The 70,882-nt window shown below is 41.4% G+C and overlaps 3 protein-coding genes, 1 non-coding gene and 1 pseudogene across 6 annotated transcripts in view; 3 read left to right on the top strand and 2 right to left on the bottom strand.

The window, feature by feature from the left end:
* Nucleotides 1-31: 31 nt before the first annotated feature.
* Nucleotides 32-648, bottom strand: LOC124510138 (60S ribosomal protein L15-like; annotated as a pseudogene).
* Nucleotides 649-5,470: 4,822 nt separating this feature from the next.
* DCTN4 (dynactin subunit 4) lies at nucleotides 5,471-37,654 on the top strand. Of its 3 annotated transcripts, none has more exons than XM_047092339.1 (13): nucleotides 5,471-5,643; nucleotides 8,066-8,136; nucleotides 10,844-11,022; nucleotides 16,058-16,101; nucleotides 18,378-18,485; nucleotides 20,148-20,221; nucleotides 20,450-20,562; nucleotides 21,282-21,391; nucleotides 27,134-27,207; nucleotides 29,339-29,393; nucleotides 30,376-30,483; nucleotides 32,692-32,789; nucleotides 35,046-37,654. In XM_047092339.1, exons 1-13 carry the CDS (start codon nucleotides 5,509-5,511, stop codon nucleotides 35,257-35,259), a joined length of 1,383 nt encoding a protein of 460 aa, XP_046948295.1. In that variant the 5' UTR covers nucleotides 5,471-5,508; the 3' UTR covers nucleotides 35,260-37,654. The 3 variants fall into 3 exon arrangements, with proteins under 3 accessions (XP_046948295.1, XP_046948302.1, XP_046948310.1); XM_047092354.1 differs by lacking the exon at nucleotides 5,471-5,643 and adding an exon at nucleotides 6,473-6,724; XM_047092346.1 differs by lacking the exons at nucleotides 27,134-27,207; nucleotides 29,339-29,393.
* On the top strand, nucleotides 19,338-19,441 carry LOC124523231 (U6 spliceosomal RNA). The gene has a single exon (XR_006964962.1). It is a non-coding gene; the product is annotated as a U6 spliceosomal RNA (small nuclear RNA).
* Nucleotides 37,655-44,432: 6,778 nt separating the features above from the next.
* Nucleotides 44,433-54,917, top strand: RBM22 (RNA binding motif protein 22). The gene is made up of 11 exons (XM_047092363.1): nucleotides 44,433-44,574; nucleotides 45,018-45,071; nucleotides 46,033-46,062; nucleotides 46,898-47,030; nucleotides 48,278-48,378; nucleotides 48,479-48,651; nucleotides 49,940-50,140; nucleotides 51,574-51,738; nucleotides 52,513-52,601; nucleotides 52,812-52,943; nucleotides 53,794-54,917. Exons 1-11 carry the CDS (start codon nucleotides 44,521-44,523, stop codon nucleotides 53,922-53,924), a joined length of 1,263 nt encoding a protein of 420 aa, XP_046948319.1. The 5' UTR covers nucleotides 44,433-44,520; the 3' UTR covers nucleotides 53,925-54,917.
* An 11,613-nt stretch (nucleotides 54,918-66,530) lies between these two features.
* The window catches only part of MYOZ3 (myozenin 3), an 11,734-nt gene continuing 7,382 nt past the window's right edge, over nucleotides 66,531-70,882 (bottom strand). Inside the window, exons 3-6 of the mRNA XM_047073637.1 lie at nucleotides 70,536-70,622; nucleotides 70,305-70,440; nucleotides 69,724-69,886; nucleotides 66,531-66,699 (exon numbers count right to left, since the gene is read on the bottom strand). Coding sequence (XP_046929593.1) covers nucleotides 66,531-66,699; nucleotides 69,724-69,886; nucleotides 70,305-70,440; nucleotides 70,536-70,622 — 555 coding nt within the window. The remainder of the gene's footprint in view (nucleotides 66,700-69,723; nucleotides 69,887-70,304; nucleotides 70,441-70,535; nucleotides 70,623-70,882) is intronic.

A 70,882-nucleotide genomic window follows, 5' to 3' on the forward strand; every position in this document is an offset into this window, starting at 1 on the left:
TTTGGTAAGAATTTTACAAACATTACGTGTATTAGTGGTAACAGTGGAGCTGGAGAGTGTTGGGTCTTCTCTGAGTCACACGGCCAGAACCACCAATAGTATGGGGGAACTTGTGACCCTTTCCAAGGCCACGGCTCTTGTGGCCTGCAGATGTCAGCCCTCACATCTCCCTGTGCTTGTGGTCTGGTTTGGTGAATCCACTGGGTGTCAGGATTTCTTCCGACGGCTTTATGGAACAGATCAATAAGGATAATCTCAAAGAATTTGTATGTGGAATCTTCGCCAATCCAGAAAGAATTCAAGACTCTCAGAGCCCCACAGTGGCATCTAGCTCGCTCCTCTGCAACAGACTGAAGGCTTCGGGCAAACTTTAGCTGGTGGACATTATGATGGACGGGATTGCCATAGGTAGCAGCACCCTTAGGAACTGGGCGTTTGCAGCCACCGTGTCGCACACGAATCCAATATATAACATAACCTTGCTTGGCCTTGTACCCCAGTCTGTACGCTTTGTCGGGCCAGGTTGGGTGGGGGGCCCTGTGGAGCACAGGGAGCTGGAGATACAGCCAGCAGTGCACCCTGAGAAGAAAGCACATTACACCAGACTGCTTCTTCCTCCAGCCCCTGGATGTACTTGTAAGTGCCCATCTTGGCTTACCTTTGAGCTCATGGCTGCTGCCAGACAGAAAGGCAGAGCTTTCTTTCTTTCTTTTTTTTTTTTAAAGATAAATACCACTAATAAACCCTTAGTAGATTAAGACGATAATCTTGAAAAGATTCAAGTAAAGTCATAAATGAAAGCAAACACATTACAATGGGTGCCTGAGAAATAAAAGGTCATATAGGGTTATTATGAACAATTTTATGCCAAAAAACTAGATAACCTAGGTAAATGGATAAATTCCTAGAAATATACAACCTACTAAAATTGAATCAAGAAGAAATAGAAAGCCTGAACAGACCCATAACAAATAAGGAGACTGAATCAGTAATCAAAACTTTCCAATAAGAAAAGCCTAGGACCAGACGGTTTCACTGGTGAATTCTACCAAATGTTCAAAGAAAAATTAATACCAATCCTTTTTAAATTCTTTTTTTTTTTTAGGGGCGCCTGGGTGGCTCAGTCGGTTAAGCGGCCGACTTCAGCTCAGGTCATGATCTCACGGTCCGTGAGTTCGAGCCCCGCGTCGGGCTCTGTGCTGACAGCTCAGAGCCTGGAGCCTGTTTCAGATTCTGTGTCTCCCTCTCTCTGATCCTCCCCTGTTCATGCTCTGTCTCTCTCTGTCTCAAAAATAAATAAATGTTAAAAAAATTTTTTTTAAATAAAAATAAATTCTTTTTTTGTAATTTTTTTTATTTTTGAAGGAGAGAGAGAGACAGAGCATGAGCAGGGGAGGAGCAGAGAGAGAAGGAGACACAGAATTCGAAGCAGGCTCCAGGCTCTATGCTGTCAGCACAGAGCCTGATGCATGGCCCAAACCCACGAACCGCGAGATCATTACCTGAGTCAAAGTCGGACACTCAACGACTGAACCACCCAGGCACCCCTCCTCTTTAAAATCTTTTAAGAACAGGAGAGGAACCACTCCCAAATTCTTTTCACGAGGCCAGCATCACCCTGATTACAAAAACAGACAAAGACACCACAGGAAAAGAAAACTACAGGCCAATATCCCTGATGAATATAGATATAAAAATCTTCAAACAAACTAAATTCAATAACACATTAAAAGGATCATAGGGGTGCCTGGGTGGCGCAGTCGGTTAAGCGTCCGACTTTAGCCAGGTCACGATCTCGCGGTCCGTGAGTTCAAGCCCCGTGTCAGGCTCTGGGCTGATGGCTCAGAGCCTGGAGCCTGTTTCCGATTCTGTGTCTCCCTCTCTCTCTGCCCCTCCCCCGTTCATGCTCTGTCTCTCTCTGTCCCAAAAATAAATTAAAAACGTTGAAAAAAAATTTTTTAAATAAATAAATAAATAAATAAATAAAAGGATCATACACCATGACCAATTGGGATCTATCCCTGGGATGCAAGGATGGTTCAATGTATACAAATCAATCAATGCGATACAACACAATGAAAAAAATGAAAGAAACCACACGATCATAAATAGACACAGAAAAGGTATTTGACAAAGTTCAGATCCATTCATTATTAAAACTCTCAGCAAAATGAGTATAGAAGGAACTTACCTCAACATAATAAAGGCCATATATAAAAAGTTCACAAATAAGGGAAAAACTTAAAAGCTTTCCTTCTTAGATCTGGTACAAGGCAAGGATGCTCACTTTCATAACTTCTATCCCACATAGTACTTGAAGTCCTAGCTGGAGTAATTAGACAAGAAAAATAAACAAAAGGCATCTAAATTAGAAGGGAAGAAGTAAAATTATCTATGTTTGTAAATAACATCATCATATATGTAGAAAACTCTGAAGACTCAACAAAAAAGCTGTTGGAACTAATAAATTCAGCAAAGTTGATGGATACAAAATCAACATATAAAAATCAATAGTGTTTCTTCTATACACTAATAATGAGCTATCTGACAAGGAAATTAAAAAGACAATCTCACTTACAATTGCAAAAAAATAAATAAAATACTTAAACTTAACCAAAGAGATGAAAGATTTGTACACTGAAAATTATACAACATTGATGAAAGAAATTAAAGAAAATACTAATAAATGGAAAGACATCCTGTGTTCATGTATTAGAAGAATTAATATTGTTGTAATGTCCATACCATTCAAAGTGATCTACTGATTCAATGCCATTCCTATCAAAATCCCAAATTCATTCTTTACAGAAATAGAAAAAACAACCCTAAAATTATATGGAACCACAAAAGACTCCTTTTTGAGCAAAGAGAACAAAGGAAGAGGCATCACAGATCTTGATTTAAAATATGTTACAAGCTACAGTAATCAAAACAGGCATAAACACAAACATATAGACCAATGGAACAGAATAGAGAGCCCAAAAATGAATTCACACATCAACAGTTAACCAATCTTCGATGAGGGTGCCAAGGACACAATAAATGGTGTTGGGAAAATTGGATATCCACATGCAAAATAATGAAATCATATAAAAAATCAACTCAAAATAGATAGGAGACCTAAACAGAAAACCTGAAGCCATAAAACTATCAGAAGTAAACATAGGGGAAAACCTTCTTGATATTGGTCTGGACAATGATTTCTTGGATATGACCCCAAAAGCACAGGCAACAAGAGCAAAAATAGACAAAAGGGATTCCATCAAACTAAAAACCTTCTACATAGCAAAGGAAACAATCAACAGAATGAAAAGGCAACCTACAGAATGGAAGAAAATACTTGCAAATCATATAGTTGATAAGGGGTTAATATGCAAACTACATAGCAAAATAAATAAATACTCCAATTTAAAAATCTGCAAAGGACCTGAATAGATATGTCTATGTGTCTATAGATAAGTCAGATATATCTAGAAAACATACAAATGACAACCAGATATATGAAAAGGTGCTTAACATCACTCATCATCAGGGAAATGCAAATCAAAACCACAATGACATATCACCTCACACTTGTTAGAATGGCTGTTATCAGATACAAGATAACCAGGGTTGTCAGGATGTGGAGAAAAGAGAACTGTCATACGTTGTGTGGGAATGTAAACTGGTACAGCCACTATGCAAAGCAGTATGGAGGTTCTTCAAAAATTAACAATAGATCTATCTTATGATCCAGCAATCCCACTTCCGGGCATATAGTCAAAAGAAATGAAATCAGAATCTTAAAGAGATAGCTGCATTCCCATGATCATTTCAGCATTATTCACAATAGCCAAGATATGGAAACAACATAAATGCCAACAGATGAATAAAGAAAATGTGATATATAAATATATGCACAATATAATAACTGTAATATAAATATAATATAAATATAGGTATCCTGCCATTTGTAGCAACACAGATGAACCTGGAGGACATTATGCTATGTGAAATAAGCCAGACCCAGGAAGACAAATATTGCATGATCTCACTTATATATGGATTCTCAAAGTCAAACTCATAGAAGCAGAGAGAATAGTTGTTGCCAATGGCTGGGGAAGGGAGGAAATGAAGAAATGTTGGCCAAGGGGGTACAAAGTTGCAGTTATGCAAGGCGAATTAACTTCTGGACACCTAATGTATAACAATGTGACCATAGCTAATACTGTATATTATATCCTTGAAATTTGCCAAAAGGGTCGATCTTAAGTGTTCTCATCAGAAAAAAAGAAAAGAAAGAAAATGGTAATTATATGAGGTGATGGATATGTTAATTAGATTGTTTGAGTTCATTATTTCACAATGTATATCAAATCATCAAGGTGTACACCTTAACTATATACCATTTTAAATTGTCAATTATACATCAGTAAAGCTGGAAAAAAAGAAAGAAAATATGCTGGAGGCAGTATGCACAGGAGTGATGCATGCAAGCTCTGAAGTCAGACAGAACAGAGTTCCGCTGCTATTTTTGAAATCTTAGACAAGTGGTTTCAATTTTCTGAGCCTCAGTTTCCCATCATTCCCAATAGAAATGATGGTATCTGGCTTTTGGAATTTGGGGGAAAATTAAACGAGACAATGTACGTAATCTTTTCATAGCGTCTTGTACTCAATAAGTGTTCAATAGATGTTAGCTAATATTAATATTCAGTTCCATTTCTTCTCAGTCACCAACTCTAATGTCAGACAAATAATACAACAGCGCAACGAGAAAAGCACGCAACTGGTGGCAGGTAACCTGGGTTCCAGTCTCTGCTAGGCCAGTTCTAAGTGGTCATTTTACATAAAATAAACCTTAGTTTACGTGTTAGAAAAAAAATGTAGCCGACACCTAGCAATAATGTTCATTCATTGATTTAATTCCTTCACTAGTAATACTTGTAGAACGCCCCCAATGTAGAGTTAGTCCTAATTCTAAGTATTCGAAACCTGGAAATGAATGAGAAATGGTTTCTGTGTGGAGGAGCTCACAGTCTAGGAAATTTCCAACGAGATAATGTCTATGAAGATTTCCTACAGGTCAGTGGCAGGTGTGGTGTGACTCTTAACCTTCCGGTTCCGAAGGCACTGTCCCTGAGATCTTCCATCTACCTTCTGGAAGTAGGTCTGGAAGGTGAGGGCAGGAGAGGCGGTTGTAAATTAAACAAAAGAGCATCCTTTCCTTCTGGAGAAACAAGGAAAAGGAGAGCACCGGGCCAGTGTGGATTTGACCTGTGATTGCGTACCTAATGACCGAAAGGTCAGACTTCCGTCCGGGCAGCAAACGCCCACTGAAACGCTGGGGGAGAAACGGGGATTCCCAGCTGCGCACGCGCACTTTAACTTTCGCCGAGCGCCAGGCCCCCTCTAGATCGGAAACCTTACGCAGTCTCCTACGAAAGACGTAGGAAAAGCGGCGTGGAAAACGCAGGCTCTTGGGTCACGTGACGCGGCGAGAGCGTCGTTGGCTCCTCCCCCTCCAAGATGGCGTCCCTGCTGCAATCGGAGCGGGTTCTGTACCTAGTCCAGGGAGAAAAGAAGGTTCGGGCCCCGCTGTCGCAGCTTTATTTCTGCCGCTATTGTAGCGAGCTGCGGTCGCTGGAATGTGTGTCTCACGAGGTAACGCAGTCGTCCCATGAAGAGTGTGTGTGTGTTGGGGGAGGGGAGAAGGGTTCGTCCTAGTCACCGCGACTGGCGGGTAGTTATTTCCTAGCTTGGTGATTGGCTGTGTCTTCTGTCGCTCAAATTTGCTTGCGATTTAATTTGCTTATAATTTGTCATTTGGAAAGAAGGAGCGGCCTTGGGTGGGGCTGAGCTGATCTTTTGGTTCTAGAGCACCCTTTGATTGGATAGACTTGACTTTGGGGACCCTGGCCGTCTCCTGGGAGTGGGTTGGTAATTGGGTGGGTTGGGGAGGAAGGTGTAAAGGGTGCTTATTCAGGCTACTTGAGGGGCAAGATACAGTCTTTCCTGATTGATACCGGGTGGAGCCCGCAGGCATTCTCATTCATGCTCCTCCCATCCTGGAAGTTCTGCCCCTACTTTGGCCAGAAACTGGGCCTTCCTCTGTCTGCCCGGGCTGTGTTCTGGCTCATGCCTAGGCCTGCAGCAAGGAAGAGGTTGGGTTGGGGCAAATTGAGTGGAAAGCGCTTAGAATAAGGTCTGTCGTGTAAGAAGCTCAAAGGGTTCTATTCATGGCGCTTCTCCAGAGGGAATGGTGCTGGCCTTCGCAGGCACAAGTGAGGTTGGAAGTGGGATTGCTCAGAACGTAAAAGACCTACCCCATTTTTTAAAATTATCAAATAAAATTCCCAAACTTCTGCACCATTTGGCACATCTTGTTATTCGTTTAGTAAGCTTCGGAAATTAAAAGACGAGTAAGACATAAATCCTGCAGTGATTCATGGTCTGGTTAAGGAAAAGCTACTGGTAACAGTTACTGTTTATTCATTGCTTTCTGTATGCTGTGTGGTTTACCTAAGGCCAATAGAATGAATACCTTTTTAAAAAACTATTTTGTAGTTAGAGCAACAGGCACAATGTTTGCCCTACATCACACAGCCAAAAATTTGGGGGTGGCAGGGAAGATCAGGATTTGAAACTCTGCAGGCTTTCAAATCAGGATTTGAAACCCGATTCAGAGAACTTCATTGAAGATCCCTGGACTGTTAAAAGTGCATATGAAAACGTGTCCTATACTGTAAGCCATTTTACACATTATTATTAATAATAATTATCTTGTTGGGTGTATTTTTCATAGTATTAAGAATTGTCAGAGAAAGCAGTTAAATAATACGAGAGAAAAATCCATGCCATATTATATACGCAATAGTTCTTGTATTTTTTTTCTCTGTTAGTATTTTATCTGTGTATATCTCTTCAGCGGGTCCTTTGTCTTTTAGATGTTTCCTATTCCAGCTTCACCTCCAGAATTTATTGGATTAGAGTCTCGTTTGGTGGTCATTAGAGAGATCAGTCTCCATGATTTCTAAGGATCTGTTAGAGAGTCTGTGACCACAACTTTTACAGACAGACTGGTGTGTACCTGGGCGTTTGGGGTTTGGAGAAGGATGAGGCTAGTGAGGGGTGGAGGAACCCGGAAAGTTCTTGGTGAGAACCTGAGATTGGATCTGCATGTGAAGGGACGGGGGTAATTTGAAAAGAGCCACAGGAAGGAACAAATTATAGTTTGCCTTTTATGATGAATAAGTGTAAATATTAGTTAGCAATACTGTATGTTCCTGGAGATTATTTAAGCAGCACCTTTATTTTTTCAAAGGTAGTCCTGTGTATAGCAGATGATGAAAGAAGCCAATTTCTATCATCATATTGATATTCAAATAAATCTGTGTTTACATCTGAAGGTGATTAGGGTTACTAGAATTGTCAAACAGGATCTACCTACATTAAAGAAAATTATTATTCAGACCTTAAAAAATACAATGAATTTAATTTTCTACTGTGTTTTTGAGTTAAACACAATAAGACTATCTTGCTAGCTTAGTAGTTTAATTTGCCATTTAAATATTTCCATAGTTGGCTCTAGCTGATTTTGTAAATGTTAATCTATACTTCTGCAAATGTGTAATACTTCAGTAAGGAGAAAACTTTTAAGTCTTCCTTAACAATTTAAGTGTGGTCAAGTTATTACAGTCCATTAAAGCTAAGCAGGATGGAAGGATATTTGATCACAGCTTCACAAATTGGGTTATTTTATTTCATTAATCTGTTCCTTAGATCATCACAGAGTTCTTCTTTTACAAAGACAACTTTTAACACATCTCATACATGATACCCTGATGAAAGGGAGCAGGAAAGAGCAGAAAGGAAAAGTGGAAGGGTTTTAGGAAATCCAGAGGATAAGAAAAAACTTGGTTGAAGAATAAACCCTAAGCTGAAAACAGTCTAGATTCTTTGGCAGATCAGTGGTTTCTCACTTGCCACTGCAGTATATTTTAGAATTCACTATTTGGCGTAGACATATATACAAGCTAGACCGAGTGCCTTTTTCTCTGATTTTTTATTTCTTGTTTCTTTCTAGGTGGACTCCCATTATTGTCCCAGTTGCTTAGAAAATATGCCATCGGCTGAAGCCAAACTAAAAAAGAATAGGTAAGACTGGGATCCATTTTTTTTCTGTTTTCCTTAACTATTTTTTGAATAAAACACATGGAATTAACTCTCAATTTTAACTAGCTGATTTTCATTTTTTAGCATCACCTTTGCTAAAGATGAAATGTCCTTTGATTTTTTAAATTAATTTTCTATTTTAGGACAGTTTTAGACTTAAGAAGTATTGTGAAGATGGTACAGAGAATTCTATTACTTCATACACAGACTCCCCTATTGTTAATGTCATGCATTATATGGTATATTTCCTTCAAATTAATGAACAGCATTGGTACTTTATTATTAAATAAATGCTATATTTTATTCAGGTTGCCTCAGTTTTTCCCTAATCTCCTTTTTATGTTCCAGGATTCTATTTAGGATATCCACATTATATTTAATAGTGATGTCTCCTTAGCTCCTCTTGCTGTGACACTTTCTTAAACTTTTCTTGGTTTTGGGGCGCCTGGGTGGCGCAGTCGGTTAAGCGTCCGACCTCAGCCAGGTCACGATCTCGCGGTCCGTGAGTTCGAGCCCCGCGTCGGGCTCTGTGCTGACAGCTCAGAGCCTGGAGCCCGTTTCAGATTCTGTGTCTCCCTCTCTCTCTGCCCCTCCCCTGTTCATGCTCTGTCTCTCTCTGTCTCAAAAATAAATAAACGTTAAAAAAAAAAAAATTAAAAAATAAAAATAAAAAAAACTTTTCTTGGTTTTGATGACCTTAAAGGTTTTGAGGAATACAGGTAAGCTATTTTGTAGAATGTGCTTCAGACGGAATTTGATGTTTTTCTCGTCAGCGTCAGCGGGGGAAATGTGTTATAAGGAGGAAGACAACAGAGGTAAAGTGCATCTTTTGTTACATCACATCAGGGGTACATACCATCAATAGGACTTATTACTGTTGATGTTAACCTTGATCACCTGGCTTGAGCTAGTATTTTTCAGGTTTCTCTGATGTAGAGTTACTCTTTTTCTCCTTTTTTATACTGCACTCTTTGGAAGAAAAGCCACTATTACAGTCAACACTCAAATCGTGGGGAGTTATGCTTCCCCTCTGTGAGGGTTATCTACACCAATTATTTGGAATTCTTTTGCATGGAAGATTTTTCTCTCCTCCCCTATTTATTTATCTAATCATTTACTTAAAGCATGAATATTGATTTCATATACCTTAGGATATAATCCAATACTCACTCCTTCCTTCCTTCCTTCCTCCCTCCCTCCCCTCCCTCCCTCCCTCCCCTCCCTCCCTCCAGCTTTGGCCATTGGCGCTCCTTCTGTAGACTCCTGTAACCCTTTTACCACCCCCACCATTGCATGGGCGGGGAGTTTGGGAGGTTGTTCATTTGTTTGAGCATTTTCTGACTTTCTGGTATTGCAAGATAATCCAGGCTCATCCCAGGACTCTGCCTCAGTCCTGAATTAGCCATTTCTCTAATTAGTCTAAAGAGTTTAAAGTCTCTTTCTCTAAAGAGTCCTGGTTCCTTTTATTGGAAAACTGGTGTTAAAAACCAAGATCTGGGTAGTAGGTATGTTTGTCGCTACTGGGTGCCATTTGGTTTTTAGCTTAGCATGTATACCTCCATAGATGCGAACCGCTATTACTTATCCTTCCTGAACCCAAGAAATAGCTCTGATGATCCAGACACTATTTTTTTTATGCTGTCCACGCACTAATTTTTATTTAATCCTCAAAATATCAGTGAGCAGTAAACAGTGGGCAGGTACTATTATTATCCTTATATGAGGATGTTATCCACATGGCAAAATACCGCATAATTAGAGTTATGGAGCAGAGCTTCAGAACAAGTCCAGGAGTGGAAGTGAAATCTTAATAATCTCAGATGGTGAAAATTAAAAGCAGCAAGGCCCAGGGGCCCCTGGAGGGGAAACACTGGCTGAGCACTAGGAAGAGTAGTGCCTAAGGAGAGAAGAGAAAGCCCTGAAAATGCACTGCTTCTGAACTACTGCAGTTTGATGGCACTGTTTGGTTGCTGGGTCGGTTCTGGCACAGCACACAAGCAGTTATTTTCCAAACCCAGTTTCACAGCTTATTGTATTGTTGCCTCCCAGGTTTCCATTGTGCAACTGCTCTTCCTCTCTCAAGGCATGAGCTGTGACGTTTGTCTTCGTCAGAAATCTCTGTGATCTGTACAAGCCTAAAAAGAGTCTGAAACAGTTAACCCCAGACTGTTTAACAGTGATTCCCTCTGTGGAGTAGGATTGGGTTAGGCTCTAATTCTTCAGGAACTTTGGTGCTGATTGCATTTTTTACAAAAAATAATGAACATTATTATAAAAATATATTAAATTTTTTTTTTTAATTTTTAATGTTTTTTATTTGTTTATGAGAAAGAGAGAGAGAGCATGAGCCAGGGGAGGGGCAGAGAGTGAGGGAGACACAGAATCTGAAGCAGGCTCCAGGCTCCGAGCTGTCAGCACAGAGCCTGACGTGGGGTTTGAACTCGTGAACCACGAGATCATGACCTGAGCTAAAGTTGGACCCTTACCCGACTGAGCCACCCAGGTGCCCCTATTTTTAAAATTTTTAAACAAGGTTTTAATACTTTTTTTTATTTCTTATTGTTTGAGGGTCACTCCTTCCTTATAGTTCTCTCTTGAATTCCTAACACCTAGAACAATGTGTGGCACATAGCAGGTGCTTGATAAATATTTGTCAAATGAATGGACAGTTGTGTTTGTTGTGTTATAGGTGTGCCAACTGCTTTGACTGTCCCGGATGTATGCACACTCTCTCCACTCGGGCAACGAGCATTTCCACACAGCTTCCAGATGACCCAGCCAAGACCACCATGAAGAAAGCCTATTACCTGGCCTGTGGATTTTGTCGCTGGACATCTAGAGATGTAGGCATGGCAGACAAATCTGTGGGTGAGTCAGGTGAACTTCAGCATGAGATTTTGTGAAATTGGCAGTGCTATAATTGCCCACAGATTATTATTTCTGTTACCTGTGGAAGGTAGGAGCTAAATTCCGAGCTAAATCTTTCATGTTCCCAAATTCTCACATTTGTGGGCTACGATGTTTCATCTAAAACTGGGTAAACTATTTAGTTTTCTTAGAGTTGGTAAAACAGTATTGATAAATCTGACACTTTCTTAGAATCAAAATATTAATGTTCTTCATAAAAAAGAAACACTCCTGATGATGAAAGACATCATGAACAGATCTAAAAGATAAAAGTAACAAGACTAAGAAAAATATTTGGATCATATATAATAGACTGAAGGTAAATAAACAAAAATAAAGAACCCTTGTAAATCAAGGAAGAGACCCCAAAGAAACACTGGGCTAAGGATAAGAATAGCAGCTCTCAGAAGTGGAAATAAAAATGATGAATAACCAAAGTGTATGCATGGAAGGACCCACAGTAGGGTTACAATGGTTCTCTATTTTCACAAGTCCCATCCCTCGTGTTTCCTTACCCTTGAAGTATTTTAGGCCTTTCTTTTTATTTCTACTCTTTTTTTGAATATCATGAAATGCCTTGTACTATTAATATTCTGTATATGTGAGTTTTTCAGGTGTTTTTAACACTACTAGGAGTTTCTTGGGAACAAAGACTTTGTTTTGAATGTCTGAATTTTTCATTTAGTTTTCGTTGTTCAGGTGATTGGATTTTTGTTTCCACACGCAACTTGGTGAGGTAAATTTTTTAAGTCAATAAATATGCACAAAGGTATGTTTAACTTTACCAGTAATCAGGGAAATGCAAATGAAAACTTCATTGATTTGACAAACTTTTTAAATCTGTTAATATCAAGGGTTGGCAAGAATATGGGAGAATAGTCATTTCATGTACTGCTGCCTTGGGAGAGCAGTTTGATAACATTTATTAAATTTATTTCTTTTTATTAAAAAAATGTATTTATTTAAGTGATCTCTATACCCAACATGAGGCTTGAACTCACAACCCCGAGATAAAGAGTCACATGTTCCTCCAACTGAGCCAGCCAGGCACCTCTATTTATATTTATTTTTATTTTAACAAAATAAATGACATTTTATTTGTGTATTTAACTCCAGTACAGTTAACATACAGTATTACAATAGTTTCAGCTATATAATATAGTGATTCAACAATTCTATATATTATTCAGTGCTCATCATGATAGTGTATTCTTAAATCTCCTTCACCATTTATTTTAACTTAAAGATTTTTTGTTAATGTTTGTTTATCTTTGAGAGAGAGAGACTGAGTGTGAATGGAGAAGAGGAAGGGGCAGAGAGAGAGGGAGACACAGAATCTGAAGCAGGCTCCAGGCTCTGAGCTGTCAACACAGAGCCTGACTCAGGGCTGGAACCCACAAACCATGAGATCATGACCTGAGCCTAAGTCAGACACTTAACTGACTGAGCCATGCAGGGGCTCCACCTTCACCATTTATTAAAATTAAATTGCTTTTATTCTTCTCCCCAACAATTCCATATCCAAATATCCCGGAGAATTCAAACACATCCTCAAATGTGCATATGTAAAATGTTTGTCAGTGAAACAGAAAAACTGTGTTGGTTTGGACCTAAAGACCTAAGGCCCTAATTACCTCTCCATCATTTGAGTATTTCAGAGCAGAGATTGCACTTATCTTCAGTAAAGGAAACTTCCTTTATTTTTACGTTTCATCTGTACTCCATGGTTAACACCAGAAAGTAGAAACTGTGTATAGTCAGTTCAAAATCTTGAGTTGCTATTTAGTTTTTATAAAAACAGTAGTATTGCTAACTCCTCATTGTCTTTTTATTTTTGAAATTGAATGAAATTTTAATTCTGAAACTTGATTTAGACTTGTTAAAAATTTGTATTTTGGGATTTTCATTAAAATTTCAGCTTACTAGTCTATGAGGAAGCCCATAACAAACTCACTATGTCAGTTGACATAACAAACGTGAAGATGGACTTTAAAAACTTTTTGTGTGTGAGAGAGCACGTGTGTGTGCATGTGGGGGGGAAGTGGGGCACAGAGGGTGAAGGAGAGAGAATCTTAAGCAGGCTCTAAGCAGGGCTTTGTCTCACGACTGTGAGATCATGGGACCTGAGCCAAAGTCAAGAGTTGGATGCTTAACCGACTGAGGCACCCGGGCACTAAAAACTTACAGGTTTTCACACACTTTAGAAGTAAATATGGATGAAGTTTCTTTAGATTCAACTCTGTTCTTAAAAATTTAAGATTTGATTCTGTGGTGTTTGCTCTTTTCGTTTAGAATGCTTGAGCTCTTGGTTGTTTTCTGACTTTGTACTTGAGGTTGATAAAATACTTCTCAAAAACAAAAGTTAACAAGTGTATCTTTAGTTCCTTAAGAATGTTCATTGGTGGATAGATATTTCCTGAAATGTGATTTGTGTTAGAAAGATCCTTCCTATAGCATCTTTTTTAGATCATTAGTAAATATTTGCATGGGGTTTTTTTTTTTTTTAGTATTTTTTTTAAGTTCATTTATTTATTTTGAGAGAGAAAGAGTATGAGTCTGGGAGGGGCAGAGAGAGAGACAGAGAGAGAATCAATCCCAAGCAGGTTCTGCACTGTCAGCACAGAGCCCAACGTGGGGCTTCATCTCACGAACCATGAGATCATGACCTGAGCCGAAGTCAGATGCTTAACCAACTGAGCCACCTAGGCGCCCCTGTTTGTGTGTGTTTTAATGTCAGTGTGGCAAGTAAGTTGTTTGAATTTGCTTACAAATTTAAGTTAATTATGAAAAACAACCCACAGTGGCATAGTACATATGCCCCAGTGAGTTGAAGTGTATTTTTCTACATTTGTATTTTGTGTCTTGTTATCAAGTTATAGAAACAACGCCCAGAAGTCCAAATAGATTTCTCAGTGTTACTCTGTAGAGAATGTTTTATGCTTTTGAGATTACGAGCCATTAGGGTTGGAAAATTTATATTTCAGAACTTAAAACCTGTGTTTACTTCAGAAATCTATCTTCTCTAGGGTATCTTGACAATGATAATTGAATACTAGGAGCTCTTAAAGAGTACAATTTTTTCTTTCATGATGTCATTGGCGTGTGAGAAGCTCTGAAACCACTTTAGAACTATTTGTGTATTTGTAAGTAAGCCATTGTGTCTGTAAAGTGCAGAGAAATGAGATTGTTATGTTTCCCAAATTGCTCTTCAGAATAAATTACCGGTTCTAAAGAAGCAATTAGGTAAAAACATCCAGAGTTTTCAAAATATTACAACTAAAACATTGCTTTCACATAATTGTTTTTCATGTTTGTCTCAAGTAAGGCAGCGTTTAAAATACAAATATTGTACTAAAGGATGTTAATTGTTGCAGTTTCTTGCAAGAAGGTATGGTGTCACCTTCAACAAGCGTACTTTTTGTTTTGGAAAAAGGTTATTTTTAGTTACACAAATAATACACATTCGTGTATTTATCTTCCAGCTGCAGAAATTAAACAGAACCAAAACAGTTTAAGCCCTTGTGTAGGCCTTTCCATACCGCATCCCCCTTCCTCTGCCTCCTAAAGAGAGGCAATCATCCCAGTCCTGAATTCAGAGTTTATCAGTGCCCATGCCTGTCTTTATACTTCTCCATATATGTATGTAGCCACTGCCAAATGTTTTTCAATTGGAAACAAATGGAAAAACACTGCATGCATTCTGCTACAACTTTTCTCTGTCAGCATTATGTTCGTAGTATGTAGTTGATTTATGCATGACTTACCACAGTTTACCCACTCAGTCTCTTCTGATGGACACTTAGGCTGTTTTCATTTTTTGGATTTTGACAACAGTACTGTTAGAAACATTGTACATATTTCCTGAGTCACAAGAGTAAAGTTTTCTCTACATAACTGAAAGTAAAATTGCTTAAGTTGTGTACATCTTTAGTGCTCCAAAATGGCTTCCCAGCTTTGGTCCCACCAGTAACAAGGGTAGACTACCCATTGCTCCAGATTGTTGGCAGGTCTAGTATTGTTGGACTTCTTCCAGATTTTTCCAAACTGATGGTTGTAAAGTGGTATCTCATTATAGTTTGCTTTTCAGCTTTTTTTGGTTAGCTTTATTGAGATACACAGTAACAGTTGACTCTTGAACAGTGCAGAGGTTAGAGATGTTGACCCGCCCCCCCCCCCCCCCATGCAGTCGAAAATCTGCTATAACTTTTGACTCCAGCAAAACAACTACTAATAGCTTACTGTTGACTGGAAGTCTTACTGATAACATAAATAGTTGATTAACACATATTTTGCATGTTATATGTATTGTATACATATATATTCTTATAATAAAATAAGCTAGAGAAAAAATGAGAAAAAATACATTTACATTACTGTACTGTACTTATTGAAAAAAATCCACTTATAAGTAGACCCATGCAGTTCAAACCCATGTTGTTCAGGGGTCAGCTATATTCATTATGGTTTTACTTTTAACTTTCTGGAATAATCTTTTCCATTACGATTTGTGCGGTGTATTTCTTATGTAAGAAATTCTTCTCTAAATCAAGGTCATAGAACATACAAATTGCACAGTGTTATAGGTAAGCGCAGGGTCTTAAGAATCAGACTACTTGAGTTTGAATCCTAGCTTCACCACTTACTATCTATGTGACTTTGAGCCTCAGTTTCCTCATTTGTAAAATGAGACTGATAATAAGAATGCCCATCTCAGAGGGCTATTATGAGTATAAAAGGGTATGTAATACATTTCAAATACCTGGCACAGAAACTAAGCATGTGTTAGTTGTGGTGGGAGCGGTTATCTTTATCACCGTCATTATTTTTAGTGAAAATTTTGTTCTGAGTGTCCTGGTTTATATAATTTATAGGACTGTTAGAAGTTCTGTGATTTTTTGTGTTTAAGTTGCATTATTTGGCCTGCAGATGATCCGGTTTTTATGAAAATGTAAATATTAAATTATGAAAATTTGTTTAACGTTCCTTTGTCTTGCAGCTAGTGGTGGTTGGCAGGAACCCGAAAATCCTCACACGCAACGGGTGAGTGAAGTGTCGTCAGAGAGAGGATGAACTAAAAAGATGGAGGGAAAGCTGAAGATCTTCCATGTTACGGACTATGGATGTGGCATATGCTTAGAAATCTGTGATGTGTTTTTTGGTGTCTGTTACACATAGAAAGTGTTTTTCATAAGACATTAAGTCACAATGGCTGTGTTTTCCAGTGTGACTTAAGTTCATAGAAAAACCTAGCTGTAGTTTTAGTTCTGTGGTCAGGTTGTGAATCAGAATAAGGACATAGTATGCGTTTGTTTCTGTTTGTCATGTATCCGCCAACTAAGTTAAGGTTCTGTTTGTTCTCAAATGCTCTTGGAAATACCATGGACATATAGATGTCTGAACTCCTAGAAACACCACACATATAAGATGCCCTTGGATGAAGCAGTGGTTGCTGATAGAAGCACGACTCGAGCATTCTTTAACAGTTTAAAGTGAATTGATCTGTTTGGGAGGTACCTGAGCTGATTTCGTTGCTGTGGAAACTCAAACATGAGAAAGAAGATGACGTGCTAGTGAAATGAAGGACTTATGGTCAGGCTGTACATTAAACAGTGACTTCTAATCACTCACCTGTGATATCAGCAAAAGTTAGAAATACCATGGATGAGAGTGTGAGGAATTGGACCTTTCACATACCCTATTGTTAGTGTAAATTAGTACAGATTTCTTGAGCTCTCAACAGCATCTGTATGAACTGTGACCTACGGAAATACTTGCATTTATGCACAAAGATATGTATATTCGTTGACCAGACATTTATTGAGCACTTATCATGTCCCAGGGGCCATGGTGAACAGTAGGGATACATGGTCCCTTTCTTTATAGAGCTGAAGTCCAATGGGGAAATAAAACTTGATCAAATTATCCCCAGATAAAAGAGAAAGGGTGATATGTGATGTGAAAGAGAAAGAAATTGTGCCATGTGAACATTTAAAGAAGTTGTTTTCATCTTTATTTATCTTCGAGAGTGGGGGACAGGGGCAGAGGGAAAGAGAGAGAGAGAATCTAAAACAGGCTCCATGCTTAGTGCAGAGCCTGATGCAGGGCTTGATCCCACGACCCTGGGATCATGACCTGAGCTGAAACCAAGAGTCAGATGCTCAACTGACTGAGCCATCTGGGCCCCTTGTGAACCTTTATTAGGGAGATTTCAGCTAGTTGAGTCTATGTCTGAGGACTGTGCTGAGCTCTGAGGACAAACATGCACAGAAGGGAAAGAATTCAAGGCAGAGAAACAGCTTATAAGTGGAAGAAGCAAAACAAGTTGTAGACAAGAAGGGGAGTGTGACCAGAGCACAGCACAGTATCAGACAAATGGACAGAAGAATGTGGGGTTGGACCATGTGGGACCACATGGACCAAGTCAGGGAGATTGAGAAGCTTTGAACTGTTTTTAAACTAAGTGCTGACAAGATCACGTTAGTGCTTCTAAGAAGTAATTGCTGCTGAACTGAAAGTGAATATCAGGAAGCCATTAAAGTCGCATCATAGGAAGTGCTTAAATACCTTAACAGATATCTGTGTTACACGATAAGATGCAGCCTTGAAAACAATGAGATCTGTTGACTGGATGAAAAGTTCCTAATACTTCTAGTCAAATAAAAAGTTATAATTTATTTCTCCTATATTAAAAGTGTTTTCAGACCTATGAAAGCTACGTATGTATACATAGGGTTTTTGTTTTAATGTATGCAGATTGTAATATTATCGTACCCATGTCTGTGTGTAAGAATGCTATCTAAGCTGATAATTGTGGGTGCCTCTGGTGAGGGGAAGGGTGGACTTGGGCACAAGAGAAAAGAGAAGTATCACTTTTTATTCTTTATGTTAAATATTGTTTGAACTTTTCACAACATATATTGCTTTTAGGATTAAAATATGTTTTAAAAATGAAAAGGTATGAGTGGTGGAGAAGACAGTACAAGCTGTCAGTCTTAGATGTCCTGTGGCCATGCAGAGAAAATGGGAGCAATTGTGAGGGGAAATAAGTAAAAAAGTAAAAGAATAATAAAAAGAGGGCTTAAAATTTCCAAGCCTTTTCATTGCCCGTTTCTTCCTATTGCCACAGTTTCCATTTTAATTCTGCAAATAATTGAGAGAAATGTGATAAAAAGAAATTCTCTTTGAAGGGCAAACTTGACTACTGTAGTAATTTGTCTCCTTCATTTGTTATGTGTCCAGTCAGTGGTGTTGATTAATTTTGCATATTTGCTGTTAGCTTTTTATGAAACAAATACTGCATCTTTGATTTCTTACAGATGAACAAACTGATTGAGTATTACCAGCAGCTTGCTCAGAAAGAGAAGGTTGAACGAGATCGCAAGAAACTAGCACGGCGTAGAAACTATATGCCTTTGGCTTTTTCGGTGAGGACTTGGTCCAAAAAAGGAGTGCGCATTTCATTGATCGAGGCCTGTGTGGCATGAGAACAGTGACCCTTTCGGAAATTGGCCAATGTCCTTATCTCCTGAGTAGCAGAGAATCCTAGTGTCTAAGTCTAGCAGTTAACGCTTTTGCCATATCACGAGTTCTATTTGAGTTCTTTCAGTTTTAAGGACTTTTGTGTTCCTTTTTGCATCACTGTCCTCTCTCTCCTGATTATTCCCCACAGCTCATGTTTAATTTTGTAGGCATCACAGAACTCTTAAACAGAAAGTCAGAAGAAGGTGGGCAAGTGGTAGGTTTTATTCACGTTACCCAGTAGCCCACCTTTGACATCCTGTAGTAATGGTTTTCCAGCTCTCATGATTATTTCTGGCACCTTCCTATGTTTCTCCAGTGTGAAGAACACTGACTTTTACGCAATGCATTTGGGTGGTTAAATAAATAGTAACATATGTACGTGTAATTGTTAGGAATTATTTATGGAAGTCACTGTCGACTAGTTTGTACTACCAATCCAGAAGCAAAAGGTTAGGATTTGGCGCTTTTGTTATTGTCCCCCAAGTTTCATTTGCTGCCACAGAACAATTTCTTTTCTCCATGCTTGCTGGGGGCCCAGCAGGTTGACACTGAATACATAACATTTATTGAAGGACAGTGATGTCTCAGGCACCGTGCTAAGTGCTTTTCCCATTTTATTTAATTCTCACCAAAATCCTGTAGGGTAGTTTGACAATTGAGGAAATGTAACTTACCATCCTGCTTCTGTATGACAATTAGTTTAAATCACTGAAACTCTAAGGGTTGGTGAGGTCCATATAAAAACCTTTAGTTTTGTGCTCGCTTTGGCAGCACATATACTAAAATTGGAACGACAGAGAAGGTTAGCACGGCCCCTGCACAAGGATAAATGCAAATTTGTGAAGCGTTCTATAAAAAAAAAACTTACTATTTAATAAAACATTAAGACATGCAAGGCATCTACATTTGCCAGAGACTTTAATGAAGGCTAAATAAAACTTACGGAATAGTTCAGTGCTATAATCAGCATACGCACTAGTATGTTTAGGAGAGGAATTTGAATTAAAGGCATTATTCTTCCAGCTTCCCTTATAACCTGCCTGCTGTATGAGTTTGCTTCTATCTTATGCTGCAATTTTTTGTCTCTGTTGCAACCTGCTGCTATTTGGGGGCCTACAGCAACACACTATTCATGTAGTGGTAAGTTCTCTTTTATGATTCTTGCTAACCCTGAAGAAGTTAGCAGGTGATCACTGGTGTTCCATGAAGACATTCATCATGTAGCTTAGACACTCCACATAGTTCTGGTCTAAGCCATAGAGCCATTGCTTAGATACTTTTAGATTAATAGTAAAAAATAAAAATAAATAAAAATCACATTTAGTTCAATTTTGCTGTACTAATATAGTTTCAGTCTCCATGTGTGATGCTTTTATTATTCTTTTAAGAATAAAGTGATGTGGGGCTACAAATTTCTTTCTTTAAAAGGAACTTTAAATTAGCTTTTTTTTTTTTTTTGCTTATTTCCCTGAGCTTCTCATGCTGTCCCACCCCAAAATCTTTCTTTTGGTAAATAGGATGTATAAATACAGGATTTGTAATCGGGATTTCTGAACTCTCTTTAGGACAAATATGGTCTTGGAACGAGGCTTCAGCGACCACGAGCTGGTGCAACCATCAGTACCCTTGCCGGACTGTCGTAAGTTTGGACATTAAATGGCTTGGAGGAGAAAAGCAGGTATCAAAATGAATATTAAAGGAATGTGACGTAAAACAGTGGCTACTGGGGAAGAAGAGTCTCATGCTTAGAAAAGACCTGAGCGGAGAAAGAATGTCCTACAATAGAAGAATGCTTCAGTTATTGTTTTCATAGACTTTGAATATAATCAGGTGGACCTTTGAGAAATTAGTGCTTTTTATCTTTTAGCCTTAAAGAAGGAGAGGACCAAAAAGAGATAAAGATTGAGCCAGCTCAGGCCGTGGACGAAGTAGAACCTCTACCTGAAGATTACTATACAAGGCCAGTCAATTTAACAGAAGGTAATATTTTACATTATTCTACTTTGTTTCTATTTCACATCTAATCTGCTTTGGTTACTAAATGCTCTGGATTTTGAGGTTTTTTTTTTTTTAAATGGGTATTTATTTTTGAGATAGAGACAGAGTATGAGCCAGGGAGGGGTAGAGAGAGAGGGAGACACAGAATCCAAAGCAGGCTCTAGGCTCCAGAGTGTCAGGACAGAGCCTGACACAGGGCTTGAACCCATGAATTGTGAGACCATGACCTGAGCCAAAGTCGGACACTTGACCAACTGAGCCACCCAGGCACCCCTGGGTTTTGAGATTTTTAATGCCATAGCTGTTAGTAGTAAAATAAATCAAGTAGCAAGTGAGATGGATACAATCATTTGAAGAACTTAAAAAAAATTTTTTTTTTGAGAGAGAGACAGAGTGTGAGTGGGGAAAGGTTAGAGAGAGAAAGAGACACAGAATCCAAAGCCAAGCTCCGAGCTGTCAACAGATTCCGACGGGGGGCTCGAACTCACAAACTGTGAGACCATGACTTGAGCTGAAGTTTGATGCTTAACTGACTGAGTCACCTAGGCACCCCTGAGGAACTTTAAAATGTCAAATTTCAATATAGTAGTTTTTTGAAGAACTGTTCACAAAGGAAGTGTTGTTTCATGTGATAATTTCATATAAGCCTGATTTTGAGCAAGTCATTACAAACTAAGCCTGGTTCCTGCCTTTCATACTAGTGACCACCCTTCAGCAGCGCCTCTTGCAGCCTGACTTCCAGCCAGTCTGTGCCTCACAGCTCTATCCTCGTCACAAACATCTTCTGATCAAGCGGTCCCTGCGCTGTCGGGTAATTATTCCATTTTGTAGAGTTGCCATTTGTATAAGAGAAAAGCAAAAATAAAACATTGGGATCTGACTAACATCGAAACTTTTGGGGACGTAGTAAATATAAGGAATGCTTACAGAGAATGTACTAGGTGTCTAGGCATCATTTTAAATGCCTTCAAGATAAAAATCCTTACAACTATGAGATATGGGTACTATTGTTACCCTGTTTTATAGATGTGGAAACTGAGGTACCTAAAGGTTAATAAGTTCATAGCACTAACCCCTAAGAAAATCATGAAAGAATATATAACTTTTAGGCTAATAAAGAGGAAACGAAAAGGAGTAATAATAATATAAAAGAAAGCAAGAAAGGAAAGACAACAGCAAAATCGAGCCTCTAGGAATTTATAACACAAACAACTGAATTTTTTCAGTAAATAAATTATAAAAGAAAACAAAAAAGGGAAAGAAACCTTTTAGATCAGTGCTATTCAGCAGAACTTCTTCTGATGATGGAAATGTTCTGTATTTGCACAGTCCAACATGGTAGCCACTAGTCACATGTTGCTATTTAGCACCTGAAATGTGGCTGAGGTGCTAAATCTTTCAAATGACCGCTTGTGACCAGTGGCTACTGTTAACAATACAGCTCTAGAAGAGATCTACCAAACATAGTATGTAGACTTCATTTAAATCCCAATTCAAACAAAACATAAGAAAGGGGCCAGGGAGCGGGGAGGAAAGGAAGAAACATTTATGAAATCTTTGGGGAGATTTAAACACTAGCTGGATTTTTGATGCTATCAAAAGAACTTTCCATGTTTTTAACAGATAAAAATAGTATTGTTATTTTTAAAAATATCTTTCAGAAATACATACCAAAACATTTATGGATGAAATGACATGATGTCTGATACTTGTTTCAAAACAATCAGGCATGGTGAATGGGTGAGAGTATAGATGAAACCAGATTGGTCATTGTTGCTAATAGGTTGCTTATTTGTTGAAGCTGTGTGACATGTACTAGGAATTTTTACTACTGATTTGTATTTTGCATATATAAGAATATTTCTATAATGAAAAAGCTCTTCAAAAAAGAAGGAAAGGGGTGCCTGGGTGGCTCAGCTGGTTGTGTCCAACCTCGGCTCAGGTCATGATCTATCAGTTTGTGAGTTCGAGCCCCACATCAGGCTCTCTGGTCTCAGTGCAGAGCCTGCTTCAGATCCTTTGTCTCCCTCTTTCTCTGCTCCTCCCCTGCTCGTGCTCTCTCTCTCTCTCTCTCTTTCAAAAAATAAATAACATTTAAAAGATAAAAAAAAAAAGGAAAAGATACTGGCTTCTAATTGTGGAATGAATAAGTCACTGGAATAAAAGGCACAGCATAAGGAATATAGTCAATGATGTTGTAGTAGTGCTGGATGGTGACAGACAGTGGCTACGCTTATGGTGAGCACAACATAGCTTAAAGGGATGTTGAGTCACTACGTTGTACACTTGAAATTAATGTAGCATTGTATGTCAACTGTACTCAACAAATTTTAAAAAATAAGAAGGAAGGAAAAGCCCATTTTAAGTATAAAGACATGTATTGATTAAAAGTAAATAGATGTAGACAGATAAACATGCTAACACTAATCTTTCTAATCAAGAAAGCAAGTGTAGCTATCTTAGTTTCAGACAGAGCAGATTTCAAAGTAAAGAAAGTTAACAGGGATAAAGAAGGGCATCACATAATGATAAAGGGGCTAATTTTCCAGGAAGACATAACAATTCTTAACATGTATATGCCTAACACTAGTGTCAAACTAGTGAGGCAAAACCTGATAGAGCTGCAGGAAGAAATAGATGAATCCACCCTCATAGTTGACATTTCATCACCCCTTTCTCAGAAACGGACAGATGCAGCAAGCAGAAAATTAGTAAGGACATAGCTGAACTCAACAACGTCATCCATCACTGGATAAAATTGACATTTGGAGACTGCTTCACCTAGCCACAGCAGAATATACATTGTTCGCAAACTCATCTGGAACATTCACCAAGGCAGTCTACATTTTAGGCCAGAAAAAGAACAAAACAAAACAAAAAGCCCATCATGATGGATTTGAAAGAATAGAAATCATACAATGTCTACTCTCAGGCCACCGTGGGATTAAACTAGGAAGTAAGAGAAAACTAGAAAGTTAGCAAATATGTGGAGATTAAACAACACATTTCTATTGTAAATAGCATGTGTCAAAGAAGAAGCCTCAAGAGAAATTTAAAAATACTTTAAGCTAAATAAAAATGAAAACTACTTGTCAAAATTTGTGTGATGCTGGGGCGCCTGGGTGGCTCAGTCGGTTAAGCATCCAACTTCGGCTCAGGTCGTGATCTCACGGTCCGTGAGTTCGAGCCCCACGTCGGGCTCTGTGCTGACAGCTCAGAGCCTGGATCCTGTTTCCGATTCTGTGTCTCCCTCTTTCTCTCTCCTTCCCTGCTCATGCTCTGTCTCTCTCTTCTCAAAAATAAATAAACATTAAAAAAAATTTTTTTAAAAGAAAAATTTGTGTGATGCTGTGAAAGCCATGCTTAGAGAGAAATTTGTAGTATTACATTCATAGATTAGAAAAAGAGGAGAGATCTAAAATCAGTCATCTAAGTTTTCACCTTGGGAAACTGGAAAAGGAAGAGCAAATTAAATCCACAGTAAGCAGAAGAAAAGAAATAATAAGAATTCAAGCAGAAGTCAGTGAAATTGAAAATAGGAAATCAGTAGAGAAAATCAACAAAACCAAAAGTTGATTCTTTGAAAAGACCAATAAAATTGATAAGTCTCTCTCCAGGCTAAGTAGGGAAAAAAGAGAGAGGGCACGAATTACTAGTCAAATGAAAAAGGGGACATCACTAGAGATCCATGAAAATCAGAAGGATAATAAATACTATGAACTCTGTGCCCACAAATCTGATAAAAGAAGAAATGTGTGATCTGAATAGGCTTATGTCTATTAAATAATAAATTGAATCACTAATAACCTTCAAAACAGAAAGTCCTAGGCTCACACGTGTTTACTGGTGAATTCTACCACATATTTAGTTACACCAATTCTTTTTTTTTTTTTAATGTTTGTTTATTTTTGAAGGAGAGAGAGACAGAGTATGAGCAGAAAGAGGGAGACAGAATCTGAAGCAGGCTCCAAGCTCTGAGTTGTCAGCACAGAGCTGGATTTGAGACTTGAACTCACGAGCTGTGGGATCATGACTTGAGCCAAAGTCAGATGTTTAACCGACTGAGCCACCCAGGCGCCCCAATTACACCAATTCTTATAATGGCTTTTTAGAAGGTAGAAGCAAAGGGAATACATCCTAATTCATTCTATGAGGCCAGTATCACCCTAATACTAACCAGGCAGACATTACAAGAAAAGTACAGATCAGTGTCTCATGAACATATGTGCAAAAATCTTCAACAGAATATTAGCAAATCAAATCCAAAAAAGTATTAAAAGAATTATACACCATAACCATGTGGGATATATTCTTGGGATGCAGGGCTGGTTCAACATTTAAAAATCAATGAAATCCGTCACATCAGCAGACTTAAAAAAAAAAAAAATCACATGATCATATTGATAGATGTAGAAAAGGCATTTGACAAAATCAAACACCCATTCATGATAAAAAGAAAAAAAACTCTCAGAAATAGGAATAGTGAACTTTCTCTACTTGATACAGACTGTCTACCAAAAGAAAAGAAAGGGAGGAGCGCCTGGGTGGCTCATTCGGTTCAGCATCTGACTCTTGATTTTGGCTCAGTTCGTGATCTCACAGTTCATGGGATCAAGTATCATGTCGGGCTTTCTGCTGGCAGTACAGAGCCTGCTTGGGATGCTCTCTTCCCCTCCCCCCACTTGTACTCTTTCTCTCTTCTCTCAAAATAAACATTAAAAAAACCTTTTTATTTATTTATTTAAAGAGAGTGCTGGAGGGGCAGAGAGAGAGGGGAAAGAGAGATAAAATCCCAAGCAGGCTCCTCGTTGCCAGTGCAGAGCCCAGTGTGGAGCTTGAACCCACAAACTGTGAGATCATGACCTGAGCTGAAACCAAGAGTTGGATACTCAACTGAGTGAGCCACCCAGGCGCTCCAATAAATAAACATTTAAAAAAATAATAAAGGAGGGGCGCCTGGGTGGCGCAGTCGGTTAAGCGTCCGACTTCAGCCAGGTCACGATCTCGCGGTCCGTGAGTTCGAGCCCCGCGTCGGGCTCTGGGCTGATGGCTCAGAGCCTGGAGCCTGTTTCCGATTCTGTGTCTCCCTCTCTCTCTGCCCCTCGCCCGTTCATGCTCTGTCTCTCTCTGTCCCAAAAATAAATAAACGTTGAAAAAAAAAAATTAAAAAAATAATAAAGGATTAGTGTCCAGAATACATGAAGAACTTTAGCAAATTAAATTTTTTTTTTTTTCAACGTTTATTTTTTTATTTTTGGGACAGAGAGAGACAGAGCATGAACGGGGGAGGGGCAGAGAGAGAGGGAGACACAGAATCGGAAACAGGCTCCAGGCTCTGAGCCATCAGCCCAGAGCCCGACGCGGGGCTCGAACTCACGGACCGCGAGATCGTGACCTGGCTGAAGTCGGACGTTTAACCGGCTGCGCCACCCAGGCGCCCCGAACTTTAGCAAATTAGTAAGGAAAAGATAACAACGGGATAAAAATACCCAGTAAATAGTAACATGCAAGTCATGGCAGAGGAAATCCCCGTAGCCAGTAAACATGAAAAATATTCCTACAGTAATCCAGAAAGTGTCTGTTAAAACTATAGTGAGACACCATTTGATAGTTACCAGGTTAGCAAAACATAACGCGTGGGAAATGATCATACAAGAATCCTCATTGCTGCATTATTTATAGTAGCAGAATCGTGGAAACATCCTAGATATCTGTCAATTTGGGCATAGAAATGATGACAGTAGGATACAGAGGTACCTCTGTGTGTGTGGACATGGAATACCAAGACAGGAAGTGAAGACAAAGGGTGGAGGAGTATATAAAGTGCTCCCTTTTGTGTTACTGCAAAAAAGATGATGTCTGTGTATACTTGTACGTGCATAGGCTATTTGTGAAAAAAACACGAGAAACTGGTTGGGCTCTGGGGAGCGGGACAAGGGGACAAGTGATGGGTACCTTTACGCTGTACTTTTTTGTACTATTAAGAAATTTTTTTAACCAGACGTATGTAGTACCCATTCAAGAAAGTAAGTAAATAATTGTTACTGTATTTTAAAGCATGGAATCTGGAAACACACTATGTGGATTTAAATCCCAGCTTCAGTTCTTATTGGATCTGTGAAGTAGTACAGATTACTCATCCTTCCCATGCCCCATTGTCATCACCTGTAAAATGGGGACAATAATAGTTATGGGACATAACTTTCCTCATAAAGTGGATGTGATGTTTAAATCCACTTAAACTAAGGAGCACGTTGCTCAACACACATGGTACGTACCCAGTATGTGTTATTATTTCAGCAGTTGTTAGGCCCCACAAAGGTAGGATAGTATTTGATAGTGTGGTTGCTTATATCCACAAGTCCAAAACATCATCTTTTGTAACTTGTGGTAATCAGTAGCATACACACTGTTTCAAAGTATATGTGGTCTTAGAGCAGAATGAAACGACAAACCTTGAGTAAATGCTGTCCTTCTGAATTTAGCAGCTCTGTGGATCCAGCACGGGTATTCTTGTTTTCCTCTGATACGTATTAGAATTTTTTCTTTTTAGAAATGTGAACATAATTTGAGCAAGCCAGAATTTAATCCAACATCTATCAAATTCAAAATCCAGCTGGTTGCTGTGTGAGTATTTTGGGATTGGTGTTTTTAGTTACTGTTTTTTGGCTTTTTTCAATATGAAATGTATTTACTCTGGGCTTACAAGAAGAAAATGACATCAGAACAGTTTTGCTATTTCTTCTGTTTAGATTTTGAACTACGTATCATGAAGTTAAATACAAATTATAGACCTAGAATCAAGGGTGTTTGTACTAGGGACACAGGGACAGTGTGGTCCGGGGCAGAGATTGTTTTGTTTGTTATTGGACAGAGAGTCACTGGTCACTCATTACAAATTACAAAGTGCCTAATTTTGGTATTGATCCAAAATATCAAAGTAAAAAATAATAAAGTATGGCAAATCGAAGAGTATCCCTTTCATTGTTCATCTTAATTATGTTCTGATAACAGTCTTTGAGTGGGATAAAAGTGATTATTAGTGTTAATTCACTGGGACTTGTCAAGAGAAGGGAATTTTATGTACGAAAATCACCTTTCAAACAAGAAAAGTAGTTTGAGAAATTAGGAAAATAATTGTCTTGATTTTAGGGCAAGAGAGCCCTTCCTAAGTAAGGCAGGAAACCCAGAAACCACTAAAGAAAATAGCTTTGCTCTTAGCAAAAAAAAAAAAAAAAAAAAAAAAAGACAACAAAGTTCTGGGACAGACAGTAGAGTAGGAAAGAGTATTTGGTATTCCATGATAGATAAAAATTTGATGTCCCTGGAAGACAGAATTCCCACAAATTGGAAAAGTAAAAATGGGAGTAGGACAAAGGATTTGAACTGGCAGCTTCTAGAAGAGGAATTTCAAATGGTTATTGAATACATGGAAAGATACTGAGACTTGTTAGGAGAAGTTTAATAAAGATCATTTAGTGCTCATGAGAATGTGGGGAAACGTATTTGCATACACTATTGGTAGGCTTGTAGATTGCTTTATGGAGTCTTTTTGGAGAGTGGTCTGGAATATCCAGACAAAATTACATAGACTAAACCCAGGAGTACTGTCTCAGGAATCTATTCTTTGAAGCAAAAGCACCAGTATCTAAAGATGCATATGTAAGGATGTGTATTGTAACGTTTTAATGACAAAAAGCTAGAAACGCTTTCGGTGTCAAGCCAATTAACCATTAAAAACTAGTTGATTAAATTGAGGTACACTCAGGGTATAGAATATTATGCAGCACTTCTACATAAGTCGTCTCAACAGTCAAAAACATTAAGAATAGGTGTATAAACACCGAGCTGGGATTTGACTCTGGGCAGTTTTGAGTTCAGACTAAGCACATGTGAGTCTAATATTCTGTTTTCTTAAAGAGGCAGCAAAGGGGTACCTGGGTGGCTCAGTCGGTTAAGCATTCAACTTTGGCTCATGTCATGATCTCATGGTTCATGAGTTCAAGCCCCATGTTGGGTTCTCTGCTGTCATCACAGAGCCTGCTTTAGATCCTCTGTCTCCCTCTGTGTCTGCCCCACCCTTGCTCACACACACACTCTCTGAAAAATAAACATTTACGTTAAAAAAAAAAAAAGGCAACAAAACATACAGTAGTTAAGGGCAAGGACCCTGGAGCTACACTGTCTGAGTTTGAATCCTGGCTACTCACCAGTAAGTTACTTCTCCCAAGCCTAGTTTCTTCATCTCTGTAATGGGGATGATGATGATAATACTTGTGTCATGCAGTTACAGTGAAGATTATGTAAGTTAATTTTTTTAAGTGTTTAAAACATTGCCTGGCATGCATAGTGCTTTGTAAAAGTATTTGGTAAGTAATGTGGTAGTGTTTTTACACCCCTGGATGGTGTTACTAAGTCAGTCTTGGGTCCCATAACCAGTTGCCTTTCAGATTTACAGAAATGAATTAATAAAATATCAAAAAATATGTCTAGCAAACATATAAGGAAGATGTCTACAATGGTACACACAGATATATGGGCCCTAAACTAGAAATGTGCTTAAGATTTAAGAAAGAACTCCTTAGCAGTTGGTTTCATTTCTTAAATTCTTATTATGATGATATCATGATTCTTTAAAATTCTATTTCTGTGCCATGTTCTAATCAAAGAAATCTTTGCTGTACTCACTTAAAAAAAAAGTAACAATAATTTTAAGAGACTTCAATGAACATTAATGTATTTTTTTATTCATGCATAGCAATTATATTCCAGAAGTGAGAATCATGTCAATTCCCAACCTTCGCTACATGAAGGTTAGTACTTTGCTTGTTAACAGGGAGACAAAGGATTGATCAGAGATGTGTGCATGTATGTGTGTGGGTGGCTGTGCGAGATTCAAGAGCAAGGGATAGAAAAGAAAGGAATCATAAAGGAATTGCGATTTTTAATTTCTTTAAGCAGGGATTCTTGACAACAGCATCTTTGGCATACGTTTAGAAGGAGTAGTGTGTACATTATACAAAGATGGAATCATGGGTGGGGAAAGAAAGAAGATGTTTTACCCCATAAGCATCTTTAGCCACGTGATTCCACCATCTCGTGCCTGTGAGTGTATCAGATAATCAGGAATCAACTGGATTTCTTTACCATGGCCTTTGTCTTCTTTGAGGTCCTTATCTGTGCCCCCTCCTCCTACCCCCCACCATGAGTTGTAGAATATTCTGCAGCAGCCTCTTTAGTTCTTTCCTTCCATGCTGCTTATGAAGATGTTTATGTAGTCCATGTTCATTTAAAAGATTTTGCTAATCTCAACAAAGTACCAAATAAGGGCAAATTATGGTTCAAGAAATCATAAAAATCTGTTAAGTCTTGATGAATGATTTTTTCTATGTCTGCTTACCCTGTGGCTTTCATATTTATGAGGACTTCTTTTTCAGTCCCTAAGTGGAGGGCTGGGTGGAACAAGAGTTACAAACTTTTATTGCTTAGAAAATGTATAGTCCCCAGATTTTCTGGATCTAGTAACTGGCCCTTTCTGTGGGATCTGTCCTATTTCCTCATGTGATAGCAACTCCAGAGCATACATAGCCTGACGTATAAATAATAGAATAGGAATCAGTGAGCACTTGGAGGACCCAGTGATGTAGAGGTGTAGGTAGGTGTTAACTACTCAGAAATAATGGGGGATTGTGGGGAAGGTGACAATTTTGTGAAATGCTTGGTATAGCAACTAAGAAAGTGGCCCTAGGTGGCAGTAGTAGAACATGTCTAAGAGAGGCTTTTCGTGTTCCCCAGGAGAGCCAGGTCCTCCTGACGCTTACGAATCCAGTGGAGAACCTCACCCATGTGACACTGGTGGAGTGTGAGGAGGGAGACCCAGATAATATCAATAGCACTGCTAAGGTAGGTGCATTTTGCCTCATCCTGATGGACCCTTACTTTTCCTGGAGGGGCCTTTTGACCTGGCTTAAAGGACTCCATGCTGTCTTCAGTTTCCATATCCAAGTCGTCATCAAGTTCTTTTAATTTTACCTCTTGAGTTTTTTTTACTTTATGCACAATCACCCTACCATTGCTCTGTTGGAAGGTCTCTTCCGTTCTTACGTGCACTGTGACAGTAACTTCCTGGCTGCCTTGTTTTGAGTCCACCCCCACTTCCATTCCAGCCCATCTTCTGTCTTACCACTGAAGTGATCTTTCTAAAATCTAACTTTGATCATGACATGCTGATCATTGGCATCCCTCTGACTTGGGAAAGAAACCCAGATTCCTCAGCATAGCAGAAGAGCTTAATGGCCTTCCTCTATCTTTTCTTCCATGATGACCTTCTGTTTTTTTTTTTTTTAAATTTTATGTTTTTTTTGTTGTTGTTGTTTTGTTTTTTAATTTTTGAGAGAGACAGAGCTTGAGTGGGGGAGGGGCAGAAGGAGAGGGATACACAGAATCCGAAGTAGGCTCCAGGCTCTGAGCTGTCAGCACAGAGCCCGACACAGGGCTCGAACTCACGAGCTGTGAGATCATGACCTGAGCTGAAGTCAGACACTTAACTGACTGAGCCACCCAGGCCACCCCTTTAATTTAAAAAGAAACATTTTTTTTAATGCTTTATTTTATTTTTGAGAGAGAGAGATTGAGAGCAGGGGAGGAGCAGACAGAATCTGAAACAGGCTTCAGGCTTCAAGCTGTCAGCACAGAGCCTGATGCAGGGCTTGAACCCACAAACCATGAGATCATGACCTGAGCCGAAGTCAGATGCTTAACCAACTGAGCCACCCAGGCACCCCTCCATTAAATTTTTTCTTTTAATATTTATTTATTTTTTGAGAGAGAGAGAGAGAGCATGTGAGCAAGGAGAGGCAGAGAGAGAGGGAAACACAGAATCCTAAGCAGGCTCCTGGCTCGAACCCATGAGTCACGAGGTCATGACCTGAGCCGAAGTCGGAAGCTTAACCAACTGAGCCATCCAGGTGCACCTTTCATTCTGCTTTTTAATGATTTCACTTACTAGCATTATTTTCAAAGAGAGATGACACTCATCTGTCCTTACTCTTTTTAAAAGTTTGTGGTTTTTAAAACTGTGTTTATTTAATTTTAAGTAAGTTAACATACAGTGTAATATTGGTTTCAGGGGTGAAACCCAATGATTCATCACTTACATATAACACTTAGTGCTCATCCCAACAAATGCCCTCCTATCATCCATTTATTTTTTTAATTTTTTTTTTTTAACATTTATTTATTTTTGAGACAGAGAGAGAGCATGAATGGGGGAGGGTCAGAGAGAGAGGGAGACACAGAATCTGAAACAGGCTCCAGGCTCTGAGCGGTCAGCACAGAGCCCGACGCGGGGCTCGAACTCACGGACCGCGAGATCGTGACCTGAGCCGTAGTCGGACGCTTAACCGACTGAGCCACCCAGGCGCCCCCCTCCTATCATCCATTTAGCCCATCCCCCTTTCTACCTCCCCTCCAGCAACCTTCAGTTTTTTCTCTGTATTTAGGAGTCTCTTATGGTTTGCCTCCTTCTCTGTTTTTACCTTATTTTTCCTTCCCTTCCCCTATGTTAATCTGTTGTGTTTCTTAAATTCCACATATGAGTGAAATCATATGATATTTGTCTTTCTCTGACTGATTTATTTCACTTAGCAGAACACACTCTAGTTCCATCCACATGGTTGCAACTTGCTTTTTTAGTAATACTAATAACCTGTGAGACAGAAAGAAGTGCCTGATATGTACACCCAGCTTGTAGATTTGCTCTCTTTCTCTTCATACCTCCCCAGGCTCATTTGTATCCATAATTACAAATATGGTTGACGTTGTTACCTGCTAACCTCTGACATAGCAAAGTTGAGGCCTGCTTACAACATAAGGCTGAGTCTGAAGAATGCTTAACTGTTCTTTGTTTTTGTACTTTTGCTGGAAATGTCTGTGTTCCTAAACAGTATGTTTTCAAACACTGTATAAATAGTGAAGTAATATTGTGTATTTCTTGAAACTTGAATCTTCTGTGTGTTTAGGTCAGTTTAACACTGTGCTGTATTTTGTCGAATGAATGTCCTGCAACTCACTGGCCCATTCGGAGGCAAACTTCTCTGTTTCACTCTGCAGGTTGTGGTGCCTCCCAAAGAGCTCATCTTGGCCGGCAAGGATGCAGCAGCCGAGTACGATGAGTTGGCAGAACCGCAGGACTTCCAGGACGATCCTGAGTGAGTGAGCGCTCAGTGACCACCCCCCCCCCCCCACCACAGCTGGCTCATATGGGAGCCCCACGTGCAGATCCCAGTTTTCTCATCCTGGTTTTTTGAGATACTTTTTTCCTATGATAAAAATAATTACTATGGCAATTTGCTGAATACATCTACAATGATGAAGAAGAAAATAAAATAAAATCCCACTACCAGAGAAAAGCACCATTAACATTTTGGTCTTTGGCCTTCCATGTATTTCTTCCATCATTGGGATCATTCTGTAAGCCGTTTTTTAACCTTTTTTTCCTTTTAAATATATTTGTCCCTCTTAATAAAAAATTTCAAGTACATGATTTTTAATAGTGTGGACAGGATCCAGTGTTCTCTCCTATAGTTTTATCATTAGATTTGTCCATGTACCACTCATCCCCTGCCCTTTGACTAAAAGATTTTACTCTCTCATACCTAATAACTGAGAAGTAACAACCAAACCTTTCCCTGGGTGAGGGTACATCAGTACACCAGTCTAAAGCTGCAGCTGGAAACTGCTCCTTCCTGAGGGAAGCACTGCTGGAATGATGCCCACAGGAACCACGCACAAATAGGAAGCTCATAGGCAGGAGCAAGCCCCTACCCCTTCAGATTTCTAGTCTCCTTTAGACCCCTCCTAAGCTCCCTGTCGGGAGCCAGCCTACAAAGCAGAAACATGGACAGCAGAATCCCGTGTCACAAAGCAAGATGTAGAAGGTGGGCTTGGAGCTGAAAGAATAGCTTCATGTACAGGCACAAGGAACACATAAGCTTTTTAAACAGAATGATCCAAAGCTTCCTCAGTAAGACGTTAGAAAGAAGAAATAACATGGGATGGGGTTGGCGGGGCGGTGTGGATAAAGGGCAAAGATGAGATTAGTACAATGATTAGCAAACTTGAGTGAACTTCAGAAAGCATCAGGGCAGGTGTTGTGTTTTGTTTTGTTTTGTTTTGTTTTTAGTCTGTAGAGTCCCAGGCCCCGACCCAGATACTCTCTTTAGCAGGTCTAGCGGGGCATCAGAAATCTGAATTTTTTTTTTAAAAGCTTCCCAGATATTAGTGGTTACCTGAGAAGTCAGGCTAGAAAGACACTAATTTTTTCCGAGTTTTTTTTTTAATGAATCTGATACAAATCAAGGGTTCAGTTATTTACTGTAGTACAAAATGCATTGAGTTAGTCAAATACAGAATTCATTCTCTGTAATCCTTGCTTTATGTGGGTCCTTAAATGACATTAATTAGGTAATAGAAATTTGTTAAACCAAGGTTGGTTTCTGAAAAGATCATCTGCGATAACAAATTCTAGTCAGGTTACATGACAGATTTAATAAAAAAATTGAATGAACTATATTTCACATTGTACTTTTAGGACTTTCAGGTATTTGGAAATTAATACTATATAATACTATATAAGTAGGTAACTGTTTAAATCCAGTAAGTTTTCTTAGAGTGAGTATCATTTGATAGTAGATCAAATTCTGTCTCATTGCCCTTTAGCTTTTTGTTTGAAACTAAGTTACTGAGGCACAAAGTTCAAGTGCATGTCACAGAAGATGAAAATTGAAACTTCAACTAAAGAGATTATTTTTCTGTTCTAAAAATTTCTAACTTACAGAGCTTATTTACAAAAACACATTAATCTGTGGTGTTCCAGAAATTCCGTTACAGCTCTGAGTTAATATCAGTCTGTATCCTATAGAAATATTACCACATGCACACAAAGATAAATGTAAAGGCGTAGTCGTAGCACCATTGTCTATAACAGAGGAAAACTGGCAATAACGTCAGTATATACCAACTATAGTAACTCTATGAGAAAATACTATGCAGTCATTAAGTAGAATGGAGAAGATCTCTATATACCAGTATGGAAAGGTGTTTGTGATAAACTGAGAGGAAAAAACCAAGTTAACAGAATAGTGTGCCCCTTTTGTGTTGGTTTGAAAAGCAGAAAAGTATAAGTTTATAGAAAAATATCTGGTAGGTTAAGAACCAAAGTGTTTGTAGTTTTTCCCTGTGTGCTGAGGGGGAAAATGAGGGAGAACTTACATTTTCCCATTTGAATTTTCCACAACTGTAGTTTACTTTTATAATATTAAAAAGATAGATTGACATTTTGCTGAAAGAATGCTTCATCCCTGATAAATGGAATGGTGGTCATAACTTGTCATCAGATAAAATGTAAGTCTTAGTGGCTTGGCTGACTTGCGACCTGCCTAATACTGTGCTTCTTTTTTTCATAGCATTATAGCCTTCAGAAAGGCCAACAAAGTGGGTATCTTCATCAAAGTGACCCCACAACGTGAGGAGGGTGAAGTGACCGTGTGCTTTAAGATGAAGCATGATTTTAAAAACCTGGCAGCCCCCATCCGCCCCATCGAAGAAAGTGACCAGGGCACAGAAGTCATCTGGCTCACCCAGCATGTGGAACTCAGCTTGGGCCCACTTCTCCCTTAAAAGGTGCCACCAGTGGGGCGGATCCCAAAGGACAGTACCACCACGAGCCCACGTTAAAATGTGGAAGCCGCTGCTTCGTTAAGCCTTGTTTGTAACGATGTACCCAGGCACTACTGAATCCTATTCCTAGGAAGGTGGGGGCACAGGCAAGGCGTTGGGAACACAGGGTAACTCCTGTTCTCTTGCTCTCACTTCTGCTAACACCAGTGAATTACTGTCTCCCTTACTGAACCCCGCACGTCGAATAACAGCAGCATAGTTCCCTCCCAAAAAAAGGGGGGTGGTGGCTCTTCTTTGGCGTGGCATTAGATTTACCACCTGAGAAATTCTGACCATACTGTCTCCCAGTCTGATCTCACAAGGGATCACGGTCTCACAGATGAAACCTAAAATGGTAACTGAAAGGTGGACCTGCTGTTAATGATCCAGCACTGGTCTGCTCTCTGCATCCCATTTAGCTATAATCTAGCACTCTAAACATACCCCTTCACTGGTTGCCACGGCTCCCATCTTGCTTAGGTTTCCACTGGACAGAAAAGTAGAAATTGTCACATCGTCTTTAGTTTTGCGGTGTTTGAAAAAACCCGTGAGATTCTCAAGGCGCTCCCATTTGCCTTTTTCTAAGTGAATACAGGATACTTACTTATCAGTTCCTCTTAAAATTTCTTTGTTGTTAGAACATGGAACTCTCTTTTGAGAAGAATTGAAGAAGCAAGCAATCACACGTCATGTCAAGGGGGTGGCGAATCCCATTCATTTTAAATGTTGCCACAATATCCAGGGGTTACCGCTGTCACTGGGAGGCAGACCTTCTGTGTCTCACTCCCTTCCCCTCCTCTCTGCCCTGCCTCTTTAACTCAATAAGTTGTTCTGGACATTTGGCACCTGGAAAGAGCCCAAAGAAAACTTGGTGGACAAGTTCACTTCTGGAATGCAGATTTTTAGCATGATCCAAAACTAATGTTCTTTCCACTGATTTGAAGGGTTACATAACGATTAAAATCTCTTGAATCCCAAACTAGATATTAAGATAAGGAACCTTTCCTCTTCCTGAGTTTAAGACTTTTATCATATGGTGTGTCAAATAAGACCATTTTGATTGTAAACCATAAAACAGTTCAGCATACTTGCCTAACAGCACACGTGCTGTTTTCTCTTGGTATCCTGGAGCTGGGTTGCTAACCTTAATTTCTGTGTTTTCTAAAGTGAGATTTGACCAAGTAGACCAGCTGCACCACTTTGTCTGTAAATGTATTGTTAGCAAGTGGCCAACACATTTTTGGGGAGAAGAGAAATTTCCTGTTTGTCCTCGTTTTGTTTTTAAGTTCAAGCCTTTAGTTAAAAAACAATTAAGATATGTAGTAGTCTAGAACATAGACAGGGCATAGTAACTTATTAGCTCCCTCTGGAAGATAAAAATACTTAGGAAGCCTTTGAAAGACACTAAATTGTACTCTAAAGCTTAAGCCGACTTTATGAAACAATATTCCACAGAGTAATATATATGCTGCAGTATGAGAAAAAAATACACATATCTCTAACATTATGAGAGTAATCAGTAAGGTTTAGCCTCTTAGGAGTTGGGGCAGGGGGTTGTATAATGACAATTTGCAGACTGTAGATACAGTTTAATTTTTTGTGACCCCACAGTGTCAAGTTAGTTTTTATTTCACTACCTGCTAGAGCCTGCTCTGACGCCACTGCTCCATATTTGCTGGTGGAGAAGCTGGACGTCAGAGCGGAGAATGGCTTCCTGTGTTTACACATCTGCAGACTGTACACAGTTGTATATTGTGCGTTTACGGCATGTAGCTAGTGTTTGTTCCCAAAAGTGGTAATGTTGAAGCCATGGGTCTCATCACCCCCAGGTGACACAGAAACACAAAAATACTTTTGATCACAGATTTTTTTTTTTTGCCTTTAGAAGTCAAATTAACGTGAAGAATAACAGAGTCATTGTATGAATGTTTCCTCAAGATAATTTTCAGTGCAAGCCAGTATTCTGTGTATTAGTAGAAACGGCTCAACACCTGCAGCTGGTGAATTCGGAATTTTGTTACTTGTTTATATTAGATCAGGTGCAAGACTGCCAGTGCACAGGCAGTGTGCACCTCTGCAGGCGAATAAGATGGCATTAGCACCAGAAACTACAGTTTTGGAAACTTAAGGTTAGGTTACTTTGGATTTGTGGTTTGATTAGCCCACCAAAGGTTTCTTTTGTTCACAGTGCTTATAGGTGTAATGAGCTAAGTAAATGTCATGCATATTTGTGAAGAAACATCCTTTTTGGTCCCTTTTGGGAATGAGAGGCACTCCTTGATCCTTATGAATCACAGGTTCCTGTTTTGCCTTATAGCTTAACTTAATGTAGTGAAATAAAGCAGACAAAGCTTGAGAGTGTCTTTTGTTTGCTTTCCTGAGGGCTGATTGGAATAGCATGGCTCATAGTCCAAAGACTGGCTTGAAGAGAGTTAGTCTGAGAGGTGGTGGGGCCTGCTCCCTCTTCCATTTCTTTCAATGAACGAAGCTAAAACCTCGTGTCAAGTCTGTTCCCTGTAACATACAGGTAGATGTTGCCTGAGCTCCTTATCGACGTCTTCTCAGAACCATGATATAAATGTTATGTTCAGCTTTTATCCTGCGTTGTTGCTCCCAAAGCTTACTTGCAGCTGCCCAGAATGGCCCACCCCCAAGTGGCTGCCACTCCACCTTCACCTGGACTTCTGTGACCCTGCCTTCCCCCCGCCCCAGGACTGTGGGTGACCCATTCGCGCCCCTGTCTAAAGCTGGCCCCACCACCTGGCACAGTCAGTCTCGTCCTCTCACCCGTCCCCAGACGCCCCTTCAGCAGTGCCCCCTCCGCTCTCCTGCATCGTTGCCATATACGTGCTAGGATCTCTCTTATCTTAGGAGCTGACCTCACGCCCCTCTTCAGCTGCCACCCCATTTCTCTCCTCCCTTTTCAGCAGAACTCCTTCAAAAACTTTTAGTTCCGTCTCCTGTACTCACCTGAGCCCATTCCACCTAGGCTGCCACCCCAGCATGTCACCAAAATTGCTCTTGTCAAGTTCTCTAACAATCCACATGGCTAATTCTCCGTCCTTATCTACTTAATCTTTCACTAGCATCTGGCAGCTGATCTCTCCCTTCTTGAAAACCTGTTTTCTCTTGGTTTCCAGAACACAGCTGATTTTGCTTCCATCTTACTGGCAACTTTTCTTGCATATCCTTTGCTGGCCCTTTCCCGTCGTCCCAAGCTTGGAGTGTGCCAGGTCTCATGCCTTATGCTTTTGTCTCTGCTCACTCTTAGTGATGTCACCATTTTCACACTACCTATTAAATTTACATACCAACTCTAGAATAGTCTCTGAAAGTTCAAAATCACAGTGGATTTCCTCTCACCACGTCTGCCCCTCCTGCATTCATCTCTAAATGGCACCTGTATCCTTTCAGTTGCTCACAACAAAAACCTTAGCATCAACCTGGACTCTACATGCCACATGCAGTAAGTCAGCAAATCCTATCAGCTGTGTCTTCAAACTGTGACGTCACATGCTCTCCAACGTTACTCTCCTGGGCCAAATCACCATAGGCTCTATAAAACCCTAGGATATTGCAGTAGCATCTAAACTGGTCTGGAAACCACCCTGGCCCCTGGCCCCACCTGTTAGTCCATGTTCAACACAGCAGCCAGAGTGAATAAGGCATTCTTCCACTTCAAACTCAAGCTTTTGAGCTTGGTAGAACAAAAAAATACAAACTCCTTACAGTGGCTTGTGAGGTCCTACATGACATGAACCTACATGATGTGAAACCCCACTACTGCCTCCTTGAATTCATCTATTACTTCCCCATGCTCCCTCCACCCCAACCACGCCAGTTTCTGCTGTTGCTGAGTCACCCAGTCAGGGGTCTTCTCAGGGCCTTTGCATGGGCTGTTCCATCTGCTTGGAAAACTCCTCCCAGATATCTGTATAACTTACACCGTCATCACAATCAGACCTTTGCTCAAATATTTCCTTCTTAGTGAGGCTTTCCCTGACCACCCTACTCAATGGTGGAAAACTGCCGTCCCTAAGCACATTTCCTATCCCCTTGGCTACTTGTTTGCTTTTTTTTGCATAGCACTAAACACCAGCATAATGATATACTTTATTTTCTGACACATGACAGTAGAACATAAGCTCTGTAGTGCAGGGATTCTTTCATTTTTTAATTGCTGTATCTGCAGAGCCTACAATACCTGATAGTAGGCACCTTAATTTGTTGTATTAATGTTATCCTTTTCCTTATGTATGTACCTGTTGATCTTCTAGCTTTTTTTTTTAATATACCTATGCCTCTTTTTTGTCATAAGCCAAATATCGTGCTTGCCTTGAGCATTCTTGTTCTGTTGTTTTCTCTACCTAGAATACTCTTCCTTCTCTGTGTGCCTTCTCTAGAATTCCTTCCCTGCTCTCTCCTCCCATCTCTCCCTTCCTCTCATCTAGATGTGACCTTGATCCACAGCACTGTATCTCTTAAGAACATTTACCTCTTCCTTCTTTATGGGGTTTTGTATGTGTGTAGTTCAGTTACTGGATTGTAGACTCCTTCAGAGCCAAATTCAGGACCCCTTCTCATCTGTTTTTCCTTTATTTCATCAAACTAAAAACAATTAGAGCTGAGTCGCTTGTTCAGTTGCTGTACTTAACTTTGTTTATCCTCATTTTCTGGTGGTCAGGGACATCTACAGCAAAATATATTTCACAGTGTGAGACACCGACACAAGATAATGACTTTAAGTATTAAATGAAAGTAACATTAGGGGTGCCTGGGTGGGTCAGTTAAGCATCTGACTCTTGTTCTCGCCTCAGGTCATGATCTCATTCTCATAGTTCATGGGATCAAGCCTGTGTTGAGCTCTGCACTGACAACGTGGAGCCTGCTTATAATTCTCTCTCAATATAAATAAACGCTAAAAAAAAAAAAAAATTAGGGGCACCTGGGTGGTTCAGTCGGTTAAGCATCCAACTCTTGGTTTTGGCTCAGGTCATGCTCTCACAGTTTGTGAGTTTGAGCCCTACATCGGGCTCTGCACTGACAGTGAGGAGCCTGCTTGGGATTCTGTCTCCCCCTCTTTCTCTGCCCATCCCCCACTTGCATGCACGCTCTCTCTCTCTCTCTCTCAAAATAAGCAAACATTTTTTAAAAAGTAACATTAGGGGCGCCTGGGTGGCTCAGTTGGGCGTCTGACTTCGGCTCAGGTCATGATCTCGCAGTTTGTGAGTTCAAGCCCCATGTCAGGCTTTGTGCTGACAGCTTGCTCAGAGCCTGGAGGCTGCTCCAGATTTTGTCTCCCTTTCTCTCTGCCCCTCCCCTGCTCACATTCTGTCTGTGTCTCTCTCATAAATAAACATTAAAAAATAATAAAAAGTAACATTAAATAATAGAGAATCAACCAGTGAAACAATATTTTCCTCATGTTTTTATCCCTATCCTTCTGGTTAAATCAAGGAAAAAGTATCAATACTCATGTTTGTAACATCTAACACTTCCTCTTCTTTTTTAAACCTAGGCTTCTAGTTCAGAGTCTTTGGCAGACAACAGTAGCTACTTACTAAAAAAAAGGCTGTTTCATTTTCATTGTATTTGTTTTTAAGGCTGCATCTAAATATGTGATACTATTTTCCATTTACAGAAGTGATAGAAAGTTTCCTCTTAAACTATATTTTGAAATGAAATCACTCAGGAGTGAAATCACTTCTGCCCATGATACGGGTATCTGGAAAGAGTGTCACCCCCCCGCCCCCACTCAAAAAAGAAAAGGTGGATAGATGAGAAAGTCATAAATTTTACTGGATCTATCAGAGAGCTGATGTGGCAGAGCAGCCAAATAGCTTGAATTTCAAGGGGGGGGGGGCGGCGCGGGGAGCGGGGAGGGACAGACCCCTCCAAGGAGAGATCAGACATGCACAGCATGGGAGGAAGAAGTGTTGACCATTATAAGCAGGTAAGAGGAAATCAACAAAAATCTTAAAGAATTGTTTGAACGGTCATATTTGGGCTAACAAAACAGTACAAAATCCCTGGGAGCCTAAGACACTCAGGGAGCTTGCATGCATTCACAAGCTCTTTCCAGAATCTCCACCAGGTATTCATGAGAAAGACCTGCAGGGAGGGGAGAGTGCTGGAGCTCTACAGGGCCTCCTTGGTTTGGAGGCCGCAGAAGAGATCTGCTGCTTCTGTAGGAAAGGCCTGAGAGCCTGCCTCCTCCTGCCCAGGCCCCTCCCTCATAAGGAGAAAAAGGCCACTGGGGGAGGAACAGAAAATCATGTCTCCCCAGGGCACAGGTAAAGACCCACTGCTGCTGGGGCACGGTAAGAAAAAGCTTCTACTCTTGGGGGCAGAGGACAAGATTCAGTCCTGAGCCCCAAAAATCTATAGCAACCAATACCATTAAAGTTCTACCACTGCAGGAAGGGCAGGAAACTCTCCCTGACAAGGCCGGCTACAGGCACAAGTCACAGTTTGGCTGTCATAGACAGCAGGGGCAGGAATGTTAAGAAAAAAAAAACCACTCGTGAGGCCTGGCCACAAAGGACCCACTAAAGACGGAAGTTGAACTGGAACAAAGAACCTCCAACAAATTCTCAACTACCGACCTAGCAAGGAACTAATAACAACAGCTGCTGGGGGAAAAGCAAGGCCACAGAGACTCACCACTAAGGTTCGGGTGTGCAGGACAGCTGAACGCTAAGGATAAAATATGAACACTTGAGAAAAGTTCTTCAACCCCATCCTAAAGCACAAAATAATGCTAGAGGATACGAAATCTGTAATGCATGGAAGGCAACCATAGCAACAACAAAACCCAACCCCAGTTCAATTTCTGACTAGATTGACCAAACCCCACACACGTGGCCTGACAGATCTGCCCACTTCCCAGCATCTATCTCAGTCTACTGCTACATAAGCAATGACTGGCATTCAATAAAAAAAAAAAAATTGAGTTACACAAAGAAGCAAGGAAGAAACAACTCATTTTTCACAGACAAAACAATAAGACCGTATACAGATATGACCCAGATGTTGGAACTATCAAGGATTCAAACTCTGATTGATATGTTGAAAAAAGTAGTTGAAAATATGGATAATATGTATGGACATGTTTCAGCAGAGAGGTGGAAACTGTAAGAGACAAATTGAAATAAAAAACAGGATCAGAGAGGAAGAATATCTTTTACAGGCTTATCAGTAGAATTGTCATAGCTAAGGAAAAAATCAGGAAACTTGGAGATCGGTCAACAGAAATTATCCATATTGAACCGCCTCCTCCTAAAAAGGGAGGAAATAACACCACAGTTTTCAAGAGCTATGGGACAGTATCGCGTGGTCTGATGTGTGTAATTGGAGTCCCGGATAGAGAAGAAACTAGGCAGAAGAGTAAAGAAATGATGTCTAAGAATTTGCCAAACAGCAAACGATAACAAACCATAGGGGCACCTGGCTGGTTCAGTCGTTACAGCACGCGACTCTTGATCTCTGGGTTGTGGTTTTGAGCCCCATGCTGGGCATAGAGTTTTCTATACAAAAAAATTGTTTTTAAATCTTAAAAAAAAAAAAGATAAACCATAAAGAAGCTCAGCTAAATCCAAGCACTTTGCCTTACAGGAAAATATACACTTACCATTTAACAAGTAATCCCACTCCTTGGTATTTACAAGTGAAAACCTATGTCCATGCAATAACATGTATGTGAATGTTTATAACGGCTTTATTTATATTCACTGAAATCTGAAACAACTCAAATGACCATCAACTGGCATATGGATTTTTTTTAACCCACCCGGTACATCCAAGAATCTCAGCAATGAAAAGAACAAATATGGAAGACTCTCAAATACTATATTGGAAGAAAAAGAAATCAGACCCAAAAGGCTATAATAGGACTCCACTTATGATTTTCTGGAAACAGCAAAACTATAGGGACAGAACAGATCAGTGCTTGTCAGGACTGTGTGTGGGGAGAGGGGAATTTACTTGGTCACGAGGAAACTTTTTGGAGTTATGAAACTATTCTATATTTGTAATGAATATATGCAAAAATTCATAACTATACAACTAAAAGGTAAACTTTTACTGTACGTAAGTTCAACCTGATTTTTTAAAAACTGTGGTGACTTAGGGGCGTCTGGGTGGCTCAGTCGATTAAACATCTGACTTCAGCTCAGGTCATGATCTCACAGCTTGTGGGTTCGAGCCCCGCGTCGGGCTCTGTGCTGACAGCTTGGAGCCTGGAGCCTGCTTTGGATTCTGTGTCTCCTCTCCCTCTCTGCCCCTCCCCTGCTCGTGCTGTGTGTGTGTGTGTGTCTCTCTCAAAAATGAATAAACATTAAAAAAAAAAACTGTGGTGACTTGAACATAATAGGTATTTTAATGATACACTATAAGTGTACAGAATGCTTGAATTCCTAAAATATTGGCAGTGCAGTAATGAGTTGTTCAAAAAACGATGTAACGATGCATGTGTTGATGCATAAGACCCTTTAAATTTCAAGAGGGAAAACACTACTATTGTCTTTGGATTTGTGGCTTCACCATTTATTAGCTACACTACCAGAAGAAGCAAGTTAATCACTAGCTCTAAGCCTCACTTTCCTTTTCTATAAAACAGGGACAATCACACTTGCCTAGAGGGTAGTGGTTTGCCAGATACAATAAGGATACCCAGCTAAATTTGACGTTCAGATAAACGAGTCATTATTTTAGTATAAATCTATTTGGGACATATTTATACTAAAATATGGTTTGTTGTTGATCTGAAATTCAACTTTAGACGTTCTGTGTTTTTGCTTGTTAAAACCGGCAACTTTACAGAGTTTATTGTGAGAAATAAGACACTGGCACGTCAAGACGTTCGTCCAACGTTTGGCATAATAAACGCTCCACGGGAGCTAACGCTGTTTGAATCCCATCCCCTCATTCCTTGCTTGTTCCTCTATTCTTTCGCTCAATTTTAAAATAAATCTATTGTACTTCGGCTCTTCTTCCTAAGCACGGACCAACTCAAAGAAAGGACCAGGGAAACCCACCAGGCCGCCGAACTGTTAAGCGAAGAAATTCCGGGCGACGTCATGACGCACGAGGCCCGCCCCCAAGGGCGCCCAAGACGCATAAATAAGACGTCAACGGGCCGGGAACCAGCCTCGGGGCCTGACGGGATTGTGGCGGTCCTCTCTCCCAACTCGGAAGCCGCCACTGCCTCCAGACGCTCTCAAGATGGCGACTTCTCTGGGTTCCAACACCTACAACAGGCAGAACTGGGAGGATGCGGTGAGTATGCCTGCCGGAGGAGGACGGAGAGAGGCGGCGAAGCCGGGCCTCTTTGGGGCGGGCAGGGCCGTGGCTGTGGATCGGCCGAAGGAATTCCGGGAAGGAGCCAGCGCTGCGGCCTAGCTCGGCCAAAGCGGGAGGCTGGAGGGCGGCCCTCCTTCGGGCTTGGAGGGAGGGGGCTTAGCCAGGGTCCGGGACCTGCCCCCTTCCCACCCCTGCCCTCTCCTCTCATTTCGAGCTGGTCTTTTTTTCCCGCCGCTTGCCGGAAGTGCAGACAGCGCCCCCTCCCGCGACCGGGCCCGTGCAGAACCTCGGGTTCCTGCCCTACCCTGTCCCCCACCCTCGCTCCTCGCCTCCCCTCCCTCCCCCCGTCCCCACGAGTGTGGCTGAGATGGCAGGGTCTTCCGAGCCTGGCTTTCAACCAGATTTCCCACTTTCACCAGGACTTCCCCATTCTGTGCCAGACATGTCTTGGAGAAAACCCATATATTCGAATGGTGAGTAATCGCGTGTGAAACGAGAATTCTTCAGGTTCTGTCATTGTTGTGTTACCTACACGCTGTCCGTGAAATGCTTCTCCTAGCCAAGCCAAAGCAATGATGCTCCTTTACTAACCCAAAACACAGGACGATTTGCAAAGGACTGTCATGCTTGTTCTGTCTTTGGAACTCAGCGGCATTCCTGAGATCCAGGAGTCATAACAACAGCTAATATTTGTTGAGCATTTATCTAAGAGTGAGGTGTATTAACCAGGCAAATACGGTTTATGTTTTTTCGGTATGGCAAGCAAGGAGCAGAGCTTGGATATAAATTCAGATAGGCTGACTCCAGGGACCTTAGCAAGGAAGGAGGAGAAACTCGGTGTCCTGATTCCTGATCCAATGCCTTTTGGCCACTGCACCTTGTAATCTGTTTAGTGTAAGGTAACCCCATCCTTACAAATAAGGGTAAAATCACCAGCAGTTAACATTTAATAATTAGAATAGGGCTGTGTTGTGATCCGTCTCAGAGATCTTGATTGACTGTATACAGACTGTCTGCACAGGAGGGTATAGTAGGTACCTCTGACTAAACTTTGTAAAATGGGCTAGCCATAGCTACGTCCTCCATGATTTGGGAACTGTGGACACTATTAGGAATTTTAGTTCTTAAGCGAGAACTTGGGAGCCAGAAGTGAGCGGAAGAGTTGTGGCAGTGGAAACATACATATTTACCCAGTATTAGATCCATAAGATTCTTAAGAGAGTATAATTCATAGCAGGTAGTTAGAATATATCTCTGTCATCCCCTGCCCGCCCCCCCCCACCCCCCAAAAGAGGTGGTCCCCACACACAGATACACACCTCATTAGGATGCCGGGGATCTCCAGACACATTCTTAGATTGTATTTAGGGAAGGAGCAGACATCTAGTTTTTTTCTTTCTGTAACCTGCTGTTTTCTATTTTTTTCTGTTTCAGACCAAAGAAAAGTATGGGAAGGAATGCAAAGTAAGCATGTCTCTTAAAGAGTAATGATTTGATTTGATTTTCCTTTTCTTTTCAATTTGCTGGGCTTTGAGCTTCTCCAGTAAAAGTCAATGCTTCACAGACTTTCATTTATCATTTATGTACTCACTGACTGTTAACTGTTTAGTGTGAGAGGTAAGAAAGTGAGGCCTTTAATGTAAAGGTTCTTAACCTGGCATCTGTGAATGGGCTTTGAACCCTCAGAGATGGTATACTGAGTGTTGTTGTCTGACCGTGCACATGAGGATTTAATTTTTTTTTTGACATTAATTTATATTTGAGAGACAGAGCACGAGCTGGGGAGGAGCAGAGAGAGAGGAAGACACAGAATCCGAAGTGGGCTCCAGGCTCTGAGCTGTCAGCACAGAGCTTGAGACGGGGCTCAAACTCACGAACTGTGAGATCATGACCTGAGCCGAGGTCAGATGCTTAACCGACTGAGCCACCCAGGAGCTTCCAAGTGAGGATTTTAGCAGAGGAGGAAGGTCATAGCTGTCATAAGATTCTTAAAGGAGTATATGGCATTCCCCACTGTCCCCCCAAAAGATTAAGGGTCATATGTTAATGGTGGTTACCTCTAGTGTGGGGAGGACTTTGACTTTTGAGTATTTCATTTCTGTACTGTGTTAATTTTTTAACTCCTGGGGATGGGTGTTCTAAATGGAATCGAAGTGTCAGATGGTGTTTAGACTACATGATTGCTAAGATCTCTTCTAAACCCTAGAGTCAAGGATCCTTTCTTTAAATCCCCTGTTGTTATTAAATCCCCTAGCTTGATTGGCCAGACCACCATCAGGGCTCTTATTTTGTTTTCCAGATCTGTGCCAGGCCATTCACAGTATTTCGCTGGTGCCCCGGTGTCCGCATGCGTTTCAAGAAGACTGAAGTGTGCCAAACCTGCAGTAAATTGAAGAATGTCTGTCAGACGTGCCTCTTGGACCTAGAATATGGTATGTTTGCCCTGTCTAACAGATCTAAAACCATGCAGATGCAGGTGCCCTAGATGACAAATTAGTCTTTGTTTCCTACTTCTTACCCCATCTCCAGTTCTTATCCCCCTTTGGAGTGCCTTTTGTGCTCTGCTTTTCCTAGGAAGAGGAGAATCGTGCCAGGCCATCCTAGAGCCCTTCCGGACAAGGGGAGGAACTTAACTTAAGGAAAAGTTGGGAATTAATCAGGACTGGCCCAAACCTCTCTGTACATCCATGTAGCCAAAGTGAGGCAAAGGCATTGTTCCTATGGTAGATAATCTCTTTGCCTTGGGCTTCTTTCAAAATCCAAAGCTCTTTCCCACAATCCCTACCAGAAGCATAGGCTAATTGTGCTTTAGATTTCTGAGTTTTGGGGACTGATGTGCTATAATTGCTCCTATTTTAAAAGTAATTTGGGAGTGATTTTTTTTTTTAACTACAAGTGACTTTTTGTTTATGAGAAAAATACTTTTTCAATAAGAGTTTCTACTATACAATAAAATAAAAGGGAAAATATAAGTTTATGTATGTTAAGAAAGTTAGCTGCTAATCAGAGTCCTGGTCATATATTGTTTAATATTATTTACTTACATGTTTGTTAAAAGAAGTGTTCTGGTTCTGGAATATAGTGACTCTTACTGACTATGACTATCCAAAGGATCTAGAACACCAGCCTAAAAATAACCCACTTTTTATGTTTATTTAAATAAATCCTGTTCCAGTAAAAGCTAGGTACTTCATTGATTACAGGTCAAATCTGACCATAACCAAAGTTTGTTCATCTAAAAGATTTTCTAAAACCTTCGTTTCAAATTTCATGACAGCTTAGGAATTTCGACAGTTGCATAGAATGCTCTTTGGTAGTTTTGGCCTGATGGTAATAAAGATTTCGAATAAAAATAAAGCCTCTGGGGGCGCGTGGGTGGCTCAGTCGGTTGAGCATTGGACTCTTAATTTCAGCTCAGGTCATGGTCTCATGGTTCATGGGATTGAGCCCTGCATCAGGTTGGGATTTTCCCTCTCCCCTCTCTCTACTACTCCTCCCCGCTCACTCTCTCTCTCTCTCTCTCTCTCTCAAAATAAATAAACATTAAAAAAATAATAAAGCCTCTGATACCTAGAAAGCTGGAGGAGGGAACAACGATGTTGTATTCCATGTGCATGTTCAATATGGATTTGTTTTAAAATGTATCTTGAGGTTTTTTTCCTCCTTTCCTTTGTACCAGGCCTGCCCATCCAGGTTCGGGATGCAGGATTGTCTTTTAAGGATGATATGCCAAAGTCAGATGTCAACAAAGAATACTACACACAGAATATGGAGAGAGAGGTGTGCTGCCACTTTCTTGATGTAATTTTATATTTGGTAGAATCCTAGTGGATTGATAAGTCTGTGTAATTTATCTTTTGAACTTGTCATCCCTCTGTAGATTTCTAACTCTGACGGAACACGGCCAGTTGGCATGTTGGGGAAAGCCACATCCACCAGTGACATGCTACTCAAACTAGCCCGGACCACACCCTACTACAAAAGGAATCGACCCCACATTTGCTCCTTCTGGGTAAAAGGAGAATGTAAGAGAGGAGAGGAGTGTCCATACAGGCAAGAGCTGAATTCCATTTTCATTATTTGCTTTTAGATAATTAGTCATCTAAGAAATGGGAGATGCTAGCTTAAACTATTTCTGCTTTAAAATCTACAAGTTTAGGGGCACCTGGGTGGTTCAGTCGGTTAAGCCTCTGACTTTGGCTCATGATCTCACAATTTGTGGGTTTGAGTCCCATGTCGAGCTCTGTGCTGACAGCTCAGAACCTGGAGCCTGCTTTGGATTCTGTGTCTCCCTCTCTTTGCCCCTCCCCTGCTTGCACACACTCTGTCTCTCTCTCTCTCAAAAATAAATATTAAAAAAATTTGGGGCGCCTGGGTGGCTCGGTCGGTTGGGCAACTGACTTCACTCGGGTCATGATCTCACAGATTGTGAGTTCGAGCCCCATGTCAGGCTCTGTGCTGATACCTCAGAGCCTGGAGTCTGCTTTGGATTCTGTGTCTCCCTCTCTCTGCCCCTCTCCCACTCACGTTCTGTCTCTCTCCTTCAAAAATAAACATTAAAAAAAAATTTTTTTTAATAAATATTTTAAAAATGTGATAAACAAGTTTATGCAATTAGTGTCGTATATCTCATGTCTTAGGACTATTAAATTTAGAAGAGCTTGATTAAATTGTTTTTACTTGTAATGGGACTTTTACTCGTAACCAAGCCTTGGGAAACTAAGTTATTTTGCCATATAATAAGATGTTGACTCTAAAAGTTTCTGCCTGAGAAGTATGTCATGGTTTAAATCTCAGTGTGTAGTTGAAATCAAAGGAAGGCCAGACCTCTCACGGGTATGTGAGTATGTTTCAGTCAAGACCGCCATGCGTCTGGATCAGAAGTTCTTGATTAGGTATTGGTTAACCCCACACCCACCAAAAAAAAAAAAAAAAAAAAAAATTATCTATACTTTTTTCTGGGGCTGGTCCACAGCCTTAATGAGACTCTCCGTGGAATGCAGGACTTCAGGTTCGTTAAGAACCATTGCCCTAGAGAAGGGTAACCATGTTTTGATTACTTTTTGTTTTGAAGCAGAGTGTGCCAAAAGCATTTCTTTATAAGGAAACTCTGTTACCGTAGATGGTCATTTAAATGGCTTTTGGGAGGCTGGCAAGTGTTTGTGTGATACAGTAAATCCTTCTGGTGTTAGCTTTGTTGTGTTACTTATGTTTTGGTATTGCCATGGTTTCTAGTTCAGAAGGCATTTCAGGGTATATGTACGTAGCTACTATTGGGTGATAACCTGTAAATTCTTTTCCTTTGTTTTACCTTCATGTGTTGTTCTGTCTTGAACCATAGGCATGAGAAGCCAACAGATCCGGATGACCCCCTTGCTGATCAGAACATTAAAGACCGATATTATGGGATCAATGACCCTGTGGCAGATAAGCTTCTAAAGCGGGCTTCAACAATGCCTCGTCTGGACCCACCAGAGGACAAGACTATCACCACGCTGTATGTTGGTGGTCTAGGCGATACCATTACTGAGACTGATCTAAGGTTTGTAGATAAAATTTTATGAGCTCTCTGCTTTTAACTGCCCTGAAATACTTTTTTGGGCAAAAACACAGGCAACAGGATAATTCTGTACAAAGTACATTTTTCTTTAGCCTCTCTATAGTTATGCTAATTAGTCATGCTAACAAGAATTTTTATAAACGTGTCCTTTCTCTTGCCAGAATAGTAATGTTCATCAGCAGTGCTTATAGTGCTTACCTGATCCTTCCACGTGATAATAATCACATGAGATTCTGTTTGACCCAATAGCCAAATAGGGTCTTTTAAATATGGCACATATCCAAGAATGATTAATTATGTCAAGGAGGGAGAACTTGGCAGTTATAAAACTCTCATGGTTTAAATTGTTGGCTTTTTAAAGAGATTTCTGTTTGCTTTGTTTATATTATTCTTGGCTTGTATTTTGCTTGGCCAATGGGACATCTAGACAGATAGTGATGGAAATTACCCCTTCCAGTTACCCACTTATCTCCTATAAGTGTATAACTGGCCCTTGGTAGCCTGTCTCCATTAAACCCGGTCCAAGTGAGCTAGACAGTCCTTACTGCTGGCCGACGCTTTCCCTGCCCCTCCCTTTTGTTTCATTGTTGTTGTTGTTACATAGCCTTAAAAAACTTTTTTAGAGGTGCCTGGGTGGCTCAGTCAGTTAAACCTCTGACTTTAGCTCAGGTTATGATCTCGCGGTTCATGAGTTGGAGCCCTGCATTGGGCTCTGTGCTGACAGCTTGGAGCCTGGATCCTGCTTCGGATTCTGTGTCTCCCTCTCTCTCTGCCCCTCCCCCACTCATACTCTGTCTCTCTGTCTCTCAAAAATAAATGTTTAAAAAGATTAAAAAACAGGGTGCCTGGGTAGCTCAGTCGGTTAAGCGTCTGACTTCAGCTCATGATCTCATGGTTTGTGGGTTCGAGCCCCGCGTCGGGCTCTGTGCTGACAGCTCAGAGCCTGGAGCCTACTTAGGATTCTGTGTCTCCCTCTCTCTCTGTCCCCCCCCCGCTCATGCTCTCTCTCTGTCTTTCAATAATAAATAAACGTTTAAGAAAATTTTTTTTGTTGTTAATTAAAAACCAAACTTTTTACAATGTTCTTGGCTCATGAGCCGCGGGGCTGAGTTTGCCAGCCCCTTATGGAGGGTTTAGGGTCCCTACGAAACCTGGATACTGGAGCCTCTTTTCCTCCATGGAACAATCCCTGAGATGTTTGTAAACCTTTATTTACTCACTATGTTTCTTATACTCTCTCTCAGTAAGTAGTACCCACAGTAGGGCAGGGTACTGGGGGAATTACCTGCAGGTAGTTAGGCAGATGGCCAGGGGGCCACCTGCCTTGTGTGTGAGTGAGTGCAAGAGTGAATAATCCACTGCAACCTCCTGGGAGTGTCATTAACTCTCCTGTTTCTCTGTCTGTATCCCTTCAGAAATCACTTCTACCAGTTTGGGGAGATCCGGACGATCACCGTCGTACAGAGACAGCAGTGTGCATTCATCCAGTTTGCCACGAGGCAGGCTGCAGAGGTGGCTGCGGAGAAGTCCTTTAATAAGTTGATTGTCAATGGCCGTAGACTCAACGTGAAATGGGGAAGGTGAGAATTGGGCTATTTTACGATGTCTTTATTGAGATTTTCAAGGAAGTGTTTCATTATCTGGGGGCTAGTATGCTTTTGGTGAATGGGTTTAAGTCAGTAGGACCGTTAAAAACAATGTTTCATTCTCTGACACTTCTCTAACACTGTGGACATTGGGAGGATCCTGCTTTGGAAATTTATTCAGGGCTTTGCCGTTGTAATCTACTCCTTTGAAGGTTCTTACCTTTTGTGACCAGCTATTATAGGCCAAATATAACATCAGGGCAAGAAAGATTGGATTTGAGAGTTTACAAATGCATTAGACCTAGTTTCTGCCCTCTAGGGGCTGGTTGTCCAATGGAGAATAGCTAATTGAAGTTTGAAAGTGATGATTGCATAAGAGAGACTCAGGTGAAATACCCTGAAGGTTCAAAGGGAGAACATGTTTCCAGCTTGGAACTAGGAAGGAGCGCCCCTTGTGGGTGCTTCCTGTGTACTGATTAAGCACTGCGCCAAACACACATAGGTCGCTGCTTCTTGTCCTTAACAGCATTTCCAGCAGAGTTTGAATCCAGGTCTTTCTGGCTTTAAAACATTTGCTTCTGTCTACTCTGCACTGTGGCATTTAGGGGAAAAGAGTATTCTCTGAAAAGGAGGCAAGGAGCAAAGGAACTCTATTTGACTGGGAAACATGAGAAGCAGAGGTGTGAGAGAAGGTGGGACAGAGTGCTGACATTGTGTGTGTGTGTGTGTGTGTGTGTGTGTGTGTGTGTGTGTGTGTCTGTCGCCCAGGTCCCAAGCAGCCCGAGGAAAAGAAAAAGAGAAGGATGGAACCACAGACTCTGGGATCAAGCTAGAGCCCGTTCCAGGACTGCCAGGAGGTGAGTGCAAACTTCCTGCCTACTGGGTAGCTTGCTGACTTCAAATGCTCACACCGCCCTGCTGTTCCTCAGTGTCAGGAGAGACCCAGGCAGGTCTCTGGCTACTGTAGCAACTCTTTTCCCCCAGCAGGAGCCCCGGGCTTAAAGGAGGTAGAAACATTGTTGCACGGTCGTCTTCCCTTTGACCGTTGGCTGTTTTCTCTTCTCCAGCTCTTCCGCCTCCTCCTGCAGCCGAAGAAGAAGCCTCTGCCAACTACTTCAACCTACCCCCAAGTGGTCCTCCAGCCGTGGTGAACATAGCCCTGCCGCCACCCCCTGGTATTGCCCCGCCCCCACCCCCAGGTAACATCTATCTTCTTTCTTAGTAAATAGGTCTCATTTAGCCCAGAAAAATCTTTGTGCGAGTCCTGTCTCCACACCTCATTATCATGGCTAAATCCTCTGAGTTTGCCCCGTAGAGGTCTGCAAGTAAGCCTGATTTGTTAGGATCCCTGATCTTTCATTTTTTTCCCTGGCCTGCCAAGGAGGAGAAGGTTGCCAGTTTTCTAAAGATCTGAGTGTGTATGATCAGAATGGGAGTTACTGGATTATAGTGATCGCTCATCAGTTTGTCCCCTGTTTGGCTCAAGTTACATTTGACTTTATCTTGGGGTGGCGGGGGCAGTAATAAGCAGTTCCAGGACTAGCACTTTGTGTAGCACTGCTCTAGAAAATGTCAGTGGCCATCTGAACAGTGTAGGTAAGTCACAAATAGCCGGTTTTCCTGTGGCAGATTTCCCATACTCTGTAACAAAGTCCTGGTTTCTGAACACCTTCCATTCTAGTATAAAGCATTGAGGTTGGTGGTGACAGAGTCTGGCATCAGCCTGGTTCCTTCCTCACTTCCCAAATCCTGATTGCATCCTGTCTGGTAGGCTTGGCATGTTAGGCACCAAAGGCTCAGATGACATACTACCAGATCCCTTTGGGTCCTGTGGAGTTTTCTTTTAACCTGGTCTGAGGGGAAAGCTTTCTAAAGCTGAGGAAGTACTACAGGTAGACATTCCTAAGCAAGTCTGTGAACTGACATTTTCTGAAGCCCCTTGTCAATTTGACTTACGGCTAGGTGGTTTTGACCTTAGAAAGATTCACAGGTTTGAAAGGTTGTCCAGGAAACGGCAAGCCTAACAAATTTGTCCTCTCCCATCTGCAGGTTTTGGGCCACACATGTTCCACCCAATGGGACCACCCCCTCCTTTCATGAGGGCTCCAGGACCAATCCACTATCCTTCTCAGGACCCTCAGAGGATGGGAGCTCATGCTGGGAAACACAGCAGTCCCTAGCACACTATCAGCACGCCAGGGCTTTACGGAAGAAAGGGCGCTCAAAAATCCCAGTAAATGAATCTTGGAATAAATATATTTTTTCCTTCCTTTGTAGTTTCCGTGGTAGCTGAATGTGTTCAGATGTGGGCAGTCGGAGAACGACAGCCATGCTTTCCTACACGTGTTCCAAGGATTGATGGACCTCAAATAAGCTGCCATTAACACATCTGGTTACTGCTATAACATTGCTAATAAAACTCAATGCCTGTTCTCCTTACTTGTATGGCGAACAAGCGACTGGGTGAATTGGAATGTCTAACGGAGTTACCATCCCAATTATATGTTCATTTTGTATCTTTTTTGGGGGGGAAAAATTGACCTGCGCTAAGATCTTTTTGACCATTTTTATGTCCATTGGGTACTTTTCCTTTTTATCATCTGAGAAAAGATTACTAGTACTAATCATTGTAGTGGCATGAGTGTGATTTAACACTTCGGAAGTCACGTTCTCAAGGAGACAAGTAGAAGCCAGCACCCAGCACAGCCCAGATCCTTCCTTACCTCTCCTCTCCTCATTTATTACTAAAGGCATCTGGCGGCTAGTTTCACTTCTCGGCCCTGCTAAAACAAGATGAAAACAAAAACCGCTTTCTAGTCCTATCAGTCGGATGGAAACACCGATGTCGTGGAGCTCTGTGTTGTTGAAGAAATCTGGCGTCTGGGATGAAATGATTTTAAAGAGCTTCCCGTAAACCATGTGAACAAACTGTGAAGTGAAAGTGGCGGCGTGCGTCGGGCTGGAAGTCTGTGGCCCGTGGCTGGGACTGTCCTCTAGCATTCACCCTCGTGTGTCTTCAGCGTCTCTCTCCTCTTAGTCCCCTGCTGCTGGGCAGAGGACTCTGTTTGGTCTTAGAATGTTTGGATATAACTGAATTGTAGACGGCAAGAATAATTTGATGTTGTGTTGTGTGTTTTTGTTTTTAAAAAATTAAAACGGGTCAATTTTCCAAACGTTGTCATAGGCTTATTTCTAGATTTTTGTGCTTTGTCCTTCGGTAGCTCACCTTGAGGTCAGTAGCAGTTAGAATCAAATTATGTATAAATAAGTTTTTGGCTTTAGACTGTTCCGATTTTTATCTCTGTATCCATTCTAGGATGGGAAAACGGCCCAGGCCTTTTTCGTAAGTGCTTGTGGTTAGTTGTGAGGTTGGAATAAGAGAATGCACAGAAGGCACTTGGCACAGAGCTGCCAGGAGGTGGTTGAAAAATGGGAGCTTTAAAAAGTCACTGCCATATTATCCAAGTCACTTTAAAGAGAAACAAGCAAAAATTATCCGAAAGTCTATTTTTCCTGAAGCCAATTCCATGTCACTTGGGTAAACTATGTATTTCTGGGATGGACATAACCCACAGGACCCTTTTTTAACTTCTCTGGAGAAAATTGTTTTTTCCTCTAGAGAGCTTCCTCTGGGTTGCTTGCTTTTTTTTAATTTTTATTTTTGTTTTTTAAAGATTTCAAAATTAATCTAGAAGGACTTAGAAAATTTGATTTAATTTCTAATAATGCCAAATGTGAATCGGTGAGGGTACTTCCAAGTATTTTTACACCGTTTGGGGTAGGGTTTGTTTCTGTTTTGGGCCTACTTTTGAACCTGTAAAAGATTTTTAGCCAATTTGTGAATAAGATGTGGATTACGTGTAGTGTTTTAATAATGCCAAGTTTGATTATTTATATCTGTACATATATATGTATGTAAATATATGACTCCAATTGTATATTCTTTTCGAGAAGGAGGGGATTCTAAATTTTCTGCACTCTCTGGCTGTGGATATATTTTTTTTTGAAAAGCATAATATGCCAGCATAAGTTGAAGTGTAGAAGCAATGCTGTCTTTCTTGAGTAAATCAGAATTAAGAGCAATTGGATTTTGACAAAAACTCTTAGGTACTTAACCAACTCCGTTTCCTTTTCCTCTAGGGCACACAGCTGGGGGTGCACTTGGTGAAAAGTAACCTTTGCCATTCCCAGACCAGGTCTGTAAAAACATCTCACCCAATCCCATGAATTCTTTTCCCATCTGGCTAAAGACACAGGAGGATGATCCCTCCTCTGGAGGGAGGAAGATGGCAGAGTCACAATGGAAGGAGCCTGGGTTCCTTATCACTGCTTTGAGGAGGAGAGCATTATGATGGGGGGAGTTTTTGTTATAGTAAAGTGTTGAGACCTGGGGATTCATCTGTTACAGCAAGCAGCTAGTGTTACTCGAGTAACAGAGATGTAGTTGAATCTCATCACAAAAAAAGAAAAACCCCATTTTTGTTGATAACGAGTAATGGTTTAAACAGACTCGAGCCAGATGATCTGCATTCAGATCCTCACTTCAGCACCTCCCAGCTGTGTGCCCTTGGGCACATTACTTAACCTCTGTCTCCTGGTCTTAATGCCTCCCCTCCCAACCCTTCTCGTTGCCTGTGGTATTTTGGGCTTCTCCCCTCATGGAGGAGGCTCAGAAGGCACTGCATCATGACAACTAAATTAAGGCAGTGACTGCCCATGGGGCAAAGAGTGATGTGACAGATGTTTTAGACCAGTCAGCGAGCCACCACTGTAACCTGAAATAAATGGAAATAGAAGAGTCAAGGATGACCCCCCCCCCCCAGGTCCCTGGGTTGGTCAGATGGGTGGAAGGGTGCCTTTTCCTGACCGAGAATGATGGTTAGGGGAGGACAGTGAGGTTGGGATGCAGGGGTAGGAAAATGAATCCAATGTGGGGGTTGGTAAGTTTAACTGGAAGACCTATGGGACTTCCCAGCCCAAAGGGAATTGGAGCTAAAGAAAGACCCCAAGATTTGGGAGTTGGCAATGAAGTAGCATCTGAAGCTGTGTGTGTGGAGTGAGATCCTGCAGGATAGGGATATAGAACACTAGTTTTTAAACTTCAGTATTTAAGTTCCTTCAGTGGGTCTACACAAGTTGGTGAGGCAAAGACCACCCTCCAAGAAACACTAATATGAGATGAAATGGTTTTCTAAGATTAGAAGAAGCTACCCTCCTCAGAGATCCTGAAGTCTTTGTATTCTCCCTAACATTTTATTATAAAAATTTTCTAACATACAGAAAGGTTGAATTTTACAGTGAGCAGTCACATACCTACTAACCAGATCTACAATTAACATTTGGCCATATTTGCTTCAACACATACCTGTCTATTCCTCCATCAATCTGTTTTTTATGCATTTCAGAGTAGACTGAAAACAGCAGCATACTTCACCTTGAAGCACTTAAGCATTTATATAATGAACTTGAGTTCAATATTTGTAGATTTTCTAGGTAAAATTTATACAGATCGAAATGCACATATCTTGAATATGCTACTCAAGAATTTTGACATTGTATCCATCTATGTGACCCAAATTCCTGTCAAGATGTAGAACATTACCATCATTCCAGAAAAATGTCCCCTGTTCTCCCTAGTCAATACCCTGCCCCCATCAATCTCCAGAGGCAACTACTGTTCTGATTTTTTTCACCATAAATTAGTTTTACTTATTTTAGAACTTTACATAAATGGAATCATGCATTGTGAACTCCTTGTATTTGGCTTCTTAACAACATGATGTTTTGGAGGGTCATCCAGGATGTGTATAATTCCTTCTTATTGTTGAGTAGCATTCCACTGTATGATTATACCATCACTTACCTATCAACTTTTTGCTATCATGAATTAAAGCTGCTTTGGATATCCTTGTACACTTTTTTTTTTTCTTGGTGAATATATGTTTTTATTTCTCTTGAAGTAAATAGAGTGGACTTCCTGGATCACAATGCCGGTGCCCATTTAGTTTTAAAGGAAACCGTTGGAACTTTTCCCAAGATGGTAGTACCATTTTACATTCCCACCAACAAGAGTTCCAGTTGCTCCAAAACATCACCAAAGTTTCATATAAAAAGTCTTTTGACTTTTAGCCATTCTGATGGGCATATTGTAGTATTTCATTGTGGTTTCAGTTTGCATTTCCTTTTTAAGTAGTTGTTGGTTGTTTATGTATCTTCTTTTGTGAAGTGTCTGTTCAAATATTTTGGCCATTCTTACTGGGTGTCTGTCTTTTTATTAACTAGTTATAGGAGTTTTTAAAATATATGTATGTTCTAGATGTTAATCCTCTGTCAGATATATGTTTGCAAATACTTTCTTCACATCTGTGGCTTGCCTATTAACTTTCCTATTGGAAAGATGATAAGCAATTTTCTTGATGAGCAGAGATTTTTTATTTAATGAAGTCTCATTTATTGTCTAGCATACAAAAATATGTATTAGTTTGCCAAAGCTGCTGTAACAAAGTATTATCAAGTAGGTGGCTGAGCCAACAGAAATTTATTGTCTCACCTTTCTGGAGGTTAGACATCCAAGATCAAGGTGTTGGTAGAGTTGATTCTTTTTGAGGCTGTGAGGATGTGTTCCAGGCCCCTCTTCTAGCTTCTGGTGTTTGTTGGCAAGCTTTGGTATTTGTTGGCTTATGGAACTATCACCCCCTGTATCTGCCTCCGTTTTCACATGGTTTTCTCCCTGTGTATACATCTACTGTTTCCAAATTTCCCCCTTTACATAAGGACACCGGTCAGATTGGATTCAAACCCACCCCACTGACTTCATTTCTTCTTTGTTGAAAAGCTTTTCCTTTGTTAGGTCTTTTACATTTCCGTATACATTCTAAGATCAGTTTGTTAATTTCTACAAAAACATAGGGCTATGATTGGGATTGTGTTGAATTTGTAGATCAATTTGAGAAGAATCGACATCTTAACAGTACTGAGTCTTCCAGTGCAGAGCACGGCACATGTCCCCATCGCGTGAAGTCTGCTGTAAGTTCTCTCAGCAGTATTTTGCACCATCAGCGCACAGGTCTGATGTAATATTTGTTACATTTATCACTAAGAATTTTGCGATTTGTTCCTATTGCAGCTGGAATTTTAAAAAACGTACTTTCTAATGATTTCAGCTAATATATAAAACTGAATGGGTTTTTGTGTATCAACCCTGTATCCCGTGACCTTGCTTAACTTCACTCAGTAGTTCTAGTACTTGCTTTATAGATTCCTGTGATGATCTATGTAAGAATAATATCTGCAAATATAGACCAGTTTACTTATTTATTCCCAATCTTCATGCCTTTTATTTTTTTCTTTTTTTTTTTTACTGAACTGGCTAGCACCTTGAGTAATATATTAAATAGAACTGGTGAGAGTGGACATCTTTATCTTGTTCCCAATACTGAAATACTTCAGCATGTTACCATTAAGTATGATATTAGATGTAGATTTTCTTTTGTAGCTGCCTTTTATCAGACTGAAGAAGTTACCCTCCAAATTCTCTGAGAATTTTCACCGTAAACAGCTGTTGAATTTTGTCAGTCCTTTTTTTATGCCTCGTATGGTTTTCTCTTTCACTATGCTAGTGTGGTGAATTACATTGATTTTTAAATCTTTTAGATTAAGTTTGTTTATTTATTTATTTTGAGAGAACAAGCAAGCTAGGGAGGGGCAGAGAGAGAGAGAGAGAATCCTAAGCAGGTTCCGTGCTGCCAGAGTGGAGCCCAACACGGGGCTCGAACCCATGAACCATGAGATCATGACCCGAGCCAAAACCAATTAAGTCACTCAGGTGCCCTGACATTGATCAATTTTTAAATGTTAAAGCAACCTCGCATTTCTGGGATAGACCTAACTTCGTCATAATTTATTTCTTTTAAAAATTTATTTTATTTTTTCTACTCTTACTGAGATACAGTTGGCATTGTATTAGCTTAAGGTGAACAAATGTGATTTGATACTTGTATTTATAGCAAAATAATTATCAAAGTCAGTCCAGTTTATATCCATCACCTCACATAGTTACATTTTTTCTTGTGATGAGAACTTTTAAGATCTATTCTCTTAACAACTTTCAAATATGCTATATAGTACCATTAACTATAATCGCCATGCTGTACATTACATCCTTAGAACTTACTTAACTTGTAACAAGAAATTTGTACCTTTTGAGAAAGAATGAAAACTTGCCATTTGCAACAATGTGGATGGAACTGGAGGGTATTATGCTAAGTGAAGTAAGTCAGTCAGAGAAAGAGATATCCTATGTTTTTACTCATACGTGGAATTTGAGAAACTTAACTGAAGACCATGGGGGAAGGGAAGGGGGAAAAATAGTTTCAGAGAGGGAGGCAAGGCATGAGACTCTTAAGTACAGAGAACAAACCGAGGGCTGATGGGGGGAGGCAGAGGAGGGGAAAATAGGGTGATGGGCATTGAGGAGGGCACTTGTTGGAATGAGCACTGGGTGTTGTATATAAGCTATGAATCATGGGAATCTACTCCTGAAGCCAAGAGCACACTGTATACACTGTATGTTAGCTAACTTGACAATAAATTATATTTAAAAAAAAGAAAAATAAATTTGTACCTTTTGACCACCATCACCATTTGAAGCCCTATGACCCAACATAGACATAATGTATCATAACATATATCTATATATGATATCTATCTATCTGTATCTATATATCTATATATAGATAGATATCTATATCTATCTATCTATCTGTATCTATATATCTATATATAGATAGATATCTATATCTATCTATCTATCTGTATCTATATATCTATATATAGATATCTATATCTATCTATCTGTATCTATATATCTATATATAGATAGATATCTATATCTATCTATATATACTGTTTTTTGTGTTTATGTTCATGAGAAGTATTGGTCTTGAATTTTTTGTAATGTCTTTGTCAAGTTTCTTCTGGCCTTGTAAAATATGTTTGGAAATGTTACCTCTTCCTCTATATTTTGAAAAAGTTTATGTAACATTGCTATTAGTTTTGTCTTAAAGATTTGATACAATTCACCAGTGAAACCATCTGGGTCTGGAGTTTTCTTTTGGGGATTTTTTTTTCTTTAGTTTTAAAACTTTATTTTGGAATAACTTGAGATTTACCAAAAAGGTGCAAAGATGTACAGAGAGTTGTTATTCTTCACCTAGCTTCCCCTAATGTTAATGTCTTACATAGCCATGGTATCTTTGTCAAAACCAAGAAATAAACATTCGTATAGTACTATTAACTAGACTAAGTCTTTATCTGAATTTCACCATTTTTCCCTCTAATATCCTTTTTTCTGTTCCAGAATCCAACCCAGTCTACCACATTACAGAAAAGTACTGGTGAGCTATTTTGCAGCCTGTCTCTTGACTTGAATTTGTCTGATGTTTTGTCGTGATTAGCCTGGGGTTATAGATCTGGGGGAAAATATCTCAAGGAGAAGTGCCCTTATCATGTTATATCATTGATGATGTTAACCTTGATTACTTGGTTAAGGTGATGTCTTCCAGGTTTCTCCTTTGTAAATTTACTGTTTTTCCCTTCCTATGCTCTATTTTTTGGAAGCAAGTCAATAAGTCCAATCTATAATCAATAGGATGGGATTTACATTCCACCTCCTGAAGGACAGGTTTCTACATACATTATTTGGAAGTCTTTTGTGGGGAAGAAAGAAGACTTGTCTTTTCTCTCCCCATTTGTTTATTTATTCAATAATTTATTGTGGATGCATGGATATTTATTTTTTCTTTGAGTTTATAACTGTTTATTCTGTAGATTGTCTTTTCACCATCTTGATAGTGTCCTTTGATGCATGGAAGTTTTGAATTTTGTGTACTCATTTTATAAAGTGTTTCATAGTAGTTAAAAATAGTATTCTCTAATTTGGCAGTGCAGTATTCTACATTTTTATTTTATTGTACAAATTTCCTATATTCCCTACTCTGTCTGATAACCAATCAATAATTAAAAGAACTGTGTTAAATCTTCCACTATGACTTTGGTTATATCCTTATGTAAGGATCCTCTTTATCACAATAATGCTCTTTGAAAGTCTCCTTGTCTGATGCCAATATGGCTGGAACACATTTCTTTGGGGTAGTATTTAACTGGTTTACCCTTTTACATTTCTTTATTTTACTACTGTGTCGTAGTTTTAGGAGTGCTGTTTGTGAAAAGCGTAGAGCTGGAATTACTTTTGACTTAAACTGTTATCTTTAAATTGGTGAATTTTACACATTTACATTTATTGTGATAACTGATATATTTGAATGTATTTATACTACCTTACTTCATGTCCCTGTAATTGCTGGTTTGTTTGTTTGTTTGTTTGTTTTTCATTCTTCCTGCTGTCTATTGAATTGATTTCTCTGCTCACCATTGCTTCTTAGACTCTATACTTTTATTCTAGATCCTTCCTAAAGCATGTTCTTTTGCTCTTTCAGAGGTTAGTGGGAAATTCTCTCACTACTTATTTGTCTAAAAATGAATTTGTTTTGCTCTCACTTCTTGAAGATGTTTTTCTATTATGGCTAGTATTTTAAATACTCTTCTGTAGGTAACCTAGCTTTTGTGTTGGGTAATTTGTAGGCAATATCAACTTTTTTGAAATTTCTCTGTGACTTTGGAGTTCTGCAGTTTCACTACAATGTTCTTTAACATTTTTTTTAAGATTTTATTTTTAAGTAATCTCTACATCCAACATGGGGCTCAAATTCATGACCCTGAGATCAAGAGTCATATACTCCACCAACTGAGCCAGCCAGGTGCCCCTCACTGCAATGGTTCTTTTTTTTTTTTTTTTTTTTTTTTTTTTGAGAGAGAGAGAGAGTGGGGAGGGACAAAGGGAAAGAGAGAGAGAATCTTAAGCAGGCTCCATGCCCAGTGCAAAGCCCAACATAGGGCTCCATCCCACGATCATGAGATCATGACGTGAGCCAAAATTAAGAATTGGATGCTTAATTGACTGGGCCACCCAGGTGCCCCATAATGGTTCTTAAGTGTGGATTTAATATCCTTTCTCATGATAGGGTGAGAATTGTGTGAATTTATGTCCTTTTATCAAATCTGAGAAAACCCCAGTCATTTTAAAACATTCTGGAAATCCTGTCAGTATTGTTGGACATTTTCATTTTATTCTCCATGTCTTTTAATTTCTCTCTCATACTTTCTAACTCTTTAACTCTCTATGAAGCATTATGGGCACATCTGGTTCACTAATTCTTCCTTCAGTACATCTGATCTACCAGTGATTTGTCCATTAACTATTTTTTCTTTTTCTTTTAGAGAGAGAGAGACAGAATGAGTGAGGGAGAGGGGCAGAGTGAGAGAATCTCAAGCAGGCTCCATGCTCAGCACAGAGCCTGATATGGGGCTTGATCTCAACTGTGAGATGATGACCTGAACGGAAATCAAGCGTCAGATGCTCAACCAACTGAGCTACCCACGCACCCTTGCCCATTACCTTTTTAAAAGGAGGGACTGTTTTGGTAAAACCTAACACATGTACAGAAAAAGTACATAAAACACAGACGTACAACTAAATATTCTAAAGTGAACACCTATGTAACAATCACCCAAATTGTAGCAGAAATTGCCCAACTGTCCCCAGAAGCATTTTATGTGTCCCTTTCTGATCACCACCCTCTCTTTCATACCGAAGTTAACACCATCCTGACTTTTACATTAACACCTCCTTGCATCAGCAAACATCTATGTTTGCATCTTCCTTCCTTTGCATTTGCCATTTTGTTTCCAAGGTGCATCAGTCTCTGGATGTTACCTGTAGCTGCAGCTCAACTACCTTCACAGCTGCAGGATCTAATGGCTGCTTTCCCGACGTTGTGGCTATGCTCCGCCTGTGCCATTTCTATATCACTGTGCGATTTTATTTATGTAAGGAACAAAACAGCCAAAAGCACAGAATTTTATGTGAATGAGCAAAGAATAGGATTTTATATGAAGGGCTTCCTAGGCCCACAAATTACATGAAAGGCTAAATGGCCTGCTTTTTCAGGATCCAAATTTTACTTACTGTTGAATAAAGGTGCAAAATACAGAATAATGCACATAGTATGATCCCATTAAAGACATATTTTTGTACCTATGCATCTATGTACACATCCATGTTTACCGGTTCAAGTAATTCTAGAATTCTACAAGGTCCACACTGTTACCAGTGGTTACCTCCAGTATGTGGGAATCAGGCAGAATGCAGGAGGCTGGGAAAGTCTATCTGTGTGCATGGGAGGAGCTATGTGGGCAAATCTTTTCACATTTTATTTATTTATTTATTTATTTATTTATTTATTTATTTATTTATTTAAAAAGCTTTCTTTTTCTTTCTTTCTTTCTTTCTTTCTTTCTTTCCTTCTTTCTCTTCTTTCTTCTTTCTTTCTTTCTTTCTTATCTTTCTTTCCTTCTTTCTTTATCTTCTTTCTTCTTTCTTTCTTTCTTTCTTTCTTATCTTTCTTTTTTAAACAACATCAGTGAAAGTCATATTATCAGAAGAAGAAAGAGTGAGGATTTGCTTTTGGGAGCAGCCGGCTCCGCTAGCTCTCCTCTCCTGGAGCTGGTGGTGGCCATCACCCTCCAGGACACAGCAGAGGCAGACACTTTAATGGTTGGTTTTCAGCTCGTGCAAACATGGCTTTAAACAGCAGCCCCCAAACTCAAGACAACACGTTAATTGCAAGCAAGTCTAATGGGCTGCTGGCCCCTTGAGAATGTGTGGGGTGAAGTAGAAGTCCAGAACAAAATGCAACCACTATCCCATGCACCCTGGGAATTAGCTGGATTTCTCACCTTCTCATCTCCCCAAGAGAGGGAGTCAGGGAAGAGGCAGAAGGAGGCGGGGTGTGGGGAGTTGGGGGGGCGGTGAGGAGGTAATTCATGTCCAGAGGGAGCCCTGCAGTGATCAGAGGCTTTCCTTCAGGCTTAAGCTTTACCGATCCCAATGGTCTCTCGCAGACAACTTCTCAAGCTGCATCTGCTACAAGAACATCTCTTCCAGTCAAGAGCAGGGGCTGCACGGAATCTAAGAATGACTGAGAGTTTCTTAGGTATGTGGCCATCACTGTGCTCGTAACAACCCTACACAGGGCTTTTGGTCTTGCCCTCGTGTTATGGGGCGGGGGTGGGGGGGGGGTGGAGACAGGCCCACCAATGAGAAATGGCTTGTTCAAGTTCACACGGCTGACAGTAGCAGTTCATCTGGTCTGACTACCCTGAGTGCACTTTTTACCTCTAAACCCTAAGGCGGGACACCATGCTTAGATGATTCCAGAGTGAGTGGGCCTTGGCCTGCACCCAGTGCAGTGAAAAGGGAGAGCCAGTAGAATTAGACAGATTCCCATTTTAGCTCTGTCCCTGAACAAGCTGCTTCTTTTGAGCCTGGATATCCACATCTGTAAAATGGGACCATACCTTTTCCTCAGGGTTGTACTGAAAATAAGAAATAGGACATGTGAAGAGTCTACTACCAGCCCAAGCACTGAGGCACCCAATAAAAAGCAGCCACCAGCACCATCGTCATCATTGTCCTCCCCATCATCACTTGAACTGAGAGGCACTCCTTTCTTTCCTTTTCCTAATGAGCTAGAGCACAGCCCTTGAGCTACCCCTGCTGGAAACTAGGACATGATTTACCCTGAGGCTTGCTCAGGATGGTGAGCAGAAGGAGAAAAGAAAGAAGGAGTCCTTATAGGTGCCCCACGTTGCACCTGTCTTAGAAGGTGGCCAGAGGCGTGCCCCTTCTTTCCATCCCCGTGGCCACCTGCCTAGTCCAGACCTTGTTCTCTGTAGGCTTCCTGGCTCCCGGCCTCAGTCCCCTCCAATCTTTGCCCCACTTAGCAAGACCCATCACTCCCCAGCTTAAAAACCGCCCCCATCTCCTTAGCAGAGTACGCCCCATGGTGGCCCTCACCCCTCCAACACAGCCCTCTCCTTTCTCCAGAACACCTCCACCTGTGCACAATTCCGCACTTCGCACGTGCTGGTTTACTCGGCAGGAATGCCCTCCCCATCACTCCCTCTTCCCGTGACGCCTCTCACTCCTCCTCTGGGGTCCCACTCAAAGTCTCTGAGAAGCGGCCCAGAACCCCACCCCACACCCAGGGGTAGGGACCCCCTCCTCTGCCTCACGGCACTTTATTCCCCAGTTAGTGTGCTGTAGGGAAAATTAACACGATTTACTGCTTTCCAAAGCTGTCTTCCCTACTGTCCTCTCTTCCTCTAGGCCACAGCCTGGGCTTATTCGCCACACACTCTCCCTGGGGCTGGCAGGGTGTCCAGTGCATAGTAGGTAAGTAGCAAATGTTTAGCACATGAATGAAGGCCAACTGCATCTCAATAAAAGGAAAAGCTTTCTAGTTATTAGAGTTATCCACAGGTAAACAGGTGCTAGTGAGCTCCCTGTCGCCAGAGGAGTGTAGGCTAGAGTACACGAGCAGGGAGGGGTGGTGGCATGGATGTGAATTCATTGGTGGCTTGGATTCCTAAAGACACAAACCATGGGCGAGTTTCACTGGAGTCTCCTGGGAGTGTTGGTTACTAATAGAGATTCCCCGACTCAGGAGATTCTGATGCTGCAAGTCTGGGGCAGGCCAGAAATCTGTGTTCAAAACATCATCCCCGGGAAATTTGGAAACACACCCCACTTAGGGACTGTCCCCAAGTCTTGGCTCCAAGATGTCACCCGGACACCAAGATAAGGGAATTGAATATTCAGGCTGGGGCTACAGGTCCTCAGATTCGGGGAGGTTGCGGACCCAGCCCTGGGCCACTCTGTTGAAGCTGGGTCTGAGACGGAGGAGTTCTAAGCCACTGATGAGCTCCGGGACGAAGGGGGTGCCTGCCCTGGGAACAGTCTCCCCAACCAGGGGTCCTCCAAAGGGCACCGGGGTCCTGGGGAGAGAAGAGCAGCAGAAGAGGTGGGCTGTGTGGGAGAGGGATGGCAGAGCACTGACATGCGGGTCACGATGTGGGGCCCCCTCCATGCCTCCCTCTGGGCCTCCGTTTCCCCACCTATACCAGGCTTTGTACTGTCTTTAACAGGTTTCTCTGGCTCTGCCCATTCCCCAGTCTCCTTCTAGTGCGGATGGCTTGTTGCTTGGGAATGGGAATGAAATTTTCAAAGCTAGAATTGGCTGGTCCCAGACAAAACTCTAGGTACCCCTTAAGTATTAAGCTCCAGAAGCCAAAAGAGCTGGAATGGGGTTTTTCCTTGCTCTGCTCATCTCCCCTTAGAACAGGGGAGAATTAGAGATGGAAGAGAGGATTAGAAAGAGCACTGAGAAGGGCCCCTGGTTGGCTCAGTTGGTTAAGCAACCGGCTCTTGATTTCAGCTCAGGTCATGATCTCATGGTTTGTGAGTTCAAGTCCCAACTGCCCGTGCAGAGCCTGCTTGGAGTTTATAAAGGAGACGCACCATTTGTCACCCATAAGACTGGTAAGAAGAAATAATTTGATAAGGGGGCAAAGTTGATGAGGTGGTGGGGGCAAAGTTTCACTTAGATACTGCTGGTTGGAGGGTAAATTGGTGCTGCTCCCTTGGAGGACAATTTGGCAGCATCTTTTTCACCTAAACATGTGCAAACTCTGTCAACCAGCAATTGCACTTGTGAGCATACGGCTTAGGAAAGCACGTGCACAGACAAACGGATACAAGCAGTGATTGGTGACAAACCAGAAACAGCCCCTATGTCCACGGCAGAGAAATGGACAAGACAAATGTATATTCACATGGTGGAATACCATACAGCAGCTTAAAAGGCATGAAAAGATCTGTTTGTATTATGTAGATTTCAAAAGCATACTGTTGAGTCAAAAAGGCAAGCAAGTTACATGATGAAATACAAAGTATGAAAATGCCCACTATCCATAAAACAATCCCATCCCCTATCAGAATGTAGCTGCTGGTAGAAAATGATCTGAAAACACACACCAACCTGACAACGGTATTCCATTTGGGAAGGGAACTGGGATTGGAGGATGGTGAACAAAGGGCCCTCTCTTTATTTGTAGTGTGTGTGTGTGTGTGTGTGTGTGTGTGTGTGTGTGTGTCTTTATTTAAGAGAATATAAATATGTTATTTTTAAACTTTTTTCATTTTAAGACAAGTTAAAAAGCATTGCTTGTGTAGTGTTTTCCTTGAAGCCCAGGACCAATGGGAATGGGGGAGTGTTTGCCCCCCGGGGGTAGAAAGGCAGACCGCAGGCCCCGGCCTGGGTTCCAGCCAGTATAGCATTACTGCCCGGACCACCCCGGCTGTGGCGGCAACAGCCAGGCCCTGTGGGAACAGGCTGGGCAGTTTCCAAGCTGCACAGGCCTCACGATTCGGCCCTTGACTAGAAGCCCAGAGCCCTGGATCCTGAGCACAGCTTGGCCACCAACACTGCTGTTCCCCCCCTTCTTAGCCTCAGTTGGCCCTTCTGTCTCAGACGGGGCCTGGGCTCAGGGCCCCCGAAGGTCCTCCTTCTGCTGATGGGAAGGTGCTTCAGCCTGTCATAGCTGCAGTGTGAGATAGATGGGGCTGTGACTCGACTTGGCCAGCCTGGAAGCCGGCGCCCGGGACTGAATGTCTGCTGAGGGTTTTAAATAGCTGGGCAGGCAGGAGCTGAGGGCCCCCGGAGGAGGGAGAACGCAGTCTCGCCTGGCAGAAACCCCAGAACGTCTGCCAATGGCTCGTGGCTCACACGGTGCCTGTTGGGCACAATTCTTCCTGTAGGGGCCCTCCTGGCTATCAGCTGTTTGAGGGCAAGCACCTCCCTTCTGAGCAGTCTCTTTTCAGTGCTGGTCACCCCCAGTTGTCAGACGGTCTCCGCATGTGGTCTGGGCCAGAAGAGCTGGACCTTGGCCTCCTCCGGTGGACCCTCCCCTTTCTCACTTTAATGCAGCCAAAGCCAGAGGAGCATTTTTCAGAAATAGCATCAGACCAAAAAAGCCGACTGCAGTTGAAATGCTTCCCCCAGCCCAAGGCCTTCCTCCAGTGCCAGACTCCTGTCTTGACTCCTGTGATTTGTCTTTGGGCCCCTAGGTCAGCACACTAAGTTTATCCCTTTCAGTTCTCCCTAATAGCTTTTCCAACCATCATTTCAGCCTGTAACTACTACTTCTAATACCAATAGCTACTGCTTATTGACAGCTTATTCCTTGCCAGAAACTTTGCCTATGACTTCTCATGCCAGCCTCACAACAAACTTATGAAGAGATTCTGTAATGATGCAGACGGGGAAATGGAGGCTCAGAGAAGTTAAGTCACTTGCCCAAGGTCACACAGCTAAGCAAGGAGTCTGCATTTAAGCCCACGTTGAGGCCCCATGCTCTGAATAGTACAAGCCACTCTTCTGTGGCTCTCACCTCTGCTGTCCAACGTTTCACTGCCATCCCCCACTCTGATAGAGCCTCAAGCCATTTCTAGACCTCTTCCAGACCATTGATGAACATGAGGAAAAGGCTGAGCTGATCTAGTAGTAATGAGATCCAGGGCCCCTACCTAGGGAGGATATCCATCAAAGGGGTGGCACCAGGAGTGCGGGAGAATAAGACCCTGGGCTCTGGAGTCAGACTAACCCAGACTTGGATCCCAGCCCTGCTCCTTGCCTCATGACTGTGGGCAGGTTGTCGGTGTTCCTGAGTGGGTCTCTTCACTGGCGAAATAGAAAACATTGAGGCATGTCCCCACCCTGTTGTGTGCAGAAACCGAGATGTGTGGCACATTTACCCGTTCACTCCCTGTACATTTACTGCAGACCTACTATGTGCTGAGGCAAGAGTTCTACCGAGTTCTAGCAAGAGCTCAATCAACGTGTACGTGTTCAGATAGAGCTTGGCATGTCCAAGGGCTTGGGAAATGCAGCCACTACTGTGTTGTGCCAGGCACCTGCACCCCCCTAGGGACCTCTCCCCAAGCTGCCCATCCATCCTTACTTGTTGAAATTTCGAAACTCGGCAGGGCTGGGGGTGTGACTTCTGCCATCGCTTTGGTAGTCCCGGTAGCTGATGAACTCCTGCCAAGGACAGCGGTAGCCCTTGGGGATGGCCGTGTGGTTGAACTTCTCCGGCGGGACGCCCTTCAGCGGCTGGGCATAGCCTGGAGGTGGAGCAGGGCGTGTGGGAGGCAGGCAGGCTGGGGCACCCGGGGGGCTTTTCTCCCTCTGCCCCCACGCCCGCCCACCTGGTGGATATGATTGGGGGAGGGAAGTCTGGAGCTGGGATAGAGGAGTGGGAAGGATGTAATGCCAAAGTTGCGCCAGCAAAAGGGACTGAGGCTTCCCCATCCTTGGAAGCAAGGAGGACCAGCATCTCGAGTCGGGGCGTAGACTCTGGCTGGCTTTGTGACCTTGGGGACGTTGCTGTGCCTCTCTGGGCTTGTGTTAGATCTGTGGAGGGGCGTGGGGGGTCAGGGAGGTGGACTAGACAGCCCTCTGGGCGCTGTCCCTGCCCCACCCTGGAGCACTGCCACACTTGGGTCCCCCAGCCCTGGTCCCAGGACCCGGAGCTGAACTCACCTGGCGCCAGGGTGCTGGGGCTGCGGGGCCGCTCCGCAGGGAAGGCTGAGGGCTGGGCCACCTCGGGGCCCCCGGGCGTGGCCCGGAAGATGTGGAGCTCGGAGCTGCAGCTCTGCCCCTCGGGGCCGTTGGCAACCTGGGCACAGGAGCGGGCGCTCAGAGGCCGCAGACTGGCCCGAGCTTCCTGGCTCCTTCCCCCGAACTCCCCCATTTTCCCGGGGCTCCCTCCACGCTCACCTTCCCCTGGGCATTAAGGGGGCTGGCCTCCGCTGTTCCCGCTATTCCTGTCACCTTCCCCTTGGCGCTTCGGTCCACCAGCTGTTGGCACAAATAGACCACAGGGAGGCTCAGTGGGGCAAAGATCCAGGGTTGTCCCAACACCGAAAAAGGGAGGGGCACATAATCTTAGTGCCCACATCCCGGGGATGCGGGGTAGGGGGGATGAGTTAATAGCGTAGAACGCTAAACTCGGTGCCAGGGACAGGGAGATGGGCTCTATATGTTAGTTGCTATTCTAATATTGACCCTGGCCAGATAACCTTCCTGAGTCTGTTTCCTTGTCTGTGAGATGGAAGTAC

This window comes from Lynx rufus, unplaced genomic scaffold (assembly GCF_022079265.1).
Source record: "Lynx rufus isolate CCGP_SWC_20201006 ecotype Redwood Valley unplaced genomic scaffold, mLynRuf1.p SCAF_1, whole genome shotgun sequence".
Lineage (NCBI taxonomy): Eukaryota > Metazoa > Chordata > Mammalia > Carnivora > Felidae > Lynx > Lynx rufus.

What these genes read in the sequence shown, in the direction of transcription:
- RBM22 (XM_047092363.1), top strand. Translation starts at nt 44,521, where the DNA reads ATGGCGACTTCTCTGGGTTCCAACACCTACAACAGGCAGAACTGGGAG. An exon ending in CACAGAATATGGAGAGAGAG is followed by an intron (nt 48,379 to 48,478) that starts GTGTGCTGCCAC and finishes ATCCCTCTGTAG; the next exon opens with ATTTCTAACTCTGACGGAAC. An exon ending in TGCCCCGCCCCCACCCCCAG is followed by an intron (nt 52,944 to 53,793) that starts GTAACATCTATC and finishes TCCCATCTGCAG; the next exon opens with GTTTTGGGCCACACATGTTC.
- DCTN4 (XM_047092339.1), top strand. Translation starts at nt 5,509, where the DNA reads ATGGCGTCCCTGCTGCAATCGGAGCGGGTTCTGTACCTAGTCCAGGGA. An exon ending in CATGGCAGACAAATCTGTGG is followed by an intron (nt 11,023 to 16,057) that starts GTGAGTCAGGTG and finishes TTTGTCTTGCAG; the next exon opens with CTAGTGGTGGTTGGCAGGAA. An exon ending in GCCAGTCAATTTAACAGAAG is followed by an intron (nt 20,563 to 21,281) that starts GTAATATTTTAC and finishes CTTTCATACTAG; the next exon opens with TGACCACCCTTCAGCAGCGC.